This window comes from Indicator indicator, chromosome 21 (genome assembly GCF_027791375.1).
Source record: "Indicator indicator isolate 239-I01 chromosome 21, UM_Iind_1.1, whole genome shotgun sequence".
NCBI lineage: Eukaryota > Metazoa > Chordata > Aves > Piciformes > Indicatoridae > Indicator > Indicator indicator.
The window spans coordinates 896,671-965,248 of record NC_072030.1 but is presented as its reverse complement, the minus strand read 5'-3'; the positions used below and the strand labels follow the sequence as shown (position 1 = coordinate 965,248).

Here is a 68,578-nt window from a genome sequence, read left to right as displayed (position 1 = left end):
ACAGGGCTGGGCCAGGATGTTTTCAGGGCACTGGAGTGGCCCAGGCTCTTCCTGGGGTGGTTGGAAGCAGCTGCCTGTGGTGTTGCACCTCATCTGCAGGGACCTCTAGGGACCTCAGACCACTTCTGGGGCAAAGATGGAAGCTCCTTTCTCCATGACTGTTTGACTCTGTGGAAGAACAGGGCCTAAGTAAGCCAAGCTTAAATAAGCCAGGCTTCAGACTCATGCCTTTGTGTGTGCCCTCAGAGCCATCTCCAGCCCCATCTTGGGCTGCCAAGGATTCCTTTGGGATGGGAGCAGCTGCTGTGGCTCCTGCTGAGCTACTGGCTGAGCTGCTTCAGCTCTGGGTTGTTACCTCCTGTGCCATGGTGCCATGTCCTGCTGGGCCAGCGTGGTTCTCTCACTGCCAGGAGGGAGCTGCTGGCCTCTGTGGGCATCCTCATGCCGGGAGGACACAGAGCAGCCTGGCCACCAGCAGCTGGGGGCAGCTGGGACAGGCAGATGAGCTCTGGTGCTTCAGCAAGGCCCCCTCTGGCCAAGGCTGCTGGGGCTGGGGGCTGCAAAGCTTGGGCCACAGACCCCATGCAGCATGGGAGGAGAGCACAGCAGCAGGGGAGCAGCACAGCAGCCCCAGAGCACCACAGCAGCACACAGCTGGCACAGTGAGCAGCAGGGGAGCACTACAGCAGCAAACAAGCAGCAAACAAGCAGCAAACAAGCAAATGAGCACAGCAGTAGGTGAGGAGCAGCACAGCAGCAGGGGAGGAGGAGCACAGCAGCAGGGGAGGAGCAGCACAGCAGCAGGGGAGGAGCAGCACAGCAGCAGGGGAGGAGGAGCACAGCAGCAGGGGAGGAGCACAGCAGCAGGGGAGGAGGAGCACAGCAGCAGGGGAGGAGCACAGCAGCAGGGGAGGAGGAGCACAGCAGCAGGGGAGGAGCACAGCAGCAGGGAGGAGAGCCCAGCAGCAGGGAGGAGCAGCCCAAGCAGCAGGGAGGAGGAGCACCAAGCAGCAGGGAGGGAGCAGCCCAGCAGCAGGGAGGAGGAGCACAGCAGCAGGGGAGGAGCACAGCAGCAGGGAGGAGGAGCACAGCAGCAGGGAGGAGCAGCACAGCAGCAGGGAGGAGCACAGCAGCAGGGAGGAGCAGCACAGCAGCAGGGGAGGAGGAGCACAGCAGCAGGGGAGGAGCAGCACAGCAGCAGGGGAGGAGCACAGCAGCAGGGGAGGAGCAGCACAGCAGCAGGGGAGGAGGAGCACAGCAGCAGGGAGGAGCAGCACAGCAGCAGGGAGGAGGAGCCACAGCAGCAGGGGAGGAGCACAGCAGCAGGGGAGGAGGAGTACAGCAGCAGGGGAGGAGCACAGCAGCAGGGGAGGAGGAGCACAGCAGGAGGGGATGAGCAGCACAGCAGCAGGGGAGGAGGAGCACAGCAGCAGGGGAGGAGCAGCACAGCAGCAGGGGAGGAGGAGCAGCACAGCAGCAGGGGAGGAGCAGCACAGCAGCAGGGGAGGAGGAGCACAGCAGCAGGGGAGCAGCACAGCAGTAGGGGAGGAGGAGCACAGCAGCAGGAGAGCAGCACAGCAGCTCACAACTAGCACAGTGAGTGGCAGGGGAGCACCAGGTGAGTAGCATGGCAGCAGGGGAGCAGCACAGCAGCTCACAGCTAGGACACAAGCAGCAAGTGAGCAGTGCAGTGCAAGAGAGCAGCACAAACTGCACACAGCAGGATGGGAGCAGCTCACAAGCGTCAGAGGCACAGTGAGGAGCAGCAGGGCACAGTGGCACAGTGAGGAGCAGCAGGGCTCAGCAGCAGGGCATACTTAGGTGAATGTGGAAGCAGTGCAGGAGGACTGCCAGGCACTGCCTCTCCAAACAGCAGGGTACAGATCTCTCAGGCACAGCACCTCCATCCCTCTGCCCCCCTGCATCCTCTGAGGGTTGACCTGCTGGGAAGCAACTCCATGGAGAAGGACCTGGGGCACAGAAGTTCTCCATGGGCCAGCAATGTGCCCTGGTGGCCCAGAAGCCAATGGATTCCTGTGGTGCATGAAGAGTGTGACCAGCAGGGCAAGGGAGGTTCTCCTCCCTCTTTACTCTGCCCTGGTGAGACCACAGCTGAAGTATTGTGTCCAGTTCTGGGCTCCCCAGGGCAAGAGGGACAGGGAACTGCTGGAGAGAGTCCAGCAGAGGCTGTGAGGATGCTGAAGGGCCTGGAACATTGTGTGAGGAGGAAAGGCTGAGCCCTGGGGCTGGTGAGCCTGGAGAGGAGAAGGCTGAGAGGGATCTGAGCAATGTCTGTAAATATCTGAGGGGTGGGGGTCAGGAAGGGGCCAGGCTCTGCTCAGTGGTGCCCAGGGACAGGACAAAAGGCAATGGACACAAACTGGAACCCAGGAGGTTCCACCTCAACAGGAGGAGAAAATTCTTTGGTGTGAGGGTGCTGGAGCCTGGAGCAGGCTGCCCAGAGAGGTTGTGGAGTCTCCTCCTCTGGAGACTTTCCAACCCCACCTGGCTGTGTTCCTGTGTGCCCTGCCCTGGGTGTCCTGCTCTGGCAGGGGGTTTGGAATGGATGATCTCTGGAGGTTGTGGTGATTAGGATGGAGGATGATTATTAATTTATTAATTATGAAATATTAATTATGAAAATATTGCTTATTAATTATTAAAAGTATTAATAACCGATTAATCACCTTCCTATATTGATCCTAATGCACGCTTGTGAAAATATGTTCCATAAGTGATTTAGTGTATACGATGTGACCCGATTAGAATGTTTACAGAATGAATTTCTAATTAAGGGAACGAGGGGTGCAGTTCCACCGCGTGTGCACTAGATGGGGACTCGCCCAGACGCTTGGCGGCTGCAGCTGCCCAGAGATATTCACAATGCCATCAGGAGGCAAATCAAGCTGGAATATCACGGGGCGGGGCGCGGGAGCTTTGAATGGAGTGTTACTGAGTGATGCACATAGGGAAAGATACAGTCTGTCTGTCTTTGTAGCGAGGCAAGGTGCTGGGTTACGCCGGCTGCTGGAGGGCTGAGGCTTTCTCTTCCTCCTGCCTCCTCGGGAGGGCTGAGGCTTTCTCTTCCTCCTGCCTCCTCGGGAGGGCTGAGGCTTTCTCCCTCCTCCTGCCTCCTCGGGAGGGCTGAGGCTTTCTCTTCCTCCTGCCTCCTCGGGAGGGCTGAGGCTTTCTCTCTCCTCCTGCCTCCTCGGGAGGACTGAGGCTTTCTCTTCCTCCTGCCTCCTCGGGAGGGCTGAGGCTTTCTCTCTCCTCCTGCCTCCTCGGGAGGACTGAGGCTTTCTCTCTCCTCCTGCCTCCTCGGGAGGGCTGAGGCTTTCTTTCTCCTCCCGTGGCCGTGGCAGGGGTGACTTTCTGCCGGTCGGCAGCTTCCCTTGTCAGGGTGGTCCCACGGTGCGACTACAGCAGCTGGGGGCGGGCAGGATCAGTGCAGCTTGGCAGGGTTGGTCCGGGGGAGTGGTCCTACAGGGCGGGGCTGGGTCCTTCGGGGTGATCGAGGTGACGGCTCCCGGCAGGCGGGGTCGGCTGTCTCAGATCCCAGAGATGGGCTTCGGGAAGGGGTGCGGTGAAGCGGCGATTCCCCCTTGCTCGGCTTGAAGTGAGCTGACTGTGCCGATCTCAGCAACTGCTTCCCATTTTCCTGCCCAGGAAGGCCAATGGCATCCTGGCCTACATCAGCAACAGTGTGGCCAGCAGGACAAGGGAGGTTATTCTTCCCCTGTACTCAGCTCTGGTCAGGCCACACCTTAAGTCCTGTGTCCAGTTCTGGGCTCCTCAGTTCAAGAGAGACGTTGAGGGACTGGAAGGTGTCCAGAGAAGGGCAACAAAGCTGGGGAGGGGCCTGGAACACAAACTCTATGAGGCGAGGTGAGGGAGCTGGGGGTGTTCAGCCTGGAGAAGAGGAGGCTCAGGGCAGACCTCATTGCTGTCTACAACTACCTGAAGGGAGGTTGCAGCCAGGTGGGGGCTTTTCTCCCAGGCACCCAGCACCAGAACAAGAGGGTTCAAGAGTCTCAAGCTGTGCCAGGGGAGGTCTAGGCTGGATGTTAGGAGGAAGTTCTGCACAGAGAGGGTGATTGCCCATTGGGATGTGCTGCCCAGGGAGGTGGTGGAGTCACCATCACTGGAGATGTTCAAGAGAAGCCTGGATGAGGCACTTAGTGCCATGGTCTGGTTGATTGGATAGGGCTGGGTGATAGGTTGGACTGGTTGAGCTTGGAGGTCTCTTCCAACCTGGTTGATTCTATGATTCTAAGATGACAATGCAGTCCTTGGCTTGGTCTCAAAGGAGAGGATGTCTCTCTCTCTCAGGAAATCCCAGGTGCCATTACCCTGCTGGCTCAGGGCTGCAGAGCAGTGGCAGTGGCTCCGTTTATCTCCCGTGAACAGCAGGGATCACGCTGGGCTGCCTGGCTCGGGCTAGTCCCTCCCCTCTGAGCTAAAGCTTACCCTGGGGTTCCAGTCCTCTCGACTGGGTTTATGACACTGGCTTTCAGAGCTTCAGCCAAGGGATCTCCTGTGCTGGTTCCTTGAGCAGATTGGGGAGCTGGCTTCTTTCTGTGGTGCAGAGGCCCCTAGGGTGCTTGCATGTGGGGGTGAGAAGGCTTAGGGGCTGTGAGCTTAAAGAGCTTGAGCAAAGAGAGAGAAAAAAGGACAGAGCAAACTGGTAAACAAGTGGAGAATACTTATAGATCTCTCGAGGCTGGATCTGGCCAATGGGCACACTTGTCAACAACCTGCTTCAACCTCTGGAAAGAGTGAAGCTAGAATTACGCCCTGAGATAGCAAGAGCAGGAGCATGCCATGCCATGGGTGCATGGAGTTGTTTACCCCTTAGGAGACAGGTTGGCACCTGGGCCTTTGTCCTCCTCTCCTGGAAGGAAGGTGGAAGGGGAGGACTTACAAAACATGTTGGGACAAGTTTGCTGGTGTTGGGGGGCATAATTCTGGGTATAGGGTGCTTTCACCACAGAGGTCTCTTCCAACCCCTAACGTTCTGTGGTTCCAGGAGCAGAGCCCTGCCCAGCCCCAGCCCTAGCCCTGCACTCTCCCTGTCTAGGCCCTGCTTCTGGCTCCTCCAACATCCCTGGTTCAGTGCTGGCTGAGGTACTGCAGGGGCATGGGGCAGGGCTGCCCAGCTCTGAGTGTTGGGCAGGGAGCATGAGGAGCACAGCTGGGGTCAGTGGGGAGCCAGCAGGTGATGGGGGGGAGGTGGCCACCCCTCTGTCCCTGCACTTGGGGCTGCTGCTTTGGGTGGCAATGAGCCAGGAGGGACAGGGGCTGTAGGGGTTGCCAGGGCACCACAGCTGAGCATAGCTGGTGGGGCTTGCCCTGTGCTGGAATGATGCCAGGGCAGGGACCAGCCCTGGGAGCTGCCAAGCTGGAGTTAGGAGTGGTCTGAAGGCAGGAGCAGTGCCCTGGGGGCTGTGGCAGGAGCAGTGGCTCCAGCAGAGGAAGGGTTTAGTTGGCAATCCCAGGAAGTGCCAAGCATGGAGGGCCAGGCAGAGGGAGGCCCCTGGCTGCCCAGGCTTTTGGAATTTAAGCAGCAGCCTCCATACCTTCTGCAGAGTTTTTTCCCCACTGGTCTCAGTGCTCTACAGCAAATGGGGACTGGTCAGCTTGGGGCTACACCACTGCCCTGCTCCTGGTGCCCTGGCACAGCACCCATGCCCTAGGTTGGCACAGGAGGGGGTGTGGGATGCTGCAGGGGCTGCCTGCCCTCCTGTGCCCTTGGGGACGTGAGCACCTCCCACACTGAGCCCTTGGCACAGCAGCAGTGTGGTGCTGGCCTGCTGCTCTTGGCATCAGCTGCAGGCTGGGCACCAGGCATGGCTTGGCTCCACCCTGATCCCTGTGCCCAGGGAGGGAGGGAGATCCTAGGCTGGCCAGGTAGGCAAATCCCAGGTGTGGGCCCTTCCTGGGGAGGACTCTGCAGTGGGTACTTGGCCAAGCCCCACAGCCCTCCCAGGGACTCCCATTCAGCACCCATCAGAGGCTGGGCACTACAGTGGCACCACTGTAGCTCCTGTGTTAGCTGGCAGGATGCTGGCAGGGACCAGAGAGGAACAGGACTCTGCCTGCCACATCCTCAGACCCAGCACCCTCACACCAAAGAGGTTTCTCCTCCTGTCCAGGTGGAACCTCCTGGGTTCCAGTTTGTGCCCATTGCCCCTTGTCCTGTCCCTGGCCACCATCCTCTTGCCCCCTCACCCACCCAAGGGCCCCATAGCAGCCCAAAGCCAGCAGCCCCTTGGCCATCCCAGCAGAGGAAGCCCTGGCTGCAGGTCCTGGGGTGACTCAGAGGTGCTGCTCACACACAGCTCTGCAAGATCCATGCCCAGCTGTGGTTGGCACCTTCTCAGGGCCTGGCATGACTCAGCCCTGACTCAGGCAGTGTCACCCTGATCTGCAGCCACCCACACTCCCCCACCATGCAAGGAGCTGTGTCCACCTGCTCCCCACCCTGCCCAACCCTCCCAGCACTGCCCATGGGCATGAAAACCAAACCCCAAACCCAACAGGTTGGCCACAGCAGGGCTGCAGGCCCCTGGCCCTGTGGCAAAGGGATAGGCAGGGGCCAGGAGCAGGATGCCATGGAACACTTCCAGGCATGGGGACTCCACCACCTTCCTGGGCAGCCTCTGCCAAGCCCTGACCACTCTTGCAGCAAAAGGAAATTCTTCCTTCTCTCTAACCTAACCCTCCCCTGGCACAATTTCAGGCCACTTCCACTCCTTCTATCACCTGAGACTAAGGAGCAGAGCCCAACCCCCAGCTGACTGCAGCCTCCTCTCAGGAGCTGTAGAGAGCAATGAGGTCTCCCTCAGCCTCCTCTGCTCCTGGTTGAACACCCCCAGGTCCCTCAGCTGCTCCTCCCCAGCCCTCTTCTCCAGACCCTTCCCCAGCTTGGTTGCCCTTCTCTAGCCCTGCTCCAGCTCCTCAGTGTCCTTCTTGGAGTGAGGAGCCCAAAACTGAACCCAGCACTCAAGCTGTGTCCTCCCCAATGCCCAGTCCGGGGGCACCATCCCTGCCCTGCTGCTGCTGCCCACAGCATTGCTGCTCCAGGCCAGGCTGCTGCTGCCTCAACTTCAGCTGCTGCCAACAACCACCCCCAGGTCCTTCTCTCCTGGGCACTTTCCAACCACTCTGCCCCCAGCCCGAAGCCTTTCTGGGGTTGTTGTGACCCAAGGGCAGGACCCAGCCCTTGGCCTTGTTGAACCTCCTCAGCCATGGATGCAGCCTGGCCAGGACCCTCTGCAGAGCCTTCCTGCCCTCCAGCAGATCAGCTCTGCCACCCAGCTTGGTGCCATCTGCAGCCTGCCTGAGGGTGGATGTGGTGTGGCTATAAGAAACCTTGGGGAGGCTGATTTAGTGCTCAGCTTCTTCACTCTTTGCCATTCCAACCATGCCAACCAGCACCAAAGACCCTGCACAGCTGGTTGGGTCTTTCTCCCCTCCCCCCACTGCCAAATTCCTTACAACCCCCCCTGAAAAGACCCAACCAGAACAAAGCAGACATCCAAATGCTGTTGTTGTTTTTTTTTTTTTAAAGTAACAATGATCATGGATTAGAAAGAGCCAGGAGGAAGCTTTGTTCCACGCTGTAAACAAGAGCAGCAGCTAACAAAAGCAGATGGCCCCCAGCTGTGGCCCCCACCCCAGGCTGGAGCTGCTCCCCAGTGCCAGCCCCGTGGCTCCCACCCATGCTGCAGCCACCCAAAGTGCTCACCCAGAACCAACCCAGCCCCCAGCCTCAGGCTGATGTGGAGGGCAAGCAAGCAAGAGCTGTCCCAAGGTGCTGAGGAGAGGCTGGGAGGTGCTGTGCTGAGTCTGCCCTTTGCTGAGGGGCTGGGACAGGGGGCTTGGGCCAGCTACTGGTCCAGCTGAGCTGCCAGCCTTGGCCTGGTCCCTCTCTTCCCATCCCCAGCAAGAGAGCTGAGGCTGGGCCATGTGCTGCCCACCCTGGCACAGCCCCAGCTTCATCTGCAGCAAGAGGCCAAGGAGCCAGCCTGGGCTGTCTCCAGCAGCTGATGCTTGGAGGTGCTGAGATGACTCCAAGGACAGCCACACACACTGCTGGCTCCCAGCCACCTCAGCCTGCTTTGCCCCCAGCAACTCCTCCCAAAGCTGCCAGCTTCCAGGGGCTGCAGCTTGGCAAAGAGCTTCTTAGATGGCACAGTGAGGAGCTCTGAGACCTCCCCTGCAAAGCAGCACCCTGGTGGGGCTGGGGAGGATGTGTCTGCCTGGTCCAGGAAGGTCACTGAGCCCAGCTGGTGGCACGGCCCAGGCTGAGAGGTGACCTTGCTGCTTGCTCCTGGTAGGGCTTGGAGAGAGGATCCCTGCCCTGGGTTCCTGTAGGCACCACCTGCCATGCCTTGAGGGGCAGCCCTCTAATGCCAGGGCAAGCCAAGGCCCTGGGAGCACTGCAGAGCTGTGAGCACTGCAGAGCTGTGAACACTGCAGAGCTGTGAGCACTGCAGAGCTGTGAGCACTGCAGAGCTGAGAACACTGCAGAGCTGTGAGCACTGCAGAGCTGTGAGCACTGCAGAGCTGTGAGCACTGCAGAGCTGAGAACACTGCAGAGCTGAGAACACTGCAGAGCTGTGAGCACTGCAGAGCTGAGAACACTGCAGAGCTGAGAACACTGCAGAGCTGTGAACACTGCAGAGCTGTGAGCACTGCAGAGCTGTGAGCACTGCAGAGCTGAGAACACTGCAGAGCTGTGAGCACTGCAGAGCTGAGAACACTGCAGAGCTGTGAACACTGCAGAGCTGTGAGCACTGCAGAGCTGAGAACACTGCAGAGCTGTGAGCACTGCAGAGCTGTGAACACTGCAGAGCTGTGAGCACTGCAGAGCTGAGAACACTGCAGAGCTGTGAACGCTGCAGAGCTGTGAACACTGCAGAGCTGTGAGCACTGCAGAGCTGTGAACACTGCAGAGCTGTGAACACTGCAGAGCTGTGAACACTGCAGAGCTGTGAGCACTGCAGAGCTGTGAACACTGCAGAGCTGAGAACACTGCAGAGCTGTGAGCACTGCAGAGCTGTGAGCACTGCAGAGCTGTGAACGCTGCAGAGCTGTGAACACTGCAGAGCTGTGAGCACTGCAGAGCTGAGAACACTGCAGAGCTGTGAACGCTGCAGAGCTGGCCCAGCTGGACGAGCAGCTTGGGGACCTGCCCCACCATCTGCAAAGGCTGCCTGAAATGGGAGGGGAAAGGGAAAAAGGAGAGCAAAGCCACTGCAGCTCCTGCACCCTGCAGCTCCTGCACCCTGCAGCTCAGCTGCAGGAGGCCTTCAGGACAGCCCCAGCCCTGCTGAGCTGCAGGAACCAGACCAGGAGGAGACCACCAGCCCTGAGGGGCTCCTCGTTGGTTCCTGGGGAGCTCCCGAGGCCAGTGGGCTGCTGCCAGTCCTGAACCACTGCCCAAGCCTGACACACCAACAGGTCCAAACATGGCAAGGGTACCAGGCATCGAAACCAGCTCCAGCACTGCTGCCCTCCCCAGCAGCCATGGTCACCCCTCCCCAGCAGCCATGGTGCCCCCTCCACAGCAGCCTGGACACCATGTCTGATCACCATTGCCTGGGCACCACGCCAGCTCCAGCATGTTGGCCCTGAAGGCAGGATGCTCCTTGGGCAGCAGCTCCTGTTCCTGTTGGGCCACGGGAGTGGCAGTGCCCGCTTGCTGCAAGGGCAAGGCCAGCACAGAGGCCACTTGGCCCCGAGCCCAGCCTCACTGCTGTCCTTGTCACCTGGAGAACTTGGCTGAGAACCACCCTCCTGGCTGCCCACCAAGGAAAATGCCCAGGGAGTCCCACTGCTCAGCCTCCACTCTGGGGCACCAACCACCACCATGCCACCACCCAGTGTGGCAGCAGGAGGTGGCTCCAGCCAGGCTGTGGAGTTGCATACAGGCCCCAAGGGCCCTGCCTCACAGTGCTGCTGCCCACAGCCACAGGGCTGGCAGAGGAACATCTGTGGAGGCCTCTGGAAGCACCACCCGCAGCGGGCACCCACAGAAAGCATCTCACACCCCATGGCAACTCCTGGCTAGCAGGGACAGAAGGAGGCCACAGCATAGCCTCAGCAGGCCTGGCTGTGCCCTGCTGAGTGCCCAGGATGTGGGAGAGCTGTGAGGCAGCAGAGGCACTTCCCAGCGTGTCCATGGCAAAGGAGCAGCCCCGGCCTGCCGATGCGCCCTGGTGCCGCGGGCACTGCCACGGCTCCTCACCGGGCACTCGTACCGAGGCTGCTGGGCTGCCAGCCCGGCACAGCCCTGCCAAGGGGGGTCCTGCCCACGGGCTGAGGGTGCTGCCCTGGCACCCGCTGCCTCTGCCTGGCCTCCCCACCCCCCCACTAGAAGGTGACTGACTTGGGCAGCTTGGTCAGGGCAGGGGCGGCTGGCAGGAAGCTGTTCTCCGAGTGGGACTTGGCAACCTGCGGCGGCAGCTTGGGCTTGGGGCTCAGGGGGGGACGGGGGGCTCTCAGTGCAGGGAAGGCTTGCTGGAGGCTTTCAGGGGCATCCAGTGCCAGGGCTGGGGGTATGGAGGTGGCAGGCAGAGGCTGTGCTGTTTCTGGCAGAGGCAATGCCACCTGCTTTCTGTTGGAGAAGTCCTGCTCCGTGGCGTGTGCCAGGTGGAGGGGGGTGGTGGTGGTGATAAGGGCGTAGGGGCTGCTCCCCTCCCTGCCAGGGGATGGAGCCCGCCGCTCGGGGTCACCCTGACCTGGCCCTGCCACCCCTGTCTGGCTGCTTGCCAGGAGGGGGACACTGCCCCCCAAGCCCTGTGGCAGCAGGGGGCTCTGCTGCAGGCTACTCAGCTCCCCCATGGATGCAGCTTTGGATGCCAAGTGCTGCCAGTCCCTTCTGTCAGGCACCGCTGCCTGGCACTGTGTCTGGGCCAGTGCCTCCTCACTGCCCTGCTGCTGGGGGACAGAGAGGTGCTGCTGGCAGCCTGGCAGAGGATGAGGACCCCCCTCGAGTGCATGGAGGCCTTGCCCCTGGCAGAGGGAAGGGGCTGGCTGTGGGGCTGGCAGGGCAGCAGGGTTTGGCTGGCACCCAGCCAGCTCCACAGCAGGAGGCTCTGCAGGGCTCCAGTCGGGAGGGCTTGAGGTGTTCTGGAGAGAGGAGTCCGAGAGGTCAGCTGGTGTGGGGAGGGACACTGACCCATGGTCCCCCCTGGCATGGCTGGCAGGAAGCAGAGGCTGCTGCAGGGGCAGGGCTGTGGGCAGGAGGTGGTGCTGGGTCTGTGCCTTGCTGGGCTCCAGCTGCCCCTCGGGAGTGGGCTCCAGCTGCCTCTCCTGCCCCAATGCCCCCCGGGCAGGAGACTGCAGCGGGGTGGCTGTGTCCATAGCTTCAGCTGTTTCCCTGTCCTGGAGAGGGGGAGTCCTTGCCCCAGCTGCTGGCACTCCTCCTGGTGCCCCAGGGCCTCTGTGGTCCAGGGGCTGCTCGCCCAGGCGGCCGTTCTGCCCGTTGGCTGCCACGGTGCCCTTCATGGCAACAGGGTTGAGGGAGAGCTCCAGCCCCAGGGGCTTCCGTGGGAACTCCTCAGGCTTTGCTGCAACAGAGGAACAGAGAAGTGTTTGGTTGGAAGAGCTCTTTAAGGACATCAGATCCAACCATTCCCCACACACTGCTGCCTCACCTTCAGCTGCTGCCAACCACCACCACCCCAGGAACTGTGCTCCTGGGCACTTTCCAGGCACTCTGCCCCCAGCCTGCAGCCTTCCTGGGGCTGTTGTGACCCAAGGGCGGGACACAGCCCTTGGCTTTGTTGAACCTCAGCCCATTGGCCTCAGCACATTGACCCAGCCCAGCCAGGTAGAACCTCCTGCCCCTCCAGCAGACCATCACTGCCACCCAGCTTGGTGGTGTCTGCCAGCTGACTGAGGCTGCTTCAGTTGCCTTGCCCAGAGCCTTGCTGTAGATGCTGAAGCCTGAGACCAAACACACCCCAAATGTCAGAGAGTCAGAATTGTCAGGGCTGGAAGGGACCTCAAGGCTCAGCCAGTCCCAACCCCCTGCCATGGGCAGGGACACCTCACACCACAGCAGGTTGCTCACAGCCACATCCAGCCTGGCTGCAAAAACCTCCAGGGATGAGGCTTCCACCACCTCCCTGGGCAACCTCTGCCAGTCTCTCACCACCCTCATGGGGAACAACTTCTTCCTAACATCCAATCTCAATCTCCCCACTTCTGCTTTTGCTCCATCCCCCCCAGTCCTATCCCTCCCTGACACCCTCAAAAGTCCCTCCCCAGCTTTCTTGGAGCCCCCTTCAGATCCTGGAGGGCCACCAGAAGGTCTCCTGGGAGCCTTCTCCTCTCCAGCCTGCACAACCCCAACTCTCTCAGGCTGTCTGCAGAGCAGAGCAGCTCCAGCCCTCTGCTCCTCCTCATGGCCCTTCTCTGGACACCTTCCAGCACCTCCAGATCCTTCCCCACATGCACATTCACCCCACATGCCACAGCTGGACGGAGGGCAGCCCCTGCAGCCGGGGGATGCCAGCCCTTCCTGGGGCTGCCCTGGCTCTGTGCCGTGGCAGGGGGATGCTGTGGGCAGCAGCTGGCCCTGCACCCACCTGGAGGGGGCAGGTCGAACTTCATCTTGCGCAGCTCGGCCATGGAGAGCTGCAGCTGCTCGATGACGGCGTCGTCCTCGTAGTGCAGGGAGCCTGCCAGCCGCTCCTGCAGGAACTCCCGCAGCTCCTCCAGGCTCATCCTCAGCAGGCGCTCTGGGGACGGCAGCCACACACACATGGAGGGGCCTGGCTTGGCAGGGACCCTCAGGATCGGCCAGCTCCACCCCCTCCCTGCCCATCACTCAGAGCCCAGGTGGCTCAGGGCTTCATCCAGCTCTGAGGGGGGACAGCCTGAACCCTTCCACCTCTCCCCCATCCTCCTGCTGTGCTTCAGGGCTGCCTCTGGGCAGCAGCAGCCATGGAACCTGTGCCGGGCAGGATGTAGCTGTTGGGCTGCATCTGGAAGTTCTCACCAAAGCCTCTAGGAGGAGGAAAAGCTCCATGAGACAAACCCCCAGCGGCAGACCCGGCAGCACTGCGGCTGGAAACCAGCACCGGCCAGCAGCGATGGGGGCAAGGACAGCTGAGCCGTGCCAGGCATGCAGGCAGGGGTGGGATGCAGGCAAGGACACTGATCCGTGCCAAGGTTACAGGCAGGGATGGGATGCAAGCAGGAACAGGATGCAGGAAGGAATGGGATGAAGGCAGGGATGGGATGCAAGCAGGAACAGGATGCAGGCAGGGATTTGGCCCATGCCAGGGATGCAGGCAGGGCTGGGATGAAGGCAGGAATGGGATGCAGGCAGGGATGAGATGCAGGCAGGGACACTGATCCATGCCAGGGATGCAGGCAGTGATGGGATGAATTCAGGGATGGGATGCAAGCAGGAACAGGATACAGGCAGGGATTGGATCCACACCAGGGGTGCAGGCAGGGCTGGGATGCAGGCAGGGCTGCTGCCCCCAGCAGGCATTTCTCAGGGAGGAGAGTTGACTTCCCAGCCAGGCTGAACCACTTTCCCCATCTCTGCCATCAGCAGGGCACCAGAAGGTGCATTTCTGGGCAGCTGGAGGAGGAGCAGGGGGGCTCTCTGCAGAACCCATCAGCTGCACCCCTTCAGTGTCCCCAGCACACAGGAGCAGCATCCCTCCTGCTCTTTCTGAGGGGGAGGGGGTGACAAAGCAAGGATGCTGGCTCAGAGCACTGGAGAGGCTTCAAGTCCCAAAGATCTCAAGGCAGAACCATCCCTGCCTCAAGCTCATGCAAGGCAAGCAGGGCTGGGGCAGTCTGGCAGTCTGGCCCTGGATTTCTTTCTTCCTCTGCAGCCTGTTGAGCTCCAGAGCCTGGCACAGGCAGCTGGGTGCTGTCTGCCCTGCCCCTAAAGGGTGCAGCATGCAGGAAGGGGCAGCTGGGAGTGATGCAGGTGGCTCTGCTGGGTGCTGAGCACCCTTCAGCCCCTGCAGCATCTCATCTCCACCTTCACACCTCCTGCCCCTTGGACCTTATGGGGCCAAATTTCTTCTTAGGAGGCTCTGATTGGACACAAAAGGAATTTTTTTTTCCCCACAAGGATCACAGAATTGTTTGGCTTGGAAGAGACCTCCAAGATTGCCCAGTCCAACCCTTAGCCCAGCACCACCAGGGCACAGGCAACCCATGGCACTCAGCACCACATCTCACAGCTCTTGAAACCCCTCCAGGCCTGGGCCAGGCCTTGCCAAGTGTTTCTGTGAAGAGGTCTCCCAACAGCCAACCTAAACCTCCCCTGGTGCAACCTGAGGCCATCTCCTCTCATCCTGTTGCTTGCTCCTAGGGAGAAGAGCCCAACCCCCACCCTGCTCCAACCTCCTTTCAGGGAGCTGTGCAGAGTCAGGAGGTCTCCCCTGCTCCTTCTTTCCTCCACCTCTCAGGGCAGTGGTGGATTCCCCAGCACTGGGGCAGCTGGCAGGGGCAGCTGGGCATGGTGCTGGGCAGTCTTGCCCAGGCTGTATGCTGGACTAGAGGACTCCTGAAGTCCCTTCCAAGCTGGTAAGCTCAGATTCTAGGAGCACCAGCATGAGGCTGGGGCCTTGGGGCCAGCACAGGGCTCCAGCAAAGGGCTCCCAGCAGGCTGGGGGGGGGGGTTGGGCAGCCCAGCAGTGCCCCCCAGGAGCTTACTCTTGTGCAGTTTGAGGATGGTGTAGGCCATGGCGGTCAGCACTCGCTCCCCTTCCAGGATGTAGATGTCCCAGAGGCGCAGGGTGAGGGTGAAGGGGGTCTGCTCCAAACACAAACACCCAGCTGGTTAGCAGGGGCAGGCACAGGGGCTGGCATCACTCCCCCCTCCCGCCCCAACACCCCAGCACAGCAGGGCAGGCATTGGCTGTGCAGGACTCAGCCACAGCACATTCATTGCTGCTTTGTGGTGCTGACCTAAATCTAAGAGCTTTGGGTGGCCAGGACAGGACCTGGAGCTTGCTGGTGAATGAAGGGAAGGAGAAACTTCCCACACAGGCAGATGGATTCCCTCACCCTGGGGGAAGCATCATCACCTTTCACCCTCTGAACACACAAACCCACTCCAAGCAAACTGCTCACAGAGGTGAAGGGCTCTGCAGGGCAGGGCTGAAGGTCCAACAGTGCTTCACTGAGCATGAAAAATCTCTCCCTTGGTGTCTGGGATCAGAATGGGTTGGGTTGGAAGGGAGCTCAAAGCTCAGCCAGCCCCAAGTCCCTGCCATGGGCAGGGACACCTCCCACCAGCACAGCTTGCTCAGGGCCTCATCCAGCCTGGCCTGGACACCTTCAGGCAGGAGGCAGCCACAGCCTCCCTGGGCAACCTGTGCCAGTCTCTCCCCACCCTCACTGGAAAGAATTTCTTCCCAGCAGCTTTCTGCACATGAAGGCAAAAAGGCAGGGAGAGCAGCAGCACAGGGAGGGGATTCTGCCCCTCTGCTCTGCTCTGCTCACACCCCACCTGCAGCACTGCCTCCACTGCTGGGGCCCCCAGCACAAGAGGGACCTGGAGCTGCTGCAGAGGGTCCAGAGGAGGCCACCAAGATGAGCAGAGGCTGCAGAACCTCCCCTGTGGGGCCAGGCTGGGAGAGTTGGGGCTGTTCAGGCTGGAGAAGAGAAGGCTCCAGGGAGACCTCAGAGCAGCTTCCAGGACCTGAAGGGCTCCAGGAGAGCTGGGGAGGGACTTTGGCCAAGGGCTGGGGGTGCCAGGATGAGGGACAATGGCTTGGAGATGGGAGAGGGCAGATTGAGAGTGGAGAGGAGGAAGAAATTGTTGAGAGTGAGGGTGGGGAGAGACTGGCACAGGTTGCCCAGGGAGGCTGTGGCTGCCTCCTGCCTGGAGGTGTTGAAGGCCAGGCTGGATGAGGCCCTGAGCAAGCTGTGCTGGTGGGAGGTGTCCCTGCCCATGGCAGGGACTTGGGGCTGGATGAGCTTTGAGCTCCCTTCCAACCCAACCCATTCTAGGCTCTCTGAAGCTGCTGGAGCAGCCATCACTTCCCAGCAAAGCCCTCAAGCATCTCCCCAGGACATCTCCCACTGTCCTGTGACATTTCAGTTCAACCTGAGGATGCTGTGCTTGCTCCCCAGAGCTTGGCCCCAGGGGCTGCTGCAGCTCCTCTGTCACACTGCTGCAGTTCCAGGGATGGTGCATCCCATCCAGCTGCTCCAGACAGCCTGCACAGCAGTGCAGCAGGGAGAAGGTCATCCACAGCTTCAGAGGAGAGGAGCCAGCAGCAGACTCAGACTGGGGCCACACAGATGTCCTCAGCATGAGCAGGGCTGGGATCTTGAGGTCAGGGCTGCAAGGACTATGCTGACCCTGAAAATAAAGCTGGAGACCTTCTCAGTGCTGATCAGCATCTAAAGGGTGGGGGGCAGGAGGCTGGGGCCAGACTCTGCTCAGTGGTGCCCAGGGACAGCACAAGGGGCAAGGGGCACAAAGTGGAAGTTCCACCTGAACAGGAGGAGAAAGTTGTTTGGTGTGAGGGTGCTGGAGGCCTGGAGCAGGCTGCCCAGAGAGGTTGTGGAGTCTCCTTGTGTGGAGAGCTTCCAACCCCCCCTGGGCATTGTGCTGCTGGGCAAGCTGCTGTGAGAAGTGTTGGCTCAGGACTGGCCAAGGGCAATTGTCCCCTGCTCTGCTGTGCCTCCAGTGCCCATCTCTGCAGCTGCTGCAGTGCTGTTTGCTCAGGTCTATGCCTCCAGCTCTTTCCCAGAGCCAGAGGGAGGTGAGTTGCCTTTGCAGCAGTGCCAGTGGGCAGGAGGAAGATCTCTGCTGGCTCAGAAGCTCAGACTGCTGCCACTGAGTCACCTCTCAGCAAGCAGCTGTGCTGAGGCAGCAGAACTGGCAGGTGGCATTTTTAGCTTCTCCCTCCTTAATTCCACTGCTTTGTGAGCACAGACACCATGTCCCACCTCCTGCAACGTTCCCACCTTGGGACTGTTCCAGAGAAGGAAGCAAGCAGCTGGAGCAGAGCAGCACAGACCCCCCAGAGCATCCTCACCCGGTCGATGAAACACTGCAGGAACCACTTGGTGGTGTAAATCCCTGTAGTCATCTGCTCCTTGTCCTGGGAGACAGCAGAGAAGAGACAGGAGGCTCACCAGGCTGCTGGCTACAGGGGCAAGCAGCTCACAGGGCTTCTGGGGAGGTTGGTTGGTTGATGCTGGGGGTCTGGGTGCAGGATCTGGCTGTGCTTTGTCTCCCCACAAAGCTCCTCTGTAAACACCAAGGCTGAAGGCCTTGGCCCAAGACCACAACCTGACCACAACCTGACCACAACCCTTGATGTGGCCAGACCTCAGCCACAGCTCTGGAGTGGGATTGCTAGGAGCAGCTTTTCTGACCCAGGGATTTACAGGCTCACAGGATGTGAGGGGTTGGAAGGGACCCCTGGAGATCTTCCAGTCCAACCCCTGCCAGAGCAGGGCCAGAGAACCCAGCACAGGTCACACAGGAACACATCCAGACAGGGCTGGGAAGGCTGCAGAGAAGGAGACTCCACAACCTCTCTGGGCAGCCTGCTCCAGGGCTCTGGGACCCTCCCAGTGCAGAAGTTCCTCCTCATGTTGAGGTGGAACCTCCTGTGCTGGAGTTTCCATCCCTGACATGAAAGCCTTCCAGGAACCACAAGCCTGCACTCCTCACAGGCTGCTTTTTTTCTCATCATCATCATCCTTCCCTTGTGAGTCTCTTGGGGCCCCAAAAAAATTCTCAACCCCAAGTATTACAGAATCACAGAACCACAGAAGTGCTGAGGTTGGAAACTCACACAATCAGCCAGCTTGGAAGAGACCTCCAAGATCCCCCAAGTCCAACTGATCACCCAACCCTAACTCACCAACCAGACCATGGCACTGAGTGCCTCATCCAAGCTCTTCTCAAACACCTCCAGGGACACTGACCCCACCACCTCCCTGGGCAGCCCATCCCAAGGAACAATCTCTCTGTCTGGGAAGAACTTCTTGCTAAGCTCAAGCCCAAACCTCCCCCTGCACAGCTTGAGACTGTGTCCTCTTGTTCTGGTGCTGGGTGCCTGGGAGCAGAGCCCAACCCCCACCTGGCTGCAACCTCCCTTCAGGTAGTTGTAGACAGCAATGAGGTCTGCCCTGAGCCTCCTCTTCTCCAGGCTGAACACCCCCAGCTCCCTCAGCCTCCCCTCACAGGGCTGTGCTCCAGACCCCTCCCCAGCCTTGTTGCCCTTCTCTGGACCCCTTCCAGCATCTCAACATCTTTCCTGACCTGAGGGGCCCAGAACTGGACACAGCACTCAAGGTGTGGCCTGAGCAGTGCTGAGCACAGGGCAGGATGACTTCCCTGCTCCTGCTGGCCACACTCTTGCTGATCCAGGCCAGGATGCCATTGGCCTTCTTGGCCACCTGGGCACACTGCTGGCTCTGTTCAGCTGCTGTCACCCAGCACCCCCAGGTCCCTTTCTGCCTGGCTGCTCTCCAGCCACTCTGTCCCCAGCCTGCAGGGCTGCCTGGGCTTGTTGTGGCCAATGTGTAGAGCCTGGCACTTGGACTTGTTAAACCTCATGCCCTTGGACTCTGCCCATGTGCCCAGCCTGGCAAGGTCCCTCTGCAGAGCCTCCTACCCTCTAACAGATGGACTCCTGCTCCCAGCTTGGTGGGAGAGACTTCTGAGCTCATCCAGCCCAGCCACTCACCCAGAGCTCACAATGCCACCACTGCTGCCAAGCCACTGCCACTGAGCGCCCCCCCACATCCAGGGGTCTTGGAAACACCTCCAGGGATGGGGATTCCACCACCTCCCTGGGCAGCCTGGGTCAGTGCCTGAGGACCCTTTCTGGGAAGAAATTGTTCCTGACACCCAAGCTGAACCTCCCCTTGAGGCTGTTTCCTCTTGCCCTGCCACCTGTTGCCATGCACCCCACAGGCACATCCAGACCTGTCCAGTCAGGACACCTTTGCCAGCACCAACTCATGGCCATGGATGGTTGAGAGGCTGAGGAGAGCTCTTTCCAGCTCACCACATCAGCCTGCCCTGTCACTTCTCCATCCCTGCCTGGTGCCCAGGGCATGGCAAGAGAAGGAGGCCCATGGCATGAATGCCCAGCTCTGGCCTTTGCATTGCACCTGCAAGCCTCGGGGGGACCTTCAGGAGCCAGGAGCCTCTGGCAGCCTTCCCAGAGTTGTTCCCACACTCTTTGTGGCTCTAATGAAGGGAACACCTGTCCTGACTCTGCTTCCCTGGCCAGGGCTGGCTGGGCTGCAGCTGCTGCAGGTGGGGGGCAGTAAGAGCAGCCTGTGCTGGAGCTGGGCCACCAAGAACCTTTGCAGCAGAAGGGACCTGCAGGAGCATGGCCATGGAACACCAGCTGGCCACAGCAGATGCAGGGGGAAGAGAGCAGGGAGCAGGTAGGTTGGTCAATAGTGCCCTGGATGTTAGGCTGCAGCTGATGTGTCCTGCAGATGCCCCTCCAGCCACCCAGTGGGTTTGTGCCACCTGCCAGCTGGAGGTGCCCAAGCACCAGACAGGCAGCAGCACCTCCTGTCTGGAGGCTACAAAGCCCTTCAGGGCCTCACCTGGGGCTAGCAATGGCTGAGTTCAGACTCCAGACAGAGCAGGATCAGCCTTTGGGCTGCTCAGCTGGGGTCAGAGCACAGCCCAGCTCCAGCTGCTGCAGGCACAGCTGTCCTGGGAAGGCCTTTAGGCTGCAGCAGTCCTGACACTGCTGGTCCTAGAATGGGTTGGGAGGGAAAGGACCTTCCAAGGACATCCAGTCCAAGCCCTGCACTCAGCAGGGACATCCCCAACCAGAGCAGGCTGCTCACAGCCCCAACCAACCTGCCCTGCACTGCTGCCAGCCATGGGGCAGCTCCCACCTCTCTGGGCACCCTGGGCCAGGCTCTCCCCACCCTCAGGGGCAAACATTTCTCCCTTCTCTCCACTCTCCAGCTCCCTCTTGCACTTCAGACCATCCCCCCTTGGCCTGTCCCCACAGGCCCTGCTCAGAAGTCTGTCCCCAGCTTTCTGCTCAGCCCTTGAAGCACTGCAAGGCCACCAGAAGGTCTCCCTGGAGCCTTCTCCTCTGCAGGCTGCCCAAGCCCAACTCTCTCAGCCTGGCCTCCCAGCAGAGGGCTTCCAGCCCTGCCAGCATTGCTGTGGCCTCCTCTGGCCCTGCTCCAGCAGCTCCCTGTCTGTGCTGAGCACTCCAGAGCTGCCCCAGCACTGCAGGGGGGTCTGAGCAGAGCACAGCAGAGGGGCAGAATCCCCTCCCTGCCCTGCTGCCCACACTGCTGGGGATCAGCCCAGGCCATGGCCCCTGTGGCTGGTCAGACAGACCCTCAGTGCTGCATCTGCCTGGCAGCACAGCCCTCTGGATGCTCTGGCAGGGCAAGGTGAGGTCAGCAAGGGGAGAGACAGCCAAGAGGTACCAGGTGCTTCTTCAGCTTGGGGAACAGCTTGCTCAGGATCTGCTCGTGGTGGGCCTGGAATCTCTGCAGCTTTGGGAAGCCAGGGATGAAAAAACCTGGGTGAGAAAAAATGAGAGAAATGAGAATCAACCAGCTGAGCTCTGGGGTCCCAGACACTCATCCCTGCCTTGCCTGCTGGTGTTGGCTGGGCCACAGCACACCCAGCTCCTGCCTGTGGCACCCTTCCAGTGCCCACCCTTCACCGAATGCCCTGCATGGGTGACAGCACCCTCAGCACTGCCTCTAGCTGCTCCTTCTCACCCAGCTCCACAGAGCACAACCTCTCCTGCCCAGCACCTGCCTGCCTTGGCCAGGACCCCTCTGACCACACCTCAGTGCTTGCCCAGGCTGAGAGAGAGGCTGGAGGTGCTGGTAGAGCACAAGCACCCAGGCACAGGACTGTCTGCAGTCATCAAGCCACAGGGCTTGGTCCTCTGCTCAGAAAAGAGTCCTCTGTGCACCAGGCACTGCTGAGCACCAGCAAGGTGCAAGGATCTGGAGTGTGTCTGGAGCAGCTGTGTGGTGGAACTCCACCTTCAGGGAAAGGCAGAGGCAGGCAGCTGGTGGCATGCCCAAAGCAGAGCAGCACAGGAAGCCCTTGGGCCTGCTTTTGGGAGACTCCTGAATCACCTGGAACCTGGAGTTCATGGATGGCCAAGGGTGTTGCAGAGGGCAGGCAGCACCTCTCTGGAGCTGTGCCTCACTGAGCACTGAAGCTCAGGGCTCTAAAACCACATTGTCCTCTGGGGGCTTTACTGTCCCCAAGGGTGACCTTCAGCTCCATGGTCAGGTTGTGCTGGCTGCAGACATAGCCTCACAGACTGCAGCTGGTGGGAAGGAAGCCTCCAAGGGCATCCTGTCCAACTCCCTGCAGGCAGCAGGGACACCTCCAGCCAGAGCAGGCTGCCCAGGGACACATCCAGCCTGAGCTGGAATGGCTCCAGGGATGGAGCCTCAAGCACCTCCCTGGGCAGCCTGTTCCAGTGTCTCCCCAGCCTCACTGTGCACAACTTCCTCCTGAGCTCCAACCTAACTCTGCCCTGCTCCAGTTCCAAACCATTGCCCCTGGGCCTATCCCCACAGCCCCTTCTGAACAGTCCCTCCCCAGGTCCCCTGGAGCCCTTCAGGTACTGGAAGCTGCTCTAAGGTCTGAACAGCCCCAACTCTCCCAGCCTGGCCCCACAGGGGAGGTTCTGCAGCCTCTGCTCACTGATTACACCTTACCCACCTCAAAGAACTGAGTGAGGAGCAGCAGTGCTGCAGTACCCAAGCTGCAGAGACACCCCTGGCCCCCACAGAGCCCCCTGCCCAGCCCCCTTACCTAGCCTTTGCTCAGCCCCTGCCCAGCCCCTGCCCAGCCTGTGCCCATCCCCATGCCCATACCATGCATGGCATGCCGCTGGTTGGTCAGCAGCTGTGCCAGGGCCCAGAAGGCATCCTCCTCGTTCAGGTACATCAGCAGGATGGCTGCAATCTGGCTCATCCCTTGGCAGTAGCTCACCTCCTGCAGGAACCAAGAGGGCCACACCTGCTGTCACCCCAGCACCCCTCAGCCTGAAGCAGGAGCTGGGCAGGCTGCCAGGGCTGTCCTCTGCTCTTCCCAGGGCTGTGCCATTCCCAGGGCTGTGCCATTCAGTGTGTATGCAGCAGCTGCTACAGCAGTGGCTTAGAGGGCTTTGGGCTGGAAGGGACCTTCCAAGCTCATCCACTCCAACCCCCCTGCACTCAGCAGGGCCATCCCCAACCAGAGCAGGCTGCTCACAGCCCCAACCAACCTGCCCTGCACTGCTGCCAGCCATGGGGCAGCTCCCACCTCTCTGGGCAGCCTGGGCCAGGCTCTTCCCACCCTCAGGGGCAAACATTTCTCCCTTCTCTCCACTCTCCAGCTCCCTCTTGCACTTCAAACCATCCCCCCTTGGCCTGTCCCCACAGGCCCTGCTCAGAAGTCTGTCCCCAGCTTTCTGCTCAGCCCTTGAAGCACTGCAAGGCCACCAGAAGGTCTCTTGGAGCCTTCTCCTCTGCAGGCTGCCCAAGCCCAACTCTCTCAGCCTGGCTTCCAGCCCTCTGATCATTATCTTGGCCTCCAGGTCTTCCAGCAGGAGGTAAGGAGCTTGCAGGGAATCCCCACCAGCAACCCTGCTTATGCCTGAAGGGCAAGGGACAGAAACCCAACACAGGAGGTGCCTGCAGCTGCCTGGAGGAACAGGAGCTGGGCTGACACGAGGCTCTGCTGCTGGTTTGGGTCAGCACTGAAGTAATTAAGGGATAGGTCAGTGAGCATTCGTGTGGCATGGGGGAAGGAAGGGTCTTTGTTTCCTTGACTACCCCCTGAGCATCTCCTGTGCCTCCTGGGCTGACTGTCCCCTCCTGGAGATGCAGGCAGTAGGTTCAGCTGCTCCCTTAGGCTTATCCTGCCCAGGCCCTTCAGCCACAAATGGTTTGCTGGAGGCTGTCAGAGTTCTCCACAGGGCTGCACTCAGTGCATGAGGACAAGTCAGACACTTACAGAATCAGAGAACTGTTTGGGTTGGAAGAGAGCTCTGAGCTCATCCAGTCCAACATCAACCCAACCCCACCATGGCCATCAAACCATGGCCCCAAGTGCCATGGCCACAGCTTCCTTGAACACCTCCAGGCATGGGGACTCCACCACCTCCCTGGGCAGCCTCTGCCAACCCCTGACCACTCTTGCACCAAGGAAATTTTTCCTGCTCTCCAACCTAACCCTCCCCTGGCACAATTTCAGGACATTTCCTCTCCTTCTCTCACCTGAGACTAGGGAGCAGAGCCCAACCCCCACCTGACTGCAGCCTCCTCTCAGGAGCTGTAGAGAGCAATGAGGACTCCCTCAGCCTCCTCTGCTCCAGGCTGCTCCCTCAGCTGCTCCTCCCCAGCCCTGTTCTCCAGACCCTTAGCCAGCTTGGTTGCCCTTCTCTGGCCCTGCTCCAGCCTCCTGCTGGCCTTCAGCCAAGAGGCTGCTGTGGCTGCACAGCCAGAGGGCAGTCCTCTGCCCAGACCACATCTGCCAGGTGATAACATGAACAGGGGAAGGAAACAACTCTGCAGAGCCTTCTGCTGCCCACCAGTGCTGCAGCTGTGTCAGGACACCCAAGTGGCAGTGCCACTGGTGCTGTGGGGGTGTGACACAAGGACACAGCCGTTGGCACGCAGAGGTGTGCAGAGAGCTTGGAGCACCTCTTTTGTGTCTCTGCCCAGGGCTGTGCCCACTACTCACAGTGTTGTAGACGGAGTAAGCTGTCAGGACGTGGAAGAGGGCCTGCTGCCTGTGGAGAAAACACATTCACCACCTCAGCTCTGTGTGCCCCAAACCCAGCCAGCTGCTCCTGCGGGGCCCTGCCAAGCAGCAGGGCTCACACAGCCAGCAAGCACCCTGGTGGGCACCTGGGATGGGACCTCTGCCAGGCTCTGCCAGGGAGCCCCCAGCCCTGGATCTGGAGGCAAGTCCCAACCCTAACTCTGGAGCCTGCAGCCCTGGCTCTGGAGTCCCTCACCCATGACTGTAGAGCCCCATCCTTGGATCTGGATTCCCTCATCCGTGGCTCTAGAGCCCCCATCCCTAGCTCTGGAGTCCCATTCCTGGCTCTGGAGCCTCTCACCCATGGCTCTGGAGCCCCCATCCACATCTCTGGAGCCACCTACCCACTAGCTCAGGAGCCATCCACCCACAGCTATGGAGGCCCCAACCCATGGCTCCAGAACGCCCACCCCTGCCTCTGGAGCTCCCAGCCCTGTCTCCAGAGCCCCCAGCCCTTTCTCAGAGCCCCCAGCCCTGTCTCACAGCCCCCAGCCCTCAGTACCCCCAGCCCTGTCTCAGTGCCCCCAGCCCTGTCTCAGAGCCCCCAGCCCTGTCTCACAGCCCCCAGCCCTGTCTCGCAGCCCCCAGCCCTGTCTCAGTGCCCCCAGCCCTGTCTCAGTGCCCCCAGCCCTGTCTCGCAGCCCCCAGCCCTGTCTCGCAGCCCCCAGCCCTGTCTCAGTGCCCCCAGCCCTGTCTCAGTGCCCCCAGCCCTGTCTCGCAGCCCCCAGCCCTGTCTCACAGCCCCAGCCCTGTCTCAGTGCCCCCAGCCCTGTCTCAGAGCCCCCAGCCCTGTCTCAGTGCCCCCAGCCCTCAGTGCCCCCAGCCCTGTCTCAGTGCCCCCAGCCCTGTCTCGCAGCCCCCAGCCCTGTCTCAGTGCCCCCAGCCCTGTCTCAGTGCCCCCAGCCCTGTCTTGCAGCCCCCAGCCCTGTCTCAGTGCCCCCAGCCCTGTCTCAGTGCCCCCAGCCCTGTCTCACAGCCCCCAGCCCTGTCTCAGTGCCCCCAGCCCTGTCTCAGTGCCCCCAGCCCTGTCTCAGTGCCCCCAGCCCTGTCTCACAGCCCCCAGCCCTGTCTCAGTGCCCCCAGCCCTGTCTCGCAGCCCCCAGCCCTGTCTCGCAGCCCCCAGCCCTGTCTCAGTGCCCCCAGCCCTGTCTCACAGCCCCCAGCCCTGTCTCGCAGCCCCCAGCCCTGTCTCAGTGGCCCCAGCCCTGTCTCAGTGCCCCCAGGCCTCAGTGCCCCCAGCCCTGTCTCAGTGCCCCCAGCCCTGTCTCAGTGCCCCCAGCCCTGTCTTGCAGCCCCCAGCCCTGTCTCAGTGCCCCCAGCCCTGTCTCAGTGCCCCCAGCCCTGTCTCGCAGCCCCCAGCCCTGTCTCAGTGCCCCCAGCCCTGTCTCGCAGCCCCCAGCCCTGTCTCAGTGCCCCCAGCCCTGTCTCAGTGCCCCCAGCCCTGTCTCACAGCCCCCAGCCCTCAGTGCCCCCAGCCCTGTCTCAGTGCCCCCAGCCCTGTCTCAGTGCCCCCAGCCCTGTCTCACAGCCCCCAGCCCTGTCTCGCAGCCCCAGCCCTGTCTCAGTGCCCCCAGCCCTGTCTCACAGCCCCCAGCCCTGTCTCGCAGCCCCCAGCCCTGTCTCAGTGCCCCCAGCCCTGTCTCGCAGCCCCCAGCCCTGTCTCAGTGCCCCCAGCCCTGTCTCACAGCCCCAGCCCTCAGTGCCCCCAGCCCTGTCTCAGTGCCCCCAGCCCTGTCTCGCAGCCCCCAGCCCTGTCTCGCAGCCCCCAGCCCTGTCTCAGTGCCCCCAGCCCTGTCTCGCAGCCCCCAGCCCTGTCTCAGTGCCCCCAGCCCTGTCTCACAGCCCCAGCCCTCAGTGCCCCCAGCCCTGTCTCAGTGCCCCCAGCCCTGTCTCGCAGCCCCCAGCCCTGTCTCACAGCCCCAGCCCTCAGTGCCCCCAGCCCTGTCTCAGTGCCCCCAGCCCTGTCTCGCAGCCCCCAGCCCTGTCTCACAGCCCCAGCCCTCAGTGCCCCCAGCCCTGTCTCAGTGCCCCCAGCCCTGTCTCAGTGCCCCCAGCCCTGTCTCAGTGCCCCCAGCCCTGTCTCGCAGCCCCCAGCCCTGTCTCACAGCCCCAGCCCTCAGTGCCCCCAGCCCTGTCTCAGTGCCCCCAGCCCTGTCTCGCAGCCCCCAGCCCTGTCTCGCAGCCCCCAGCCCTGTCTCCCGGGCGCCCCCTGCTGGCCGCTCTCACTTGACGCCGTAGCGCTCCCGGAACATGATGTGGTTGCGGAAGGTGCGGTTGACGTCCAGGTCGATCTGCTTGATCTCCGAGGAGAAGCTCTTGGCCTGCTCTTTCATTTGCTGCCAGGGAAGAGGGGCAGGCGTGGGGAGAAGTCAGACACAGGCCCAGCCCACAGCCAGGAGGTCTCCTCCAGCAGCATCTGGCTGGAGGACATCAGAGTCCCTCGGGAAGGGACACTGCCCTGCTGCCCACACAGCCTTCAGCCACCCCCATCACAGCCCCACATGAACATCCAGGTGGAGCAGAGCCTCAGGATCACCAAGTCCAGCCCAGGACCCTGCTCTGCAAGGCTCACCCCTAAACCATAGCACCACATCCAAACCACCTTGAAACACCTCCAGGCCTGGGGACTCCACCACCTCCCTGGGCAGCACATTCCAGTGCCTGACCACTCTTGATGGGAAAAAGTTTCCTACTGTCCAGTCTAAACCTGCCCAGAGCCAGCCTGAGGCTGTTCCCTCTTGTTCTGTCACTAATTACCTGTGAGCAGAGACCAGCACCAACCTCTCCACAACCTCCTTTCAGGGAGCTGTAGACAGCCATGAGGTCTCCCCTCAGCCTCCTCTGTTTCACACTAACCATCCCCAGCTCCTTCAGTTGCTCCTCACAAGATTTATTCTCCAGGCCCTTCCCAGCTTCCTTGCCCTCCTCTCCCCTGGCTCCAGCACCTCCACATCTCTCTTGGATTGAGTGCCCAGAACTGAACCCAGCACTCCCCAGAGCTGAGTCCCAGGGGACAATCCCCTCCCTGCTCCTGCTGGACACAGCATTGCTGATCCCAGCCAGGATGCCTTTGGCTCTCTTGGCCACCTGGGCACTGCTGGCTCCTCCTCAGCTGCTTGGCCATCAGCATCCCCAGGTCCCTTTCTGCCAGCAGCTTTCCAGCCACACTGCCCCAAGCCTGCAGCACTGCTTGGGGCTGTTGTGCCCCAACACAACTCAGAATCTAAAGCCTTCCAATTCCACTCTGGTTTCTTCTGATCTCTTTGTGGAAGCAACTCTGACTGCCCTGAAGTGTGGAGACCTCAGCTGGCACTCAAGGAGCACTTCTCTAAGCCCCATGCTGAGGCACACACCCAGACCTTCATCACCATTCCACAGGCTCAGTCACAACAAAGTCCAAACTGTGCAGAGGAGGCTTATAGAGACCATTCCCATTGGGATTCAGCCAGAGGCTCACAGGAGGAGCACTCCGAGCCTCCAAAAATGCCAGCAGCTGGTTAGGTGCTCAGTGGGAGCTGCTCAATAATGCCTGAAGGGATCCTGCAGGAAGGCTGCAGAGAGACTTTTGCTGAGGGTGTCTGGAGCCAGGCCAAGGGGGAATGGTTTGAAGCTGAGGCAGAGCAGGGTTAGAGTGGAGCTGAGGAAGAAGTTCTTGAGTGGGAGGGTGGTGAGACTCTGGCACAGGTTGCCCAGGGAGGCTGTGGCTGCCTCCTGCCTGGAGGTGTTCAAGGCTTTGATCAACCTGGGCTGGTGGGAGGTGTCCCTGCCCATGGCAGGGGGTTGGATCAGATGAGCTCTGAGGTCCCTTCCAACCTGAGCCATCTTAGGCTGAAGCAGCTCCCACTCCAAGGGCAGTTCTGGGGCACTGCCTCAGGCTGCTGTCAATTTTAGGGAACTGTCAGAGTGCAGGAGCTGAACGCAAAGCCAAGAGTCCTCAGATTCCCCCATGCTGGCTCACCACTGGGACACAGAACCACAGAACCTTAGGGGCTGGAAGGGACCTTGGGGATCACCCAGTCCAACCCCCTGCTCCAGCAGGGCACCCAGGGCAGGGCACACAGCAACACAGCCAGGGGGGTTGGAAGCTCTCCACACAAGGAGACTCCACAACCTCTCTGGGCAGCCTGCTCCAGGCCTCCAGCACCCTCACACCAAACAACTTTCTCCTCCTGCTCACATGGAACCTCCTGGCTTCCACTTTGTGCCCCTTGCCCCTTGTGCTGTCCCTGGGCACCACTGAGCAGAGTCTGGCCCCAGCCTCTTGCCCCCCACAGCTCCTTTAGCTCTTGCTGAGCATTGCTCAGCTCCCCTCTGGGGCTGCTCTTCTGCAGGCTCTCAGCCCCAGGGCTCTCAGCCTTTGCTCCTCACACAGCTGCTCCAGGCCCCTCAGCAGCTTTGCAGCCTCCCCTGGACTCTCTCCAGCAGTTCCCTGTCCCTCTGAAACTGGGGAGCCCAGAACTGGACCCAGGACTCCAGATGTGGCCTCACCAGGGCAGAGTAGTGGGGGAGGAGAACCTCCCTTCTCCCTTGCCATGCTGGCCACACTCTTCTTCCCCAGCCCAGGACACCACTGACCCTCCTGGTCACAAGGGCACACTGCTGTGCCATGGGGAGCACCAGCACCCCCAGGTCCCTCTTCACAGAGCTGCTTTCCAGCAGTCCAAGCCCTCCACACAGTAGTGGTCTTAGAGGCAGCACCATGCAGATGAAGGACCAAAGTCCATCCAAACCCAAGGCAACTCAAATCAGAGCTCAGCCCAGAGTCCCCAGCTGAAGATGCTCCATGGATGAACCCTGCTGCTGTTCCACCTGGAAGCCTCTGCTCAGCCCCTGCATGCAGGCAGGGAGCAGTGTGCTGCAGCCCAGCAGCTCCTCTCACAGCCTTTAGACAGCCCTGAGGATCACTGCCCTCCTCCTTTGCACATTTGGTGACTGTCTTCAGGCACCCACCAGCAGGTCAGGGGCAGCAGAGCTGAGCAGCAAGCCCAGCAGCAGGCCTGGAGCCTGGGCTCAGGACCTCTCCTTGCTCACACAGGAGACAGGAAACAGCAGATCTGCTTCAGCAGCTGCCATCAGCCTGGTGCAAGATGCCTCCAGGCTGCTGCTGACCTGAGGTGGCCACATCAGCTCTGGGGAACATCATTAGCACCCAGATGTCCCCAGCACAGCAGTGCCCTCAGGGCAGTGATGGCATCTGCAGAACATGAGCTGCAGCCTCAGCAGCAGCTGGGAGGAGGAGCAGCAGTGTGGGAGCTCCTTTGAACTCTGCCTGCACAAGCCAAGGGAGGACAGAAGTGAGGCTGAAGATTTGATGCACAACCTCCTTTCCCTGTGCTCTCCTGGCCTTCTCCAGAGCAGGCAGACAGCCTGAGGCAAGACGTCAGTTCCTGCACCCTGAGTCACCCCAGTTCAGATGGCCCTGCTCAAAGCCCTCCTGAGCAATACACAGTTCTCCCAAAGACCTGAAACTCCCCAGTTTGGGTTTTTTTCCCTCACTGCACCTGCCCAGCAGACAGCTTGTGCAGCACTGTGTCACCTGCCTGCTCCCAGGACCTGGAGAACAAGCAGCCCAGGAGGGGCTGGTCTCCTTGGTTCATAGATTCATGGAGTCATGGAATGGGTTGGGGTTGGAAGGGACCCTGAAGATCCTGGAGCCTGGTTGTGAATGCAGGAAAGGAGAAACTTCCCACACAGGCAGAGGGATTCCCTCACCCTGGAGGGAGCATCATCACCTTTCACCCTCTGAACACACAAACCCAATCCTGCATCCAAGCAAACTGCTCACAGAGCTGAAGGGCTCTGCAGGGCAGGGCTGAAGGTCCAACAGTGCTTCACTGAGCATGAAAAATCTCTCCCTTGGTGTCCAGGATCAGAATGGGTTGGGTTGGAAGGGAGCTCAAAGCTCAGCCAGCCCCAAGTCCCTGCCATGGGCAGGGACACCTCCCACCAGCCCAGCTTGCTCAGGCCTCATCCAGCCTGGCATGGAGCACCTCCAGGCAGGAGGCAGCCACAGCCTCCCTGGGCAACCTGTGCCAGAGTCTCCAAACCATCACTGCCAAGAATTTCTTCCTTCTTGTTGAAGTCACCCGGAGGCTCCACCAAGCTCATAAGCACTGTGAGCTGGGGGCTGGGAAGCTGGAGGTCCCATCCCAGAGACCCTGGACAAAGCCAAGATGTCTCTGCTCTGCCCCATGGCCAGCACATTTCTCCTGCCACCTTCTCTTGGCTGTGGCTGTAACACCCCAGGGACAAAACTAGAAGTGGGGAGATTGAGATTGGCTGTTAGGAAGAAGTTGTTCCCCATGAGGGTGGTGAGAGCCTGGCACAGGTTGCCCAGGGAGGTGGTGGAAGCCTCATCCCTGGAGGGTTTTGCAGCCAGGCTGGATGTGGCTGTGAGCAACCTGCTGTGGTGTGAGGTGTCCCTGCCCATGGCAGGGGGTTGGGACTGGCTGAGCCTTGAGGTCCCTTCCAGCCCTGACACTTCTGTGATTCTATGGCACAGAGCATCACAGCACTTTGGCACCAAGTGTGGCACCTCCCATGGCAGCCTCCTGCAGCACCAGGAACAACTGAGCTGCCATGGGCTTGAGGAAGAGTCGGGAGGCCTGCATGGAGAGGACACTGGGATGAGTTACAGCACTGTGGAAGCAGCAGGACCTGGTGTTCTCCTGGCATCACTCCAGGGGCCACACGGAGGTGGGGAGCAGGACATGGGCTGGAAAAGAGACTCCTGCACCAGCCTGAGTGCAGGGCACAGCACCTCACCAGAGCAAGCAGAGGGTGAGAGCAAAGTCCAAGCCCCTGGCACCTGCCTGGTGTCACACTCAGAACCCCAGGCCCGTGCAGATGCCAGGCTTTTGTGCCAGGCTTCATGCCCCAAGGTGGCCTGGGCACCAGCCTCCCAGGACACAGGGCTGGGGCTGAGGTTGAGTCCCTTCTGCAAAGCAGAACCCCTCATGCAAGACCTGCAGTAAGCCACTCCTGGAGGCCAGCAGGGGACAGCTAATTACTGGCAGCAGCTGGCACCAGAGAAGAGGCAGCTTAAGAAGAGCCTGCAGGGGGTTTGCAGCCTGCAAAGCCTCTTAGCCCAAAGCTGCTGCTCACTGCAGACCCCTCTGCAGCACAGCTCAAACTCCTGGGGACTTTCCTTTGCTTGGATTGCTTCCAGCACCCTGCTTTGAGGGAGGGAGCAGGTCAAGGACCTGTCTGCTGGGACTGCTTCTGACCTCTGCTGACTGCCCCAGCCCCTGGCAGCTCCCTGGGAACATCTCCACTGGAGTGAGGATGATGAGGGTTAGCATCCTCCTGCTTAGCAGGCAGGGATTACACAAACACCTGCTGGCAGCAGCACTCCACCTCCTGCCCCCACAACCAGAGCTGCCTCCACAATGTCACAGCATGGACTGCATCCAGAGCAGTGTGGCCAGAGATGGAGTGAGAGGATCCTGTCCCTCTGCTCTGCTCTGGGGAGACCTCACCTGCAGGGCTGGGGCCAGATATGGGGATCCCAAACACAAGAGGGGAGCCAGAGGAGGCCACCAAGATGAGCAGAGGCTGCAGAACCTCCCCTTGTGGGGCCAGGCTGGGAGAGTTGGGGCTGTTCAGCCTGGAGAAGAGAAGGATCCAGGAAGACCTCAGAGCAGCTTCCAGTACCTGAAGGGCTCCAGGAGAGCTGGGGAGGGACTTTGGCCAAGGGCTGGGAGTGCCAGGATGAGGGACAATGGCTTGGAGCTGGGAGAGGGGAGATTGAGAGTGGAGAGAAGGAAGAAATTGTTGAGAGTGAGGGTGGGGAGAGACTGGCACAGGTTGCCCAGGGAGGCTGTGGCTGCCTCCTGCCTGGAGGTGTTGAAGGCCAGGCTGGATGAGGCCCTGAGCAAGCTGATTTAGTTGGAGCTGTCCCTGCAGGGGGGGTTGGACAAGATGACTTTTAAAGGTCCCTTCCCAGGCTCTGCATTCTATGATTCTATGACTCAATGGCAGCCTGATCCTCACCCAGCTATGTGATGCAGGCTGCAACACAGCCCAGGCTGGGAGAGCAAGGCCCTGAGCAAGGCCAGCACTGAGCAAGGCCAGCCCTGAGGATGGACATCCCTCAACAGGGCCATCCCTGAGCAAGGGCTTTCCCAGGCTGCCATGGGAAGAGGCAGCACCAAGGAGCTGAGATGCCTGAAATAAGAACCAACAATTGGCACCAAGCCCTGGCTGACACTTGGGGTTTGGTTCCACAACTGCTGCTGCAACAGCTTACACCATAGGATCATGGAACTATTGAGGTTGGAAGAGACCTCTGAGATCTAGAACTAGAGAGGAGCAGATTGAGATTGGATGTGAGGAACAAGTTCTGCACCAGGAGGCTGCTGGAACACTGCAACAGGTTGCCCAGGGAGGTGGTTGAGGCCCCATGCCTGGAGATACTGAAGGTGAGGCTGGAGAGGGCTCTGGGCAACCTGATCTGGTGGAGGATGTCTGGATGCTGAGTGCAGGGGGCTGGGTTGTGGAGTCTCCTTCTTTGCAGAGCTTCCAACCCCACCTGGATGTGTTCTGTGTGCCCTGCTCTGGCAGGGGGCTTGGAGTGGATGACCTCTGAAGGTCCCTTCCAACCCCTACCATGCTGTGATTCTTCGAAGCTGCTCCCATCCAACCTCCTCCAGCACTGACAGACAACTTCCAGCTCTACATCCAAGCTGTATCCCAGGACCCCATGCTCAGAACTCCATCCCCCAAGCTTGCAAGACCTGCCCTCAGCCCACCCTTAGCTGGACCAGTGACTCCCTGTGGGCTGCTTTAAAGCTTCTGAACTTGCTGCACATTTCAATACCCCCTGGCTGGAATTTTGCAGCCCAGGGAGAGGTTTGGGGTGCCCCACTCAGCACCCACCTGTTCTGGGGTACTCCTGGCTGTGTGGCAGCACTCCAGGATGCTGGGGCAGCTGCAGGGGGTAGCTGATGGGGCAAGCTGTGCTGAGCAGCCCCTTCCTCTTCCCTGCACCCTTCCTGAGGGATGCAGGAACACTCAGAGCACCTCTGCTTGTGGCCTCCAGCAGCAGCAGCAGCACAATCCACAGCTGGAGAAGGCTGAAAGCCCCCAGCCCAGTGCACAGCTGGAGAAGACTAAAAGCCCCCAGCCCAGTCCACAGCTGGAGAAGGCTAAAAGCCTCCAGCCCAGTCCACAGCTGAAGAAGGCTAAAAGCCCCCAGCCCAGTGCACACAGGGAGAAGGCTAAAAGCCCCCAGCCCAATCCACAGCTGAAGAAGGCTAAAAGCCCCCAGCCCAGTGCACACAGGGAGAAGGCTAAAAGCCCCCAGCCCAGTCCACATGTAGAGAAAACTAAAAGCCCCCAGCCCAGTGCACACAGGGAGAAGGCTGAAAGCCCCCAGCCCAGTGCACACAGGGAGAAGACTAAGAGCCCCCAGCCCAGTCCACAGCTGGAGAAGGCTAAAAGCCCCCAGCCCAATTCACACATAGAGAAGATTAAAAGCCCCCAGCCCAGTCCACAGCTGGAGAAGACTTCAAAGCCCCCAGCCCAGTGCACACATGGAGAAGACTAAAAGCCCCCAGCCCAGCCCACACATGGAGAAGGCTAAAAGCCCCCAGCCCAGTGCACAGGTGGAGAAGGAGCTGACACTCATTTGAGCCTTTATCCTCCCCAGAGGTCACAGCAGTTCCTGGCCAGGGCCAGTCCACACCAGAGGGAGCCTGGCACCCCCCAGGAGCTGCCAAGGGCTGGGTGCAGTGCTCCCCAGCCACCCTCAAGGCCCTCCATTGCCCTGCTGCCTCAGCAGGTGGAGATGGAGAGTTCTGCATCAGCACAGCCCCAGGCTGCCCCAGCAGAGCAGCCTCCCCACCCCTATGGCCTTGGCCAGCAGGAGTCCCTACCTCATACTTGCCCTCGTTGTCCTTCTTCATCTTCTCGACGTCCAGCAGCAGTGCCCAGACCTGGCCCCGCACCTGCAGGGGGATCCCCTTGTAGACTCGGCGGCACATCTGCAGGGGAACACGGGCAGGGGCTGCTGCCAGGGCACCCTGCTGCTGCCAGGCCACAGCTGCAGCTGCTGCTGCTGCCCACCAGCCACCCCCTCAGGCTCTGCTGCCACCCAGTGAGACCTGGACGGGCTGAGAGCTGGCTGCAGACAAAGCTCGGGAAGGTCAATGAGGACAAGCGCAGGGTCCTGGCCCAGGGAGGAGGAGCAGCAGGCACCAGGACACCTTAGGGGATGCTCTGCTGGGGAGCAGCTCCATGGAGTCCTGGGGGACAGCAGCTTCTCCATGGGACAGCAATGTGCCCCTGTGGCCAAGAGGGCCAATGGTATCTTGGGGTGCATGAAGAAGAACGTGGCCAGCGGGCAAGGAAGGTTCTTCTCCCCATGCTCTTCCCTAGTGAGGCCACATCTGGGGTCCTCAGTCCAGTTCTGTGCCCCCCAGTTCAAGAGGGACAGGGAACTGCTGGAGAGAGTCCAGGGGAGGCCCCAAGCTGCTGAGGGGCCTGGAGCAGCTCTATGAGGAGCAAAGGCTGAGAGCCCTGGGGCTGAGAGCCTGCAGAAGAGCAGCCCCAGGGGGGAGCTGAGCAATGCTCAGCAAGAGCTAAAGGAGCTGTGGGGGGCAAGAGGCTGGGGCCAGACTCTGCTCAGTGGTGCCCAGGGACAGCACAAGGGGCAAGGGGCACAAAGTGGAGCCCAGGAGGTTCCATGTGAGCAGGAGGAGAAAGTTGTTTGGTGTGAGGGTGCTGGAGGCCTGGAGCAGGCTGCCCAGAGAGGTTGTGGAGTCTCCTTGTGTGGAGAGCTTCCAACCCCCCCTGGCTGTGTTGCTGTGTGCCCTGCCCTGGGTGCCCTGCTCTGGCAGGGGGGGTTGGACTGGGTGAGCTCCAGGGGTCCCTTCCAAGCTCTGCCATTCTCTGACTCTCTATGGCCGCTGTGCTGTGAGCTTTGAGAGGGAAGTTGATCCTATGGCAAATCCTGGAGCAGGTTTGGGACACTGTGTGTTCAGTCCTTGGCCTTGCTGCAGACGAGCCCCAGCCAGCAGTGTGACCAGCAGCACCTCCCTCTGGGCCTGGGACGATGCCCACTCTGCCTGCAGTGCCTTGGGCTGCCTGGCAGCCCACATGGGCCCTGGGCCAAAGGCTCTCTTCCCTCCCCTGAGGACCAAAGTGTTTGTGAGAGACAGGAGATGGTGACCTTGAGGGTTGTTTTCCCTCCTCAGGTGGAGCAGGAGGTGCCATCTCCTGCTGCCCTCCCTGCTGTGGTTCATCCCAGGGGCTCTGCTGCTTCCCTCTCTGCCTTCAACTTCCATTGCTCCTTTTCCCCTGCAGGACTCTCAGCTCTGAGGTTTGATCACTTGCAGGTCTGCAGGCAGTGGGGGGAGGCAGGTCCTTGGGTGTGTGTTTCAGGTTGGTGCCATCTCAGCATGCTCTGTGGCTCCCCTGTTCCTGCCACTCTCTCATGTGCAGAAGACCATCAGAGGCATTTCTGGTACCCCAGAGGGCACAGCAATGCAGCTCTGGGAGTTGGCCCTGGGCAGCCTGCTCTGGCTGGAGGTGTCCCTGCTGCCTGCAGAGGGTTGCACAAGATGCCCTTGGAGGGTCCCATCCAGCTCAGTGCAATCTGTGGCTCTGTGATGTCCTTCCCACAGAGCTGAACTTCCTCTTCTCCCCCAGCAGCTGCCAGCTGGCCTCTCCCTTGGGAATAAAGAATTCTGGATGGTGCTGGTATCTGAAGTGGTGCATATCACAGATGGCACTGGGCTGGAAGCCATAAAGGGGAGCTTGGGCTTGGCATAAAGGGGTGTGCAAGGCCACCATAGGTGGCCTTGCACACCCCTTTATGCCAAGCCCAAGCACCAGGGGTGGACCCCCAGAGGGAAAAATGAGGAAGCTGCTTTCAGGAAACACATCCAAAGCATTTTTTCCCTGAGAAGAATTTGCAATGGAAATGGTTCTGGCTGCTGAGCTTCCTCCTGCCTTCAGCACCTACCACACAGGGAGCTCCTGTCCCCTCCAGGGGGGTGCTGCTGGCAGGGTTCAAGAGTTGTTTGGAAGGGTTTTGTGTCTTCATGTCAGGGAGCAGAGGCTTTGTAAAAGGTCAGGTAGGGGAGAAAAACCATAGGGCAGGATTAGTGCTGAGCTCTGAGCTCCAGGAATGAAATGGTGCCCACAGCACAGCTCAGACAAGCACAGAAGGCATCAGGCTGGGAGGGAGCCTCCAAGGGCATCTTGTGCACCCCCCTGCAGGCAGCAGGGACACCTCCAGCCAGAGCAGGCTGCCCAGGGACACATCCAGCCTGAGCTGCAATGGCTCCAGGGATGGAGCCTCAACCCCCTCCCTGGGCAGCCTGTTCCAGTGTCTCCCCAGCCTCACTGTGCACAACTTCCTCCTGATGATCCTGAAGGGATCCTGCAGGAAGGCTGCAGAGAGACTTTTGCTGAGGGTGTCTGGAGCCAGGCCAAGGGGGAATGGTTTGAAGCTGAGGCAGAGCAGGGTTAGAGTGGAGCTGAGGGAGAAGTTCTTCAGTGGGAGGGTGGTGAGACTGGCACAGGTTGCCCAGGGAGGCTGTGGCTGCCTCCTGCCTGGAGGTGTTGCAGGCCAGGCTGGATGAGGCCCTGAGCAAGCTGGGCTGGGGGGAGGTGTCCCTGCCCATGGCAGGGCCTTGGAACTGGATGAGCTCTGGGGTCCCTTCCATCCTGATTCCATGTGATGCCAAGATGTGATTCCATGAGCACAGGGAAGGTTCCTGCCTTCAGGGAGAGCTGCTTCCCAGAGCTGGCAGCCAAGGCTCTATTCAGACAACACAGAGCTGCTGCCTCCTGGCACTCAGCTGCCATCCTGCCAGCCAAGGGTGGGGGGAAACAAACCTGCTGGGAACCTGCAGGCAGCCTGAGGGCTGAGAGAGGAACCAAGCACCCAAGCACCACACCAGGGCCTCAGCACCCCTGCTTCAGCCAGACCATCCCAGGACCAGCTGAGGGGCATGACTGTGGGCACACCTTATGGGGGATGCCACCTCTGGCCCTTCCAATGCCACCTCTGGGCAGCAGCCAGCCTTGGCAGCAGGAATCTCTGAGCAGCTGCCCACATTCCTGACACCAGAGTGTGGGGCTGCAAATTCAGGTCCTTCCAATGCCACTTTTGGTCCTTCAAATGCCACCTCTGGGCAGAATGCAGCCTTGGCAGCAGGCATCTCTGAGCAGCTGCCCATGCCCCTGACACCAGGGTGTGGGGCTGCCCATCTAGGTCCTTAAATGCCAGCTCTGGTCCTTCCAATGCCACTTTTGGTCCTTCAAATGCCACTCTTGGTCCTTCCAATGCCACCTCTGGGCAGCAGCCAGCCTTGGCAGCAGGCATCTCTGAGCAGCTGCCCATGCCCCTGATGCCAGGCTGTGGTGCTGCACCCCCAGGTGAAGGACACAGCCTGATTTTATTGATTGTTTGGACACAGTTTTGTGCCTCTGGAGGTGTTGGTGTCTCTCTCAAGCTCCTTGCACTCACTGCTGCCCAGCTGCTGTGTGGCACAGCCCTTTCTGCCTGTGTTGGCACAGGGCAGCAGGGGTCAGGCTGGTCAGGACTGAAACCAAAGCTCCTTTCTCCTGCCTGGGGTCACCAGACTGCTCCTTCCCTGCTGGGGCCCAGCACTGCTTGCTGGGAGGCAGGAGAGCCACTTCCAGTGCCCCAGCGCAGGGACAATGCCCTCTCTGTGCCCCAGTGCTGCCTGCAGGCTGGGCTGGTGTCAATGGTGGCATTTATTCCACTACAAGAGCTCTGAGACCTTCTGGCCCCAAGAGCCTCCCAACCCACTTGGCCACTCCAGCCCCTGGCCACCCAGCAGAGCTGATGGCATCAGCTGCTGCTGCCCAGCACACCCAGGAGCTGTTGGAGCAGCTCTGCTATGGGGGCAGGCTGAGGGAGCTGGGGGTGTTCAGCCTGGAGAGGAGAAGGCTCCAGGGAGACCTCAGAGCTGCCTGCCAGGACCTGAAGGGCTACAAGAAGGCTGCAGAGGGACTGCTCCCAAAGGCCTGCAGGGACAGCACCAGGGGCAATGGCTTCAAACTAGAGCAGAGCAGATTGAGATTGGATGTGAGCAACAAGTTCTGCACCAGGAGGCTGCTGGAACACTGCAACAGGTTGCCCAGGGAGGTGGTTGAGGCCCCATGCCTGGAGATCTTGAAGGTGAGGCTGGAGAGGGCTCTGGGCAACCTGATCTGGTGGAGGATGTCCCTGCTGAGTGCAGGGGCTTGGACTGGATGAGCTTTGGAGCTGCCTTCCAGCCCAGAGCACTCTGTGACTCTACATCCAAAAGACAGGACTGGGATCCCTCCTGCTCCACCCAGCCCTCACCCCAGCCCTGTCTGTCCCCACTGCCTGACCAGGGAAGCCCAGGGGTGCTCACACCATAGAATCACAGAAGTCCTGAGGTTGGAAGAGACCTTTGAGATCATCCAGTGCAGGCACTCACCCACAGCTCACAATGCCTCTGAGCCTCATCCCTCAGCACCACATCCTGAAACCCCTCCAGGGATGGGGACCCCACCACCTCCCTGGGCAGCCTGGGTCAGTGCCTAAGAACCTTTGCTGGGAAGGAATTGTTTCTCATATCCAACCTGAACCTCCCCTGGCACAACCTGAGGCTGTTTCCTTTTGTCCTACCACTTGTTGCCTGTGAGAAAAGACCAACCCCCAGCTGGCCTTGATCACTTCCCCGGCAGGAGGCAGCCACAGCCTCCCTGGGCAACCTGTGCCAGTCTCTCCCCACCCTCACTCTCAACAATTTCTTCCTCCTCTCCACTCTCAATCTCCCCTCTCCCAGCTCCAAGCCATTGTCCCTCATCCTGGCACTCTCAGCCCTTGGCCAAAGTCCCTCCCCAGCCTTGCTGGAGGTTCCCTACAGATATTGAAATGCAGCTCTGAGGTCTCCTGCAGCCTTCTCTTCTCCAGCCTGAACAGCTCCAGCTCCCTCAGCCTGTCCCCACAGCAGAGCTGTTCCAGCCTCTGATCATCTTTGTGGCCTCCTCTGGACCCTCTCCATCAGCTCCAGGTCTCTCTTGTGTTTGGGGTCCCACATCTGGCCCCAGCCCTGCAGGTGAGGTCTCCCCAGAGCAGAGCAGAGGGGCAGGATCCTCTCTCTCCAGCTCTGGCCACACTGCTTTGGCTGCAGCCCAGGCTGCCCTTGGCCTTCTGTGCTGCCAGTGCCCATTGCTGGCTCCTGGCCAGCTTCTCCCCTTCCCCAGCACCCCCAAGTCCTTCTCTGCAGGGCTACTCTTAACCTGCAGGTCCTCCCTGTGCTGGGGGCCCCAGAGCTGGAGGCTGTGCTTCAGATGAGGCTCCATCACATGCACCATCAGCTGGACCATATCAGTCCCATCCCCCACACCAGTCCCAGGTGCTGGTGACACGGGAGCAACCCTGATGGGTGCTCAAACATCTCTGTTCATGCAGGCACAGGGAAGCAGAAGTTCAGACAGCCCAGCAGCAGGTTCTGGACACTGCTGCAGTCAGAGCAGGACCTCCTCCCTCCCCTGGGGGCCCAGCAGCTCCAATGGAAAGCTTTCAAGCACTCCAGACTAAGAGGTAGGAGCAGGGTGGTCTCTGGTTCCTCTAGCCTGACTCCCTGGACAGTGAGGACATCCCTCTGGCCCTGTGCTCTTCCTCCTCACCTTGTCACTGCTCCTGTACTTGCCCCACTTCTTCAGCATCTTCAGCCACTTGTCCACACGCTCGATCTCCTGCTGCTTTTGCTGGGGCAAGGGGGAAGAAGAATAGAGAAATAGTTAAGAAAAGGAGCCCCAGAGGAGGTGTCCTGAAAAAAAAAAAACCACACAAAACTTCATTCCCTTTAGCTTTTAACTTCTTTGTTGTAGCAGGGTTGGGTTGGGCTCTTCTCCCAAGGAACAAGTGACAGGATGAGAGGGAACAGCCTCAAGTTGCCCCAGGGGAGGGTTAGGTTGGGCAGGAGGAACAATTTCTTCCCCCAAAAGGGTTGTCAAGGCCTGGCCCAGGCTGCCCAGAGCAGTAGTGTGGAGTCCCCAGCCCTGGAGGGGCTTCAAAGCCATAGAGATATGGTGCTGAGGGCCATGGTTCAGGGGTGCCCTGGCAGTGCTGGGGTAAGGCTTGGACTCTGTGACCTTAAAGGTCTCTTCCAAGCAAAGTGCTGCTGTGATTCCTGGCAAAGACCTCACAGCAGGGATGGGGACAATCCACAGGCAGCTGCAGGAGCTGCTTACTCCAACCTGTGGTGGTGTAAAACCCATGAGACACAGAGGCTGCACACAGAGGAAGTCCTCCAAGAGGAGGAAAACAAAACTCCCTGCAGCTTCAGCTGCTCTCATCCCATCAGAGCAGCAGGAGGAGGATGCTCTCCAGTGCCAGCTGGCAGGACCCTCACAGAGGATGTGCTACCAACTCTGGGGAGACCTTCTGGTGGCCTTGCAGTGCTTCAAGGGCTGAGCAGAAAGCTGGGGACAGACTTCTGAGCAGGGCCTGTGGGGACAGGCCAAGGGGGGATGGTTTGAAGTGCAAGAGGGAGCTGGAGAGTCGAGAGAAGGGAGAAATGTTTGCTCCTGAGGGTGGGGAGAGCCTGGCCCAGGCTGCCCAGAAGAGGTGGGAGCTGCCCCATGGCTGGCAGCAGTGCAGGGCAGGTTGGTTGGGGCTGTGAGCAGCCTGCTCTGGTTGGGGATGGCCCTGCTGGCTGCAGGGGCTTGGAGTGGATGACCTTGGAAGGTCCCTTCCAGTCCAACCCAGGCTGGGATCCTGACCTACTGAAACAAAATCTCCAACAGCTTGGGCACCAAGCAGAGTTTCTCTCTGTGTGGGCAGCAGTGCCCAACAGGCCCTGGCTGCTTGGCTCTCAGTGGCAGATTCATCCCCTCCAAAGCCTCCCCCCTCCCCAGCAGGTGTGACAAGGAGCTGGTCCCCAGGATGGCAGAGCTGGCAGCTCACCTTCTCCTCCAAGGCAGTGCGGGTGGGCAGCTCCTGCTCGCTGCAAGAGCAAGGGGCACTGGTTAGAGAGGAGTGGGGGAGAGGGGGATGCTGCAGCTCAGGGGCTGAGGTGGAGATTGACCATCTGTTAGCTTCCCTCAGGTTTGTAGCTTCCTCTGGACCCTCTGCAGCAGCTCCAGGTCCCTCTTGTGCTGGGGGCCCCAGCAGTGGAGGCAGTGCTGCAGGTGGGGTGTGAGCAGAGCAGAGCAGAGGGGCAGAATCCCCTCCCTGTGCTGCTGCTCTCCCTGCTCTGGATGCAGCTCAGCACACAGCTGGATTTTTTTGGACTGCATGTGCAGAAAGCTGCTGGGAAGAAATTCATTCCAGTGAGGGTGGGGAGAGACTGGCACAGGTTGCCCAGGGAGGCTGTGGCTGCCTCCTGCCTGGAGGTGTTCCAGGCCAGGCTGGATGAGGCCCTGAGCAAGCTGGGCTGGTGGGAGGTGTCCCTGCCCATGGCAGGGGTTGGGGCTGGCTGAGCTTTGAGCTCCCTCCCAACCCATTCTGTGAGTCTATGAAGAGTAAAGACACCAAGCTGGAACCTGCATGGATGCACTCCCCTGGCATCCTGCATCCCCAGCAGCAGCTGCAAGCCAGGAGCCATGGCTTCAGTGGCAGCACAGCAGCTCCAGGCCTCCAGCAGTGCCACTGCTCTCCTGCCCTTGCCTCCAGACACCTCTCAAGGACATATCATGGAGCTAGAAGGTCTCTAAGGTCCCTCCCAACCCAACCCATTCTATGAGAGGATGATGCTGATGATGCTGAGTCCACATGCCTCCAGCTACCACATCTCCAAGACCTCCAAACACTTCTCATTATTTACCAAGCCCCCAGATCTCCTGAGAGCTTCTCAGGCTGGTGCCCACCTGCCCTGGCTTGGGATGGGGCTTCCTAAGGGAACCAAGAGTGAGCAGGTCTCTTGTCATGTCTCAGCTGTCTTGCATGACACTAAGTTAGGAGGCAGTGTGGATCTCCTGGAGGGGAGGAGGATGCTGCAGAGGGACCTGGCCAGGCTGGCTCCATGGGCTGAGATTCAACCAGGCCAGGGGCAGGCTCCTGCACTTTGGCCACACCAACACGAGACTGCTGCAGACTGGGGGTGAGTGGCTGGAGAGCAGCTGGCAGAGAGGGACCTGGCAGTGCTGGGTGAGAGCAGCTGGACAGGAGCCAGCAGTGTGCCCAGGGGCATGGAAGGCCAAGGGCATCCTGGCCTGGATCAGGAATGGTGTGGGCAGCAGGAGCAGGGATGGAATTCTGCCCTGTGCTGGCATTGGGCAGACCTCACCTCCAGCACTGTGTGCAGCCCTGGGCCCTCACTGAAGGATCTTGAGGTGCTGGAGCAGGGCCAGAGGAGAGCAACCAGGCTGGGGAGGGGCTGGAGGGAAAGGCTGGTGAGGAGAGGCTGAGGGAGCTGGGGGGGTTCAGCCTGGAGAAGAGGAGACTCAGGGGGGACCTTAGCACTCTCTACAACCACCTGAAGGGAAGTTGTAGTCAGCTGGGGGTCAGGCTCTGCTGCCTGGCACCTTGTGACAGGACAAGAGGGCATGGCCTGAAGCTGTGCAGGGCAGGGTTAGGTTGGATGTTGGGAAGCACTTCCTGATGGAAAGAGTTTAGGTTAGATGTTAGGAAGCACTTCCTGATGGAAAGGGTTTAGGTTAGGTGTTAGGAAGCACTTCCTGATGGGAAGGGTTTAGGTTGGATGTTAGGAAGCACTTCTGATGGAAAGGGTTTAGGTTGGATATCAGGAAGCACTTCCTGATGGAAAGGGTTTAGGCTGGATATTAGGAAGCACTTCCTGATGGAAAGGGTTTAGGTTGGATATTAGGAAGCACTTCTGATGGAAAGGGTTTAGGTTGGATATCAGGAAGCACTTCCTGATGGAAAGGGTTAGGTGGTTAGGAAGCACTTCCTGATGGAAGGGTTTAGGCTGGATATTAGGAAGCACTTCTGATGGAAAGGGTTTAGGTTGGATATTAGGAAGCACTTCTGATGGAAAGGGTTTAGGTTGGATATCAGGAAGCACTTCCTGATGGAAAGGGTTTAGGCTGGATATTAGGAAGCACTTCCTGATGGGAAGGGTTTAGGTGGGATGTCAGGAAGCACTTCCTGATGGGAAGCCCTTGGCTTGGTTTAGCTGCTGTGGGGTTAGGTGCCAGGCTGGGCTTGATGATCTCAGAGCTCTTGTCCAGCCTCAGTAACTCTGTGGCTCTGTGACTGCCTCAGGCACCTGAGGAGATCCAGCTCCAGGCCTTCCCTGCAGCTCTCCCTGAGGAGGAAGAGGCTGAGGATCCCTGAGGATGCAGCAGCCAAAGCCCCAGCACACCAAGGCAGCTGCCAGGGGTCAGTCACTGCACGTGGCTGGAAATCCTGGGCTGGAAGCTCCTCTTCAAGGTCTTCTGAGGGAGCTGGGGGGGTTCAGTCTGGAGAAGAAGCTGAGGGAAGACCTCATTGCTCTCTGCAGCTCCTGAGAGGAGGCTGAAGCCAGGTGGGGTTGGGCTCTGCTCCCTAGGAACAAGTGATAGGAGGAGAGGATGTGGCCTTCAGTTGCCCCAGGGGAGGTTTAGGTTGGGCATGAGAAGAAACTTCTTCCCTGAAAGGGTTCTCCAAGCCTGGCCCAGGCTGCCCAGGGAGGTGGCTGTGTCCCCATCCCTGGAGGTGTTTCCAAGAGGCAGAGCTGTGGTGCTGAGGGCCAGGGTTTAGCCCCAGCCTTGGCAGGGTTAGAGAATGTCTGGGCTGGATGAGCTGAGAGAGCTTGGCCAGCAGAGATGATTCTGTGGTTCTGAAGGGTGTGGAGGAGATTTCTGGGCAAGAGCTGTGTTGGTGACCCCTCTCCTGCACACAAGGAGCTGTTGTGGTCACTTGGTTCAGACTGAACCCAGCTCTGTACTGCACTGTCCCCAGCCACAGGGCTTGCTTCTACCTCACCTGCACCTCACTTAGGCAGGGGCTTGCCCCAGGGAACAGCAATGCTCAGGTATCCTGCCTCACCCAGGGGGTTGGAACTGGATGGTCTTCAAGGTCCCTTCCAACCCAAACCACTCCATGACTCTATCAATCTCCTTCCTAAGACCTCCCTCAATCAGCTGCAGACTCAAGAGCCTCTCCCTCTGTGACACACTGAGGGCCTCCCTGGTGGCACAGGAGACCAGCTGGGGGTAGGAACCCACTTCTGAGCCTTGCCTTGCAGCAGAGCCAGCCCAGCAGGGCCTGAAGGTGTGTGGCTGAGGCAGGAGACACCTCCAGGTTCCCCTTCTGCATTTGGGACTGACCAAGGCAAGGCACAGAGCAGCTTGTGGGAAAGCTGCTGGATCTGCCAGGCTTGGTGCAGGTGGATGTTCTGCATGGACAGGGGGGGTAGGGAGGGCAGGAGGGGGCAGGGGTGGGCAGAAGAGGACAGAAGAGGGCAGGAGGGGGCAGGAGAGGGCAGGAGGGGGCAGGATAGGGCAGGATAAGGCAGGAGGGGGCAGGAGGGGCAGGAGCACTCACTGCAGGAACCCGAAGCGGTCTGTGACTTTGTACAGTGTGAAGTCAGCATCCTCCCAGGGGTCAATCTGAGCTCCCTCCTGCCTGCCCTGAAAGCACAAAGGACTCACATGAGCTGACCCCAGCAGCAGGCCTGCCCCAGGGCCTGCATCCCACACACAGACCACAGCCACCCCCAGTGCCCACATCCCACCCCAGTGCCCGCATCCCACCCCAGTGCCCGCATCCCACCCCAGTGCCCGCATCCCACCCCAGTGCCCACATCCCACACAAATGCCTGCATTCCATCCCAGTGCCTGCATCCCACACAAATGCCTGCATCCCATCCCAGTGCCTGCATCCCACCCCAGTGCCCACATCCCACCCCAGTGCCCGCATCCCACCACAGTGCCCACATCCCACCCCAGTGCCCGCATCCCACCCCAGTGCCCACATCCCACCCCAGTGCCTGCATCCCACACAAATGCCTGCATCCCATCCCAGTGCCTGCATCCCACCCCAGTGCCCACATCCCACCCCAGTGCCTGCATCCCACCCCAGTGCCCACATCCCACCCCAGTGCCTGCATCCCACCCCAGTGCCCACATCGCACCCCAGTGCCCGCATCCCACCCCAGTGCCTGCATCCCATCCCAGTGCCTGCATCCCACACAAATGCCTGCATCCCATCCCAGTGCCTGCATCCCATCCCAGTGCCTGCATCCCACCCCAGTGCCTGCATCCCACCCCAGTGCCTGCATCCCACACAAATGCCTGCATCCCATCCCAGTGCCTGCATCCCACCCCAGTGCCTGCATCCCATCCCAGTGCCTGCATCCCACACAAATGCCTGCATCCCATCCCAGTGCCTGCATCCCACCCCAGTGCCCACATCCCACCCCAGTGCCTGCATCCCACCCCAGTGCCCACATCCCAGTGCCTGCATCCCACCCCAGTGCCCACATCGCACCCCAGTGCCCGCATCCCACACAAATGCCTGCATCCCATCCCAGTGCCTGCATCCCACCCCAGTGCCTGCATCCCACACAAATGCCTGCATCCCATCCCAGTGCCTGCATCCCACCCCAGTGCCTGCATCCCATCCCAGTGCCTGCATCCCACACAAATGCCTGCATCCCATCCCAGTGCCTGCATCCCACCCCAGTGCCTGCATCCCACCCCAGTGCCTGCATCCCACCCCAGTGCCCGCATCCCACCCCAGTGCCCGCATCCCACCCCAGTGCCTGCATCCCACCCCAGTGCCCACATCCCACCCCAGTGCCTGCATCCCACCCCAGTGCCCGCATCCCACCCCAGTGCCTGCATCCCACCCCCAGTGCCCGCATCCCACCCCAGTGCCTGCATCCCATCCCAGTGCCTGCATCCCACACAAATGCCTGCATCCCATCCCAGTGCCTGCATCCCACCCCAGTGCCTGCATCCCATCCCAGTGCCTGCATCCCACCCCAGTGCCTGCATCCCATCCCAGTGCCTGCATCCCACCCCAGTGCCCGCATCCCACCCCAGTGCCTGCATCCCACCCCCAGTGCCCGCATCCCACCCCAGTGCCTGCATCCCATCCCAGTGCCTGCATCCCACACAAATGCCTGCATCCCATCCCAGTGCCTGCATCCCACCCCAGTGCCTGCATCCCACCCCAGTGCCTGCATCCCACCCCAGTGCCCGCATCCCACCCCAGTGCCTGCATCCCACCCCAGTGCCTGCATCCCATCCCAGTGCCCGCATCCCACCCCAGTGCCCGCATCCCATCCCAGTGCCTGCATCTCACCCCAGTGCCTGCATCCCATCCCAGTGCCTGCATCCCACACAAATGCCTGCATCCCATCCCAGTGCCTGCATCCCACCCCAGTGCCTGCATCCCACCCCAGTGCCTGCATCCCACCCCAGTGCCCGCATCCCACCCCAGTGCCTGCATCCCACCCCAGTGCCTGCATCCCATCCCAGTGCCCGCATCCCACCCCACTGCCCGCATCCCATCCCAGTGCCTGCATCTCACCCCAGTGCCTGCATCCCATCCCAGTGCCTGCATCCCACACAACTGCCTGCATCCCATTCCAGTGCCTGCATCCCACCCCAGTGCCTGCATCCCACCCCAGTGCCCGCATCCCACCCCAGTGCCCGCATCCCACCCCAGTGCCTGCATCCCACCCCAGTGCCCGCATCCCACCACAGTGCCCGCATCCCATCCCAGTGCCCGCATCCCACCCCAGTGCCTGCATCCCAGCCCAGTGCCTGCATCCCACACAAATGCCTGCATCCCATCCCAGTGCCTGCATCCCACCCCAGTGCCTGCATCCCACCCCAGTGCCCGCATCCCACCCCAGTGCCTGCATCCCACCCCAGTGCCTGCATCCCATCCCAGTGCCCGCATCCCACCCCAGTGCCCGCATCCCATCCCAGTGCCTGCATCTCACCCCAGTGCCTGCATCCCATCCCAGTGCCTGCATCCCACACAAATGCCTGCATCCCATCCCAGTGCCTGCATCCCACCCCAGTGCCTGCATCCCATCCCAGTGCCTGCATCCCACCCCAGTGCCTGCATCCCACCCCAGTGCCTGCATCCCATCCCAGTGCCCGCATCCCACCCCAGTGCCCGCATCCCACCCCAGTGCCTGCATCCCACCCTGTGCCTGCATCCCACCCCAGTGCCCGCATCCCACCCCAGTGCCTGCATCCCACCCCCAGTGCCCGCATCCCATCCCAGTGCCTGCATCCCATCGCAGTGCCTGCATCCCACCCCAGTGCCCGCATCCCACCCCAGTGCCCGCATCCCACCCCAGTGCCTGCATCCCACCCCAGTGCCTGCATCCCATCCCAGTGCCTGCATCCCACCCCAGTGCCTGCATCCCACCCCAGTGCCTGCATCCCATCCCAGTGCCTGCATCCCATCCCAGTGCCCGCATCCCACCCCAGTGCCCGCATCCCATCCCAGTGCCCGCATCCCATCCCAGTGCCTGCATCCCACCCCAGTGCCCGCATCCCACCCCAGTGCCCGCATCCCACCCCAGTGCCCGCATCCCATCCCAGTGCCTGCATCCCACCCCAGTGCCCGCATCCCATCCCAGTGCCCGCATCCCACCCCAATGCCCGCATCCCACCCCAGTGCCCGCATCCCACCCCAGTGCCTGCATCCCATCCCAGTGCCTGCATCCCATCCCAGTGCCCGCATCCCACCCCAGTGCCCGCATCCCATCCCAGTGCCCGCATCCCATCCCAGTGCCTGCATCCCACCCCAGTGCCCGCATCCCATCCCAGTGCCCGCATCCCACCCCAATGCCCGCATCCCACCCCAGTGCCCGCATCCCACCCCAGTGCCTGCATCCATCCCAGTGCCTGCATCCCATCCCAGTGCCCGCATCCCACCCCAGTGCCCGCATCCCATCCCAGTGCCTGCATCCCATCCCAGTGCCTGCATCCCACCCCAGTGCCTGCATCCCACCCCAGTGCCCGCATCTCACCCCCAGTGCCCACATCCCACCCCAGTGTCTGTTCCCAGTGCCCACATCCCACCCCAGTGCCCACATCCCACCCCGGTGTCTGTATCCAGTTCCCAGTGCCCACATCCCACCCCAGTGCCTGTATCCAGTTCCCAGTGCCCACATCCCACCCCAGTGCCCATATCCCACCCTGTGCCTGCATCCCTCTTCTAGAGCCCACATCCCACCTCTGGTGCTCACATCCTACCCCAGTGCCTGCATCCCACTCCAGTGCCTACATCCCACCTCCAACACTCACATCCTGCCCCAGTGACTACATCCAGCCCCCAGTGCCCACATCCCCTGCTCCTGCATCCCACCCTGTGCCTGCATCTCACCCTGTGCCTGCATCCCTCCCCCCGAGCCCACATCCCACTCCCAGTGCCTGTCTCCAGCCCTCAGTGTCCACATCCCACTCCCAGTGCCTGCATCCCACCCCAGTGCCCACATCCTACCCCAGTGCCCACATCCCACCCCAGTGCCCACATCCCACCCTGTGCCTGCATCCCTCCCCCCAGGCACACAGAAGTCCCAGAGCCAGGAGAAGAAATCTTGCTCCCAAGAGCCAACCACAAAGCACTCAGGGGAACAGTGCAGCAGCTGAGCCCAGACTGCTTCCCTGGCATGACCCTGCCATGCAGAGAGCAGTGCTGGGGGGCTTAAGCCATCCTGGTGGGAAGGATTCATGGAAGCCCTACAGGTCCTAGAGGATGAGGGAGAAGGCTGGGGGCTGTGCAGGCAGTAGCAGGCAGGGAGAGCCTGGTGGAGGAAGGGTTCCTGGGGGATGGCTGCAGGGAGGTGAAAGCTCTCATCCAAAGCACTGCTGAGGACTTAGGCAGCTGCAGGCTGAGCCAGCCCCTGGGGGAGGCAGGAGCTTGGTACCTTCTCATACTTGGCAATGATCTCCTCCTTCTCCTGGGCTATTAAGGCCTCGATGTCTTTCCTCATGTCAGAAGCTCTACAGCAAGGGAAATAACAAAAGCAGAGGGGCAAAGGAGGTGAGGAAATGTGTGCCCAGCATGGGGGGTGGTTGAGGAGAGTGCCCACACAGCCCTGTGCTGATAGCTTCCAGCCCCACCCCACACCCAAAGTCAGGCTGAGGCAGGGAATCACAGCCCCACATGAACATCCAGGTGGAACAGAGCCTCAGGATCACCAAGTCCAGCCCAGGACCCTGCTCTGCAAGGCTCACCCTAAACCATAGCCCCAAGCACCACATCCAAACCACCTTGAAACACCTCCAGGCCTGGGGACTCCACCACCTCCCTGGGCAGCACATTCCAGTGCCTGACCACTCTTGATGGGAAAAAGTTTCCTACTGTCCAGTTTAAACCTGCCCAGAGCCAGCCTGAGGCTGTTCCCTCTTGTTCTGTCACTAATTACCTGTGAGCAGAGACCAGCACCAACCTCTCCACAACCTCCTTTCAGGGAGCTGTAGACAGCCATGAGGTCTCCCCTCAGCCTCCTCTGTTTCACACTAACCATCCCCAGCTCCTTCAGTTGCTCCTCACAAGATTTATTCTCCAGGCCCTTCCCAGCTTCCTTGCCCTCCTCTGCCCTGGCTCCAGCACCTCCACATCTCTCTTGGACTGAGCTGCCCAGAACTGGACACAGCACTCCAGGTGTGCCCAAGCCACCCCAGGAGGCAGGCATGGAGCTGGGCTGCACACTCCCAGGGCTTGCAGCTCCCTGCCCTCTGCAGCTGGGCACAGCTGGGCACAGCTGGGCACAGCTTGGCTGGCAAGAAACCTGCTGAGAACCACCACAGCCTCAGAATCTTTTCCCCATGCTCTTGTGATGAATAATCCAGCCTGGAGCAGGCTGCCCAGAGAGGGTGTGGAGCCTCCTTCCCTGGAGAATTCCAGGACCTGTCTGGATGTGTTCCTGTGTGATCCTCCTCTGGGACACAAGGCTTGGACTCGGTGATCTCCAGAGGTCCCTTCCAACCCCTAACATCCTGTGCTTTACTTCTGAAAGCTAAACAACTCCAACAATGCAGTCCAAAGGCTTCTTGTAGGGTTCCAAATGCTTCCCGTAGGGCTCGAAAAGAGCTCTCTGGAGCATCTGAGATCCCCCTGGCACAGCAGCCCTGAGGAGTCTCCCACAAGGAATCAGAACATTTTGAAAGGCCTTCTGAAAATCAACAGCAGCAGCTTGAGCTCTGTGTCCCAGCTAAAGCTGGAGAGTGGATCCTGCATTGCTGAGCTCTGGTCACACAGCAGCCCAGCAGGCTGGGGTTGGAAGGGAGCTCTGGGATCACCCATCCCAGCCCCTGCTCCAGCAGGGCACCCACAGCAGCTTGCCCAGCAGCACAATGCCCAGGGGGGGTTGGAAGCTCTCCACACAAGGAGACTCCACAACCTCTCTGGGCAGCCTGCTCCAGGCCTCCAGCACCCTCACACCAAACAACTTTCTCCTCCTGCTCACATGGAACCTCCTAGGTGCCAGTTTGTGCCCCTTGCCCCTTGTGCTGTCCCTGGGCACCACTGAGCAGAGTCTGGCCCCAGCCTCTTGCCCCCCACAGCTCCTTTAGCTCTTGCTGAGCATTGCTCAGCTCCCCTCTGGGGCTGCTCTTCTGCAGGCTCTCAGCCCCAGGGCTCTCAGCCTTTGCTCCTCACACAGCTGCTCCAGGCCCCTCAGCAGCTTGGGGCCTCCCCTGGACTCTCTCCAGCAGTTCTCTGTCCCTCTTGAACTGGGGAGCCCAGAACTGGACTGAGGACCCCAGATGTGCCCTCACCAGGGTAGAGGGAGAGAAGCAGCTCCTTTGCCCTGCTGGCCACACTCCTCTTCATGCTCCCCAGGACGCCCTTGGCCTTATTGGCTCCAAGAGCACATTGCTGGCTCCTGGGAGCTTCTTGTCCCCCAGCACTCTCAGGTCCTTCTCTCCAGCAGGTCCTCCCTCCCCTGTCCTGCTGCAGGAGCTTGATTCTCCCCAGAAGCAGGACCCTGCACTTGCCCTGCTTGAGCCTCATGAGGTTCCCCCTGCCCAGCTCTCAGCCTGTCCTGGTCTCACTGGAAGGCAGCACAGCCTGAGGGGTCCCAGCCACCCCTCCCAGTTTGGTACCATCAGCAAACTGGCAGAGGCTGCACCCTGTGCCCTCATCCAGGTCAGTGATGAAGTTGGTGAACAAGAATGGATCCAGCACTGACCCCAGGGGAACTCCAGGAGCTCCAGGTTCTAGACTCTGCCCAGCTGATCAGAACCCTCTGAGCTCTGCCATCACCCAGTTCTCAGCCCACCTCACTGCCCACGCTTCCTGAGCTTCCCAGGAGGTTGTTAGGTGACTTTGTCAGGCAGCTGTCTCCTGTGAGCACTGCAGACAGGGAACACAGCAAACAGGAATGGTCAGGAACACCAAGAAGGGGCAGAAAGGTCCTAGGATGTAAGACCAAAGCCCCAAGCCATGCACACCCCAATCCAAGTGGCAAACAAAGCCAGCAGCCAGCTCCTGCTGAAGGGAATGAGCTGAAAACCTCCCCAGCCTGTCACCTCCCCCTCACACCTCCAGCTGCCAGGTGACAATTTAAGGAAGCAGAAATTCCTCCCAGCAGCTGGAAGCCTAAAGATGCTCCAGGAAGATGCCAGCCACAGCCTGCAGACACTGAGTAGCAGCCAGCAGCAAGCTCAAAGGCAACATCCACACTTGGGCTGATAACAATGCTCCTGAAGTCCTCACAGCAGCTGGGGTGGTGCTGGCAGTGCCAGGAAAGGCATCAGAATGCAGGTTGAGGGCTGTGGTTGGAAAGGACAGGATGGAACCATCCAGAGGGACCTGCACAGGCTGCAGAGGTGGCTGAGGAGAACCTCAGGAGGGGCAAGAAGGCAAAGTGCAAGGTCCTGCACCTAGGGCAGGGCAAGCCTCAGGATCCATCCAGGCTGGGGGGGGATGAGATTGAGAGCAGCCCTGCAGAGAAGGACTTGGGGGTGCTGGGGAAGGGGAGAAGCTGGCCAGGAGCCAGCAATGGGCACTGGCAGCACAGAAGGCCAAGGGCAGCCTGGGCTGCATCCACAGCAGTGTGGCCAGAGCTGGAGAGAGAGGATCCTGCCCCTCTGCTCTGCTCTGGGGAGACCTCACCTGCAGGGCTGGGGCCAGCTGTGGGACCCCAAACACAAGAGAGACCTGGAGCTGGTGGAGAGGGTCCAGAGGAGGCCACAAAGATGAGCAGAGGGTTGGAGCAGCTCTGCTATGGGACAGGCTGAGGGAGCTGGGGGTGTTCAGGCTGGAGAAGAGAAGGCTCCAGGGAGACCTCAGAGCTGCCTGCCAGGACCTGAAGGGGCTACAAGGAGGCTGCAGAGGGACTGTTCCCAAAGGCCTGCAGGGACAGCACCAGGGGCAATGGCTTCAAAGTAGAGCAGAGCAGATTGAGATTGGATGTGAGGAACAAGTTCTGCACCAGGAGGCTGCTGGAACACTGCAACAGGTTGCCCAGGGAGGTGGTTGAGGCCCCATGCCTGGAGATCTTGAAGGTAAGGCTGGAGAGGGCTCTGGGCAACCTGATCTGGTGGAGGATGTCCCTGCTGAGTGCAGGGGCTTGGACTGGATGAGCTTTGGAGCTCCCTTCCAAACCAGCCCATTCCAAGCATCTCTGATCTGGTGCACAAATTGCCATCCCCAGATCACAGAAACCCTTTGAAGCTGCTCCCAAAGGCCTGACTTTGCCAGCAGGATCTGCTCAGCTCCCACTGCCCTGTGCTGGGTGGCACCCACCAGCACCAGCCTGGGCAGGAGGCTGGGGAACCCTGGCCACCACCCAGCCCAGCTGAGTCTCACAGCCCTGCCTGCTGCCCAGAAGAGGAACTGAGAGTTTCCCACGGCCTTGGGGGTACACCCACATGTCCCCTGTCACCCTGCACCATGACACAGTGACTGCTCCTCAGGAACCCACCAGCACTGTCACTGCCCTCTGTGCCAGTGCCAGCAGAGCCACATGGACACTGCCAGCCATACAGGTCACTTGCAAGTGAAACATCTACAGCTCAGCACCAGCTCCTCCTGCCCCACTGCTCAACACAAACTTCCATCCAGCCATGGGGTGCAGGAAGAGAGTGGCCAGGAGGGCAAGAGAGGTTCTCCTCTCCCTCTGCTCTGCCCTGGTGAGGCCACAGCTGGAGTATTGTGTCCAGTTCTGGGGTCTGCAGTTCAAGAGGGACAGGGAACTGCTGGAGAGAGTCCAGTAGAAGCTGTGAGGATGCTGAAGGACCTGTAACATTGTGTGAGGAGGAAAGGCTGAGCCCAAGGGGCTGGTGAGCCTGGAGAGGAGAAGGCTGAGAGGGGATCTGAGCAATGGAGACCCCCAACACAAGAGAGACCTGGAGCTGCTGGAGATGGTCCAGAGGAGGCCACCAAGATGATCAGAGGCTGCAGAACCTCCCCTGTGGGGCCAGGCTGGGAGAGTTGGGGCTGTGCAGCCTGGAGAAGAGAAGGCTCCAGGGAGACCTCAGAGCAGCTTCCAGGACCTGAAGGGCTCCAGGAGAGCTGGGGAGGGACTTTGGACAAGGGCTGGGAGTGCCAGGATGAGGGACAATGGCTTTGAGCTGGGAGAGGGGAGATTGAGAGTGGAGAGGAGGAAGAAATTGTTGAGAGTGAGGGTGGTGAGGCTCTGGCACAGGCTGCCCAGGGAGGCTGTGGCTGCCTCCTGCCTGGAGGTGTTCAGGACCAGGCTGGATGAGGCCCTGAGCAAGCTGTGCTGGTGGGAGGTGTCCCTGCCCATGGCAGGGGGTTGGGGCTGGATGAGCTTTGAGCTCCCTTCCAACCCAACCCAATTTGTGCTCTACTCCAACCACTCAACCCACCACAGTTTGGCTCTTTCCCCATTCCCACACTATCCCCCAGCTGGACCCAAGGGCAGTGTGATGGAAGCCTGCAGCCAAGCACAGGTGAGTTACTAAACCTTCAGCCACCTCCCCTGAAGCAGAGCCACCTGGACCCCTCCTCAGCATGCTCCACCTGCAGGGCACAGCCTCCACCATCTGCAGTTCTGCCCCAGCCACCTCTCCCAGCACCATCACCTTCTGCTGCCCAGCCCAGGGAAGCACCTGGAACTTTGGGTTTTTTTCTGCCTGCCACTGCAAGCACAAAGTCATTGAAGGAGGAGGAAAGAGTTAAGTGAAGATGTATTGGAGTCCTGAACACACTCAGGTCACTCATAGCTGGGGAGGAAAGCAAGGAGGCAGCTCTGACCCAGCAGGTTGGGCTGGCTCAGACTGAAACCACAGCTGGGGGGGGGAAGCCAAGAAGGTGCTTGGCTGCTACAATCACATCCACCAGGGCTGAAGCTCCACAGGTCACTGTTCCTCTTTCAGCTGCTATTTTCAAAGCCCTCTTTGACACAGTAATTTGCATCTTCAGCTGCCTCTGCTAGAACCTGCAGGTTTAACTTTAGAGGAACAGCCTGAAAGGAGACACTTAGAGAATCACCAAGGTGGGAAAAAAGCTCTAAGAGCATCCAGCACAACCTTCTACCCAAGCCCCACCATGGCCACCAAACCATGGCCCCAAGTGCCATGGCCACAGCTTGCTGGAACCCCTCCAGCCATGGGGACTCCACCACCTCCCTGGGCAGCCTCTGCCAAGCCCTGACCACTCTTGCACCAAGGAAATTTTTCCTGCTCTCCAACCTAACCCTCCCCTGGCACAATTTCAGGTCAGTTCCTCTCCTTCTCTCACCTGATGCTAGGGAGCAGAGCCCAACCCCCACCTCACTGCAGCCTCCTCTCAGGAGCTGCAGAGAGCAATGAGGTCTCCCTCAGCCTCCTCTGCTCCAGGCTGAACACCCCCAGCTCCCTCAGCTGCTCCTCCCCAGCCCTCTTCTCCAGACCCTTCCCCAGCTTGGTTGCCCTTCTCTGGCCCTGCTCCAGCTCCTCAATGTCCTTCTGAGAGTGAGGAGCCCAAAACTGAACCCAGCACTCAAGCTGTGTCCTCCCCAGTGCCCAGCCCAGGGGCACCATCCCTGCCCTGCTCCTGCTGCCCATATCATTGCTGCTCCAGGCCAGGCTGCTGGTGGCCTTCTTGCCCACCTGGGCACTGCTGCCTCATCTTCAGCTGCTGTCACCCAGCACTGCCAGGTCCTGTTCTGCTGGGCAGTTTCCAGCCACTCTGCCCTAGTGCTGCAGCCCTCCTGGGGTGTCTGTGAGTGGCCATCCTCACTGCAGATCTGCTCAGGGGTGAAGGCCTGGCACAGGGAGCACCTGCAGCCTGCTCCACTTCCTAGCCAAGCTCTGCTGCTGCTGCTGCAGCTACTACTGGTTGTAACAGCAGCTTGCACACCTTGCAGTAACCCCAGGCACACACAGAGCAAGGATGACTGAAGCCCACCGGGGGCTGCTCAGTGCCTGGCAGAGTGCCCTCAACACCCTGCACAGCAGGCAGGCTGCTGGCTCAGCACAAGCTCTCTGTCCTGGCTGCCAGGGGCACAGCCAGCAGCCAGGAGCTGAGGGCAGCTGCCATCAGGAGCTCTGCTCCCACACACCTAAAGCCTTCCAGAAGCTAAGCCTTGGGGTTGCAGCACCACAGGTACCTACCAGGCACAGCCCCAACGAGCCTGGCTCCAGGTCTGCTCCGAGGGCATCGCCGCGGCCAGGGGAAGCCCAAAGGCTCCTGGGACAGGCAGGAGGAGCTGGGCTGAGGCAGGGGGGCACTGGCACAGGCAGGGCTGCGTGCCCAGGAGGTGAGGAGCACGGGAGGAAGTGACAGCCACGTGTCACCAGCCACAGGCTGAGCTGCTGCTGCTCCAGCCCCAGCGCCCACGCGGAACTCAGCCTGCTCCCCACACACCCCTGGGGGCAGAGCAGCCACCAGCCCCTCCCCTGGCACTGCAGCTGCTCTGCTCTGTGCAACACAACCCCAGTGCCCAGCCCAGCATGGACACACCACCAGCAGCAGCAGCACCAGCATCAAATCCAGAAGTGTCAGGGTTGGAAGGGACCTCAAGGCTCAGCCAGTCCCAACCCCCTGCCATGGGCAGGGACACCTCACACCACAGCAGGTTGCTCACAGCCACATCCAGCCTGGCTGCAAAAACCTCCAGGGATGAGGCTTCCACCACCTCCCTGGGCAACCTCTGCCAGTCTCTCACCACCCTCATGGGGAACAACTTCTTCCTGACAGCCAATATCAATCTCCCCACTTCTGCTTTTGCTCCATCCCCCCCAGTCCTATCCCTCCCTCACACCCTCAAAAGTCCCTCCCCAGCTTTCTTGGAGCCCCCTTCAGATCCTGCAAGGCCACCAGAAGGTCTCCTGGGAGCCTTCTCCTCTCCAGCCTGCACAACCCCAACTCTCTCAGGCTGTCTCCAGAGCAGAGCAGCTCCAGCCCTCTGCTCATCCTCATGGCCCTTCTCTGGACACCTTCCAGCACCTCCAGATCCTTCCTGGAACAGAGGCTCCAAACCTGGACACAGAGCTCCAGGTGGGGTCTCAGCAGAGCATCCTATCATAGAATGGGTTCCAACCCCACCATGGATGAGACAAGAGACCTGCTCACCCTTGGTTCCCTTAGGAAGCCCCATCCCAAGCCAGGGCAGGTGGGCACCAGCCTGAGAAGCTCTCAGGAGATCTGGGGGCTTGGTAAATAATGAGAAGTGTTTGGAGGTCTTGGAGATGTGGTAGCTGGAGGCATGTGGACTCAGCATCATCAGCATCATCCTCTCATAGAATGGGTTGGGTTGGGAGGGACCTTAGAGACCTTCTAGCTCCATGATATGTCCTTGAGAGGTGTCTGGAGGCAAGGGCAGGAGAGCAGTGGCACTGCTGGAGGCCTGGAGCTGCTGTGCTGCCACTGAAGCCATGGCTCCTGGCTTGCAGCTGCTGCTGGGGATGCAGGATGCCAGGGGAGTGCATCCATGCAGGTTCCAGCTTGGTGTCTTTACTCTTCATAGACTCACAGAATGGGTTGGGAGGGAGCTCAAAGGGAGCTCACTCTCAATCTCCCCTCTCCCAGTTCCAAGCCATTGTCCCTCAGCCTGGCACTCCCAGCCCTTGTCCAAAGTCCCTCCCCAGCTCTCCTGGAGCCCTTCATGTACTGGAAGCTGCTCTGAGGTCTCCCTGGAGCCTTCTCTTCTCCAGGCTTGCAGCAAGGACTTCTGCTGACCCCCATGCACAGCTGCCTGTATGATCAGACCCAGCCTGGCTGGGCAGCAGCTCTGCAGCAGGAGGTCACCAGATGGCACAACCCCAGGCTCAGCCCAGATCTGGCCTCACTTACAGCCCAGCTGCCAACAGGAAGTGACACAGGGCTCAGAAAGGGACTGAGGGCTTCAGGACTGAAATCCCTCTCCAGCAGGATGAAGCAAGACAGGAGATCCTGTTTGCATCTGTATTTCCTTGACTGCAACACAAACCTGAGAGCAGAGGAGCAAGTTTGGTTTTTCTCAGAGCATCAGGAGCAGAGAGCCAGCCAGAGGCTTCTGTCCTAACTGTCCTGGGGGGTGACAACGACTGCCCAGAGATCACCTTGCACTGAGCACCTTCCAGCATCAGCAAGGGACCTACAAGAAATCTGGGGAGGGACTGTTCAGAAGGGGCTGTGGGGATAGGCCCAGGGGCAATGGTTTGGAACTGGAGCAGGGCAGAGTTAGGTTGGAGCTCAGGAGGAAGTTGTGCACAGTGAGGCTGGGGAGACACTGGAACAGGCTGCCCAGGGAGGTGCTTGAGGCTCCATCCCTGGAGCCATTGCAGCTCAGGCTGGATGTGTCCCTGGGCAGCCTGCTCTGGCTGGAGGTGTCCCTGCTGCCTGCAGGGGGTTGGACAGGATGCCCTTGGAGGATCCCTTCCCACGCGGGGCCATCTGTGAAGCTGTGATCTGTTAGTTTAAAATGGAGTGTGGCAAGACCACCAGGGTGTAAGCACCAGGGCACAGATCTTCCATAAAGCAAGGCTTGTGGGGAGCAGCTGGGAGGCCTGGGGGTGTTCAGTCTGGAGAAGAGGAGGCTGAGGAGAGACCTCATTGCTCTCTACAGCTCTCTGAAAGGAGCCTGGAGCCAGGTGGGTGTTGGGAGAAGTGATAAAATAAGAGGAAGTGGCCTCAAGTTGCCCCAGGGGAGGTTTAGGTTGCACATGAGGAACAATCTTTTCCCCAGAAGGGTTGTCAAGGCCTGGCCCAGGCTGCCCAGGGCAGTGGTGGAGGCTCCATTCCTGAGATCTAAAAGCTGTGGAGATGTGGTGCTGAGGGCCATGGCTTAGAGGTGACCTGGCAGTGCTGGGTTAAGACTTAGACTGGATCATCTTAAAGGCCTCTTCCAACCAAAACATAAGCAGCTCCATGGTTCTAAGCAGCTCCATGGTTCTAAGCAGCTCCATGGTTCTAAGCAGCTCCATGGTTCTAAGTAGCTCCATGGGTCTAAGTAGCTCCATGGTTCTATGCAGCTCCATGGTTCTAAGCAGCTGCATGGTTCTGAGCAGCTCCATGGTTCTAAGCAGTTCCATGGTTCTAAGCAGCTCCATGGCTCCATAGTTCTAAGCAGTTCCATGGTTCTAAGCAGCTCCATGGTTCTAAGTAGCTCCATGGCTCCATGGTTCTAAGCAGTTCCATGGTTCTAAGCAGCTCCATGGTTCTAAGCAGCTCCATGGTTCTAAGCAGCTCCATGGTTCTAAGCAGCTCCATGGTTCTAAGCAGTTCCATGGTTCTAAGCAGCTCCATGGTTCTAAGCAGCTCCATGGTTCTAAGCAGCTCCATGGTTCTAAGCAGTTCCATGGTTCTAAGCAGCTCCATGGTTCTAAGCAGTTCCATGGTTCTATGCAGCTCCATGGTTCTAAGCAGCTGCATGGTTCTGAGCAGCTCCATGGTTCTAAGCAGTTCCATGGTTCTAAGCAGCTCCATGGCTCCATAGTTCTAAGCAGTTCCATGGTTCTAAGCAGCTCCATGGTTCTAAGTAGCTCCATGGCTCCATGGTTCTAAGCAGCTCCATGGTTCTAAGCAGTTCCATGGTTCTAAGCAGCTCCATGGTTCTAAGCAGCTCCATGGTTCTAAGCAGCTCCATGGTTCTAAGCAGTTCCATGGTTCTAAGCAGCTCCATGGTTCTAAGCAGTTCCATGGTTCTAAGCAGCTCCATGGCTCCATAGTTCTAAGCAGCTCCATGGCTCTAAGCAGCTCCATGGTTCTAAGCAGTTCCATGGCTCCATGGTTCTAAGCAGTTCCATGGTTCTAAGCAGCTCCATGGTTCTAAGCAGTTCCATGGTTCTAAGCAGCTCCATGGTTCTAAGCAGCTCCATGGTTCTAAGCAGTTCCATGGCTCCATGGTTCTAAGCAGTTCCATGGTTCTAAGCAGCTCCATGGTTCTAAGCAGTTCCATGGTTCTAAGCAGCTCCATGGTTCTAAGCAGCTCCATGGTTCTAAGCAGTTCCATGGCTCCATGGTTCTAAGCAGTTCCATGGTTCTAAGCAGCTCCATGGTTCTAAGCAGCTCCATGGTTCTAAGCAGCTCCATGGTTCTAAGCAACGTGGCCTTACCTGAGCCTGCTATCAGGTGCCCAGATGCATCAGTTCAGCTGCAGCTCTCCTCTCCCCTGCAGGCATCTGCCTGGCAGGAGCTGGTGGTGTCCTGTGTGGGGTGGCAAGGACCACTAGGCACCACAGCCCAGGAGCCACACACTGCTTGGCCTCAGTCCTGCTGTCCCAGCTCAGTGTGGCCTCTCTGCTCTCCACTCCTCTGGCATGGCAGAGCTCGCTGGGAGGCAAGGGGAGGCAGGAGGCAGTCCATAGGCAGCTTCTCTCCTCCTCTGGGTTCACTGCAAAGGAAATCAGAAGCTGGTGAGTCTCCAGGTCTGGCCCATCCTTCCCCAGCACCAGAGCTCCCTACAGACAGAGGAAGGGCAGGTCCCAGGGGAGCAGGCAGCAAGGCAGTGTCCCAACCTGCTGGGGAAGGAACAGGCTGCAAAGGGAGGACACAAACACACAGGCACCAATCCAGGCTGGGGGCAGAGTGGGTTGGGAGTAGCCCTGAAGGAAAAGCCTTGGGGGTGTTGGGTGCTGAGTAGCTCCCCAGGAGCCAGCAGTGCCCTCCTGCAGCCCAGCAGGCAGCTGTGTGCTGGGCTGCAGCCAGAGGAGTGTGGGCAGCAGGGCAGCAGAGGGGATTCTGCCCCTGGGCTCTGCTCTGCTCACAGCTCACCTCCAATCCTGCCTAAGGTCTCCCTGGAACCTTCTCTTCTCCAGCCTGCACAGCCCCAACTCTCCCAGCCTGGCCCCACAGCAGAGCTGCTCCAGCCCCCTGCTCATCTCTGTGGCCTCCTCTGGACCCTCTCCATCAGCTCCAGGTCTCTCTTGTGTTTGGGGTCCCACAGCTGGCCCCAGCCCTGCAGGTGAGGTCTCCCCAGAGCAGAGCAGAGGGGCAGGATCCTCTCTCTCCAGCTCTGGCCACACTGCTTTGGCTGCAGCCCAGGCTGCCCTTGGCCTTCTGTGCTGCCAGTGCCCACTGCTGGCTCCTGGCCAGCTTCTCCCCCACCAGCTTAGGGTCTTCTGCCCAAGGCTGGGGACAGGAGGAGAGCAGAGATTTGTTCCCAGGAAGGATCTGGAGGTGCTGGAAGGTGTCCAGAGAAGGGCCATGAGGATGAGCAGAGGGCTGGAGCTGCTCTGCTCTGCAGACAGCCTGAGAGAGTTGGGGTTGTGCAGGCTGGAGAGGAGAAGGCTCCCAGGAGACCTTCTGGTGGCCTTCCAGAATCTGAAGGGGGCTCCAAGAAAGCTGGAGAGGGACTTTTGAGGGTGTCAGGGAGTGATAGGACTGGGGGGATGGAGCAAAACTAGAAGTGGGGAGATTGAGATTGGCTGTCAGGAAGAAGTTGTTCCCCATGAGGGTGGTGAGAGACTGGCACAGGTTGCCCAGGGAGGTGGTGGAAGCCTCATCCCTGGAGGGTTTTGCAGCCAGGCTGGATGTGGCTGTGAGCAACCTGCTGTGGTGTGAGGTGTCCCTGCCCATGGCAGGGGGTTGGGACTGGCTGAGCCTTGAGGTCCCTTCCAACAGTTCTGTGATTCCCCTCCGTGCTGGTGCTGGGCAGGCTCAGCCCAGCAGCTGAGCTGAGCTGCTGCAGCATCAGAGGAGGCCAAGCCAAGGCCTGGGGAGCAGATTGTGGTGGCTGCTTCTGCAGCTACTATTTATAGCCCTCCCCAGGAGTTAATGAGCATCTAAACAGCTCTTTTTTTTTTTTTCCTTTTTGAGAGGAACTCATCTTCACCCAACAAATGCTGGCAGAAAGCCTCCCAGCTGCATACATGACTTTTTTTCATTATTAGCTTATTAAAGCATCATCATTTAAATGATTACTCAGTTTCAAGAAAGAAAACCCAAAGCAACAAAGAGAAGGAACCCAAGGGATGCCCACGAGGTGGTTTGGCAATGGAAGGTGGATTTTGTCTCTGTCTTCCCTCCTTCCCCATCCCACTGCCTATAAACAGGCCAGAGGGAGGGGCAAAAAAAGTCATTAAAAATCCCCTTTTTTGGGTGATGCACTGACCTGGGAAGGAACTCTATGAACATGGAGCATTAGGAAGCAGCTTCTGTTTGCTTAAGACTGGCAGAAACAGTTCACATTGCACAGATGCACAGAAGGGCTTGGGTTGAAAGGGACCTTCAGGATCATCTAGGTCCAACCCCCCCTGGATCACAGAGTTATTGAGGCTGGAAAAGACCTCTGGGGCCAAGAAGGACCTGGAGCTGCTGGAGAGGGTCCAGAGGAAGCTACAAACCTGAGGGAAGCTAACAGATGGTCAATCTCCACCTGGACACCTGCTCCTCTCGGCATATTGTGTTCTACTCCATGCAGCCACCCCATGGGACATGCTGCTCTTCCCTCTGACCATCCCCATGGCCATTCCTGCCTCCAGCCACAGATGGCCAGTTTGGGTCAGCTGACAGGTGCCCCTGCCTCTCCTTTTGCTGTTGCAAACCTTCCTGCTTGTTCTGGCTGTCACAGCACCAGCTGAAGGCCCCCAGCACGCCCAGAGCAGCAGGGGGAGGACACATGTCCTGGCTGCTACCTGAGCTGTCAACCCTGAGCACCAGGGGCACCTCAGGAGGGTCACTAGGGCAAAGCAAAGGGAGATGGCAGCAGAAATAGGCTGTGGAGCTGTCAGCACCTCCTGCTCTCCTTGGCACAGAGATGGCATCCTTTTGGATACACAAAGCAGGACATCAGGGATGCACCAATACAGATTGGAGACAACACAGGCTGGGGGTGAAGGGCTGGAGAGCAGCCCTGAGGAGAAGGACTTGGGGGTGCTGGGGGTGCAAAGCTGGAGATGAGCCAGCACTGAGCTGCCAGCCCAGCCCCAGCCTGGCCTGGGCTGATCCCCAGCAGTGTGGGCAGCAGGGCAGGGAGGGGATTCTGCCCCTCTGCTGTGCTCTGCTCAGACCCCCCTGCAGTGCTGGGGCAGCTCTGGAGTGCTCAGCACAGACAGGGAGCTGCTGGAGCAGGGCCAGAGGAGGCCACAGCAATGCTGGCAGGGCTGGAACCCTCTGCTGGGAGGCCAGGCTGAGAGAGTTGGGCTTGGGCAGCCTGCAGAGGAGAAGGCTCCAGGAGACCTTCTGGTGGCCTTGCAGTGCTTCAAGGGCTGAGCAGAAAGCTGGGGACAGACTTCTGAGCAGGGCCTGTGGGGACAGGCCAAGGGGGGATGGTTTGAAGTGCAAGAGGGAGCTGGAGAGTGGAGAGAAGGGAGAAATGTTTGCCCCTGAGGGTGGGGAGAGCCTGGCCCAGGCTGCCCAGAGAGGTGGGAGCTGCCCCATGGCTGGCAGCAGTGCAGGGCAGGTTGGTTGGGGCTGTGAGCAGCCTGCTCTGGTTGGGGATGGCCCTGCTGAGTGCAGGGCTTGGAGTGGGTGAGCTTTAAAGGTCGCTTCCAGGCTGGGACTCTGTGATGAAGGCAGTGGGACAGGCAGGGAAATGCAGGAGTAGGAAGCTCAAAATCCTCCCTCCAATGAGACATGGCTTGTGGGGAACTCACCCAAACCATCCCTGAGGAGAAGGATTTGTAAGTTACAGACCCAGGGTAAAAGTGAGGCTCATGCTGGCCATGGGAATCTGGCTGACCTTGCAGCTCCTGGCTGCATCCCATTTTTAGGAGGGGAGGCACCTGGAGCCATCAGCCCTGACCCTGACCCAGGCTGATGCCCATCCCCTAGGAGAATCATCCCTTTCATCCAAGCTCTCCCAGTACCACCCTCATTCCTTCAGCCTCCTCCAGCAGATGAATCAGGCTGGGAGCCCCTGCCAGAGGCTGAGCCTCACACAGGCAGTTATGTGCCTCTGGCAGCCTCTGCAGGGGACACTCCCTGAGCATTCTGCTGCACCTTGCTCTTGCACTCCCTCCCACCAGCATCTCTGGACACCCAGGGGAGAGCTGCTCTTAACTTCTCTCCTTGTACCAAAGCTCCCTGCAAGTCTGTCCTGGAGCAGGAAACTTCAGGGAAAGAAGAAGGATTTGATCCAGCACTGAGAAAACATGGACTCAGGGAATGGTTTGGGTTGGAAAAGACCTCCAGGACCACTGAATTCAACCAGCAACCCAACCCCACCATGGCCACCAAACCATGGCCCCAAGTGCCTCCAGGCATGGGGCCTCCACCACCTCCCTGGGCAGCCTCTGCCAGTCCCTAACCACTCTTGTACCAAAGAAATTTTACCTCCTCTCCAACCTAACCTCCCCTGGCACAATTTCAGGCCAGTTCCTCTCCTTCTATCACCTGAGACTAGGGAGCAGAGCCCAACCCCCACCTGACTGCAGCCTCCTCTCAGGAGCTGTAGAGAGCAATGAGGTCTCCCTCAGCTTCATGAGTCTCAAGTCAGCAACCTCTTGCTGCAAGAAACAGGGGGAGGAAAAGACCCTTTGGGCAAGGTGGCAATGGGCTTCAGGTGTGCCAGGGGAGGGTTAGCTTGGAGAGGAGGAAAAATTTATTTGCTGCAAGAGTGGTCAGGGATTGGCAGAGGCTGCCCAGGGAGGTGGTGGAGTCCCCATCCAAGCTTTGTCTCTGCTACACCACAGGACCCTCAACAACTCTTGTCCTAAACTTCATTCAGTCCCAGCTAATCCCTCCTGCTGCTGCCCTGCCCACTGCTGGAGAGGGACACCCAGGAAAGGCCTCCTGGCACAATTCCAGGACCCCAGTAGTTGAGGTGCAGATCTCCTATTTTGAGGGTGTCAGGGAGTGACAGCACTGGGGGGGATGGAGCAAAACTAGAAGTGGGGAGATTGAGATTGGCTCTTAGGAAGAAGTTGTTCCCCATGAGGGTGGTGAGAGACTGGCAGAGGTTGCCCAGGGAGGTGGTGGAAGCCTCATCCCTGGAGGTTTTTGCAGCCAGGCTGGATGTGGCTGTGAGCAACCTGCTGTGGTGTGAGGTGTCCCTGCCCATGGCAGGGGGTTGGAACTGGCTGAGCCTTGAGGTCCTTTTCAGCCCTGACAGTTCTGGATTCTGTGACTCCTTGCCAGTTTTCAGCCATGCTCAGGACAGCATTTGGAGGATGAAAGCAATCTCTCTTTTTTTCTTTGTTTTGGATCACCACACAACCTCTCCCTTCCTTCTCACTGAAAATCAGAGAAGTGGTGAGGTTGGAAGCGACCTTTGAGATCCAGTCCAAGTGCTGGCTGATAACTCCTGAAGTGACCCCATTTGAGCAGCTCCAGGAATGCTTTTTTTGTTGCTGCTGTTTATCTGTGTGTGCAAAAGCAAGGCTCTGTGTAAACAAGAAAATGAAACTAGCAGGTTCCCTTTGAAGGGACTGCTGACAGCAGGAGCCCTCCCCTCTGCCCTCCCTCAAAAACATCTTCAGAAGGAGGAGATGTGAAAGGCAGACATGGAACCAGCAGTGGTGGTGTAGGTGAGACCCCTGGCATTAGCAGCTCTCCAGCTCTGGGGTCAGGACTAAAACACCTTGAGGGGTCCTGGGTTTGGGGGTTCTGTAGTGGTGTTGGAATCAACATCTGGGACACAGAGTCATGGAATGGTCTGGGCTGGAAGGGAGCTCCAAAGCTCATCCAGTCCAACCCCCTGCACTCAGCAGGGACATCCTCCACCAGATCAGGTTGCCCAGAGCCCTCTCCAGCCTCACCTTCAAGATCTCCAGGCATGGGGCCTCAACCACCTCCCTGGGCAACCTGTTGCAGTGTTCCAGCAGCCTCCTGGTGCAGAACTTGTTCCTCACATCCAATCTCAACCTGCTCTGCTCTACTTTGAAGCCATTGCCCCTGGTCCTGTCCCTGCAGGCCTTTGGGAACAGTCTCTCTGCAGCCTTCTTGTAGCCCTTCAGGTCCTGGCAGGCAGCTCTAAGATCACTCTGAGGCCTTTTCTTCTCCAGGCTGAACACCCCCAGCTCCCTCAGCCTGTCCCATAGCAGAGGTTCTCCAGCCTCTGCTCATCTTTGTGGCCTCCTCTGGACCCTCTCCATCAGCTCCATGTCCCTGTTGTGCTTGGGGTCCCATATCTGGCCCCAGCCTTGCAGGTGAGGTCTCAGCAGAGCAGAGCAGAGGGGCAGGATCCTCTCTCTCCATCTGCTGTCATTTGGTCAGGGCTCCAGCACACACCTGACTCTCATTTGGTTGGTGCCACTTGAGCCTGGCCACACTAATGCTAAAGCAGACACTGGAAATGGGCAGAGTCTGACTGGTGGTGAGACACAGGTGCAGCCTTCCAGCAGGGCAAATGAGATGGCATTGGCAGTTCCATGGAATCCCAGAGTGGGGTGGGTTGGAAGGGACCTCAAAGCTCACCCAGCCCCAACCCCCTGCCATGGGCAGGGACACCTCCCACCAGCACAGCTTGCTCAGGGCCTCATCCAGCCTGGTCCTGAACACCTCCAGGCAGGAGGCAGCCACAGCCTCCCTGGGTCCCTTTGCTGTGGGCTTGGGGGATCAGTTGAGCCTTCCCCCTCCTCCACCAGCCCCACATGCATCCCAAAGCCCCCAGTGTCACATTTTTGCCTTGCACATGGACCCTCAGCATCTGGGGTATGTCCTGAGCAGCTGAAGGGCTCATCAAGGACTGCAGACACCACCACAGCCCTCACCACACTGGCAGCCAGCTGGAGCCCCTGGCACAGAGGAGCTGGCTGAGCACTGCCACACTCCATGGCATGTCCCATCCTGTCAGGATGCACTCCCCCAGGCTCCTGGCCCACCTCAAACCAGCCTGAACCAGAAATTCAGGTTTGCCAACTCCACATCTTCCCCACCCCAGGTTTGGAAACCACCTGTGATGACCCCACCAGGAGCAGGCATGCAGGCAGCTTGGTCTCTGGGGGAAGAACACTGTGCCCAAGCACATGGAACCACAGGATAGCAGGGGTTGGAAGGCACCTCAGAGATCATCCACCCACGCCCCTGCCAGGGCAGGGGAACACAGGGCAGGGCACACAGGAACACAGCCAGGGGGGGTTGGAAGCTCTCCACACAAGGAGACTCCACAACCTCTCTGGGCAGCCTGCTCCAGGCCTCCAGCACCCTCACACCAAACAACTTTCTCCTCCTGCTCACATGGAACCTCCTGGCCTCCAGTTTGTGCCCCTTGCCCCTTCCCTGGGCACCACTGACAGGAGTCTGGGCCCAGCCTCTTGCCCCCCACCCCTCAGCTATTGATAGACATTGAGGGGAGAATCCCCTCCCTGGCCCTGCTGGCCACACTTCTCCTGATGCAGCCCAGGCTCTGCTTGGCTCTCTGGGCTGCAAGTGCTCACTGCTGGCTCCTGTTGAGCTTCTCATCCCCCAGCACCCCCAAGTTCCTCTCCTCAGGGCTGCCCTCCAGCCAGTCCCTGCCCAGCCTGGATTTGTGCTTGGGACTGCTTCCACCCAGCTGCAGGACCCAGAAGCAGAGGGAGGGGTGGGTGGGGGCAGCAGAGATGGAGTGGATGGCAGCCTGGGGCAGTGGTACAGAGACAAGCACTGGGTGTGATAGAGACCCAAGCTGTGAGGATGCTGAGGGGACTGCAGCATGTCTCTGACCAGGGAAGGCTGAGCCCTGGGGCTGCTGAGCCTGGAGGGAATGCTCAGAGGGGATCTGATCAATGCCTACAAACATCTGAGGGGTGGGGGGCAAGAAGAAGGGGCCAGACTCTGTTCAATGACACCCAGAGACAGGAGGAGGGGCAATGGAAGTGAACTCAACTACAGGAGGTTCCACCTGAGCAGGAGGAGAAACTTCTTTGGTGTAGGGGGGCTGGAGGCCTGGAGCAGGCTGCCCAGAGAGGTTGTGGTGACTCCTTCTCTGGAGACCCTCCTGGCTGTGTTCCTGTGTGCCCTGCCCTGGGTGCCCTGCTCTGGCAGGGGGTTGGGCTGGATGATCCCCAGAGATCCCTTCCCAGCCCTTCCATGCTGTGATTCTATGCAGAGAGATCCTGTGTGGAGATGGGCAGGAGGATGGGACCAGGCTCTGTTCAGTGGTGCCCAGAGGTAGGACAAGGGCTAACAGGCACAGACTTGAACCTAAGAACTTCCATTTGAACATGAGGAGGAACTTCTGTAATTGAAGAGTGACAGAGCCCTGGAGCAGGCTGCCCAGAGAGGCTGAGAAGTCTTCTTCTCTGGAGACTTTCAGGTGTGCCCTGCCCTGGGTGCCCTGCTCTGGCAGGGGGGTTGGGCTGGATGATTTCCAGAGGTCCCTTCCAAGCCCTCCCATGCTGTGACTCTAAGGTTGCTCCTAAAGGCAGCAGCAGCTTCTCTTCAGCCCAGGAAACAACCACACTCATCCTATAAGCAGGCTGATGATTGCCTCAGCAGCTTGGGAAAGGACCTGTGGACATGGCACCTGGGGACATGGTTTAATGGCCATGGTGGTGTCAGGTTGATGGTTGGACTGGATGACCTCAGAGGGCTCCTCCAGATGAAACAACTCTATGATTTATACAGGAGCTGGCAGGATGAGGGACAATGGCTTGGAGCTGGGAGAGGGGAGATTGAGGTGGAGAGGAGGAAGAAATTGTTGAGAGTGAGGGTGGGGAGAGACTGGCACAGGTTGCCCAGGGAGGCTGTGGCTGCCTCCTGCCTGGAGGTGTTGAAGGCCAGGCTGGATGAGGCCCTGAGCAAGCTGGGCTGTGGGAGGTGCCCATGGCAGGGGGTTGCAGTAGATGATCTTTGAGGTCCCTTCCAACCCAGCCCATTCTGTGGCTCTGTTTGATGAAAGGAGAACCCTCCTGTTCCAAGGTTACAACCTGGGAGAGCTGAATGTGTCCTCCTGAAGCTTGGCTGAACTTGGTCCTGGGCAAGAAGCCTTGGAGAAGAGAAATTGTCAACAGACAAGCATCTGAGGGCAGTGGAGGGTGTTTGGACAGGAAGGCACAGAGACATCACTTCCTTCCCCTAGAAAAGGAGGCCAACAAGAGCAGTGAGATCCATGCTCAAGCTAGGAGCTGCCTGCAGCCCTCCAGACCAGAGCAGTGACTGCACAGCACCTCTGGCACCTGATTCCTGACCAAATGTCAAATCCTTCACAGGCTCATCACAGAGTCCCAGACCGCCCGGGTTGGAAAAGACCTTCCAAGGTCATCCAGTCCAAGCCCTGCACTCAGCAGGGACATCCCCAACCAGAGCAGGCTGCTCACAGCCCCAACCAACCTGCCCTGCACTGCTGCCAGCCATGGGGCAGCTCCCACCTCTCTGGGCAGCCTGGGCCAGGCTCTCCCCACCCTCAGGGGCAAACATTTCTCCCTTCTCTCCACTCTCCAGCTCCCTCTTGCACTTCCAACCATCCCCCCTTGGCCTGTCCCCACAGGCCCTGCTCAGAAGTCTGTCCCCAGCTTTCTGCTCAGCCCTTGAAGCACTGCAAGGCCACCAGAAGGTCTCCTGGAGCCTTCTCCTCTGCAGGCTGCCCAAGCCCAACTCTCTCAGCCTGGCCTCCCAGCAGAGGGCTTCCAGCCCTGCCAGCATTGCTGTGGCCTCCTCTGGCCCTGCTCCAGCAGCTCCCTGTC

The 68,578-nt window shown here is 59.8% G+C and overlaps 1 protein-coding gene across 1 annotated transcript; it reads right to left on the bottom strand.

Annotated features, from left to right (window-relative positions):
* Positions 1-10,366: 10,366 nt before the first annotated feature.
* Positions 10,367-67,850, bottom strand: LOC128973998 (USP6 N-terminal-like protein). The gene is made up of 15 exons (XM_054390501.1): positions 67,823-67,850; positions 59,150-59,427; positions 48,586-48,661; positions 44,232-44,317; positions 40,710-40,749; positions 39,428-39,508; positions 33,664-33,771; positions 26,015-26,124; positions 23,708-23,756; positions 21,856-21,976; positions 20,434-20,528; positions 17,037-17,102; positions 14,698-14,797; positions 12,600-12,752; positions 10,367-11,576 (listed from the first exon to the last, which is right to left on the bottom strand). Exons 3-15 carry the CDS (start codon positions 48,649-48,651, stop codon positions 10,378-10,380), a joined length of 2,274 nt encoding a protein of 757 aa, XP_054246476.1. The 5' UTR covers positions 48,652-48,661; positions 59,150-59,427; positions 67,823-67,850; the 3' UTR covers positions 10,367-10,377.
* Positions 67,851-68,578: the final 728 nt, after the last annotated feature.

Coding starts and splice junctions, on each gene's coding strand:
- LOC128973998 (XM_054390501.1), bottom strand. CDS start 48,651: ATGAGGAAAGACATCGAGGCCTTAATAGCCCAGGAGAAGGAGGAGATC. Junction 26,125..33,663: donor ACAACGAGGGCAAGTATGAG/GTAGGGACTCCT, acceptor CTTCCCTGGCAG/CAAATGAAAGAGCAGGCCAA. Junction 11,577..12,599: donor GTTCGACCTGCCCCCTCCAG/GTGGGTGCAGGG, acceptor CCTCTGTTGCAG/CAAAGCCTGAGGAGTTCCCA.